Source organism: Canis aureus, chromosome 1 (assembly GCF_053574225.1).
Source record: "Canis aureus isolate CA01 chromosome 1, VMU_Caureus_v.1.0, whole genome shotgun sequence".
NCBI classification, from domain to species: Eukaryota; Metazoa; Chordata; class Mammalia; order Carnivora; family Canidae; genus Canis; species Canis aureus.
Window position 1 is genome coordinate 122,361,676 of NC_135611.1, and position 69,244 is coordinate 122,430,919.

At 57.2% G+C, this 69,244-nt stretch overlaps 1 protein-coding gene and 2 long non-coding RNA genes across 8 annotated transcripts; 2 read left to right on the forward strand and 1 right to left on the reverse strand.

Moving 5' to 3' along the window:
• Positions 1–20,552: 20,552 nt before the first annotated feature.
• LOC144288829 (uncharacterized) lies at positions 20,553–31,352 on the forward strand. The gene is made up of 2 exons (XR_013356832.1): positions 20,553–20,753; positions 29,175–31,352. It is a non-coding gene; the product is annotated as an uncharacterized LOC144288829 (long non-coding RNA).
• Positions 26,878–37,810, reverse strand: CCNE1 (cyclin E1). Of its 2 annotated transcripts, none has more exons than XM_077856728.1 (12): positions 37,744–37,810; positions 36,134–36,189; positions 35,958–36,045; positions 35,675–35,743; positions 31,734–31,879; positions 31,479–31,614; positions 29,313–29,459; positions 28,659–28,754; positions 28,308–28,442; positions 28,085–28,196; positions 27,848–28,005; positions 26,878–27,556 (listed from the first exon to the last, which is right to left on the reverse strand). In XM_077856728.1, exons 2-12 carry the CDS (start codon positions 36,154–36,156, stop codon positions 27,434–27,436), a joined length of 1,233 nt encoding a protein of 410 aa, XP_077712854.1. In that variant the 5' UTR covers positions 36,157–36,189; positions 37,744–37,810; the 3' UTR covers positions 26,878–27,433. The 2 variants fall into 2 exon arrangements, with proteins under 2 accessions (XP_077712854.1, XP_077712842.1); XM_077856716.1 differs by lacking the exon at positions 37,744–37,810 and adding an exon at positions 36,515–36,602.
• A 3,301-nt stretch (positions 37,811–41,111) lies between these two features.
• On the forward strand, positions 41,112–53,388 carry LOC144288935 (uncharacterized). 5 transcript variants are annotated; one of them, XR_013357007.1, is made up of 5 exons: positions 41,112–41,256; positions 41,736–41,847; positions 42,516–42,695; positions 52,637–52,847; positions 52,993–53,388. It is a non-coding gene; the product is annotated as an uncharacterized LOC144288935 (long non-coding RNA). The 5 variants fall into 5 exon arrangements; XR_013357011.1 differs by having other exon boundaries at positions 42,516–42,691; XR_013357000.1 differs by lacking the exons at positions 41,112–41,256; positions 41,736–41,847; positions 42,516–42,695 and adding an exon at positions 47,105–50,385 and having other exon boundaries at positions 50,604–52,847.
• The last annotated feature ends 15,856 nt before the right edge of the window (positions 53,389–69,244 follow it).

The following is a 69,244-nucleotide window of genomic DNA, read 5'->3' on the forward strand; positions in this document are numbered from 1 at the left end:
TGGAGAGGACAGAGGAAGAGCTGCGACGGGCCTCCGGGTGGCGGGGGACGCCCCGTGGGGCACAGCCAGCCCCAGGTCTCATCACGCCAGTGTCCAGCCGGGGTGCCCCGGGGCTCAGAACTGGGGCCCAGACTGCGTTATGTCCCACCGGGCAGGGGGCCCGCAGTCTCGGGGGGCGGCGGGGAGCCCGGACAGGAGGCCGGCTTGCCTTTGAATTATGCAGAGTGGAGTGCCAGGGTGGCTTTGATGGTGTTTAATTAAATATTTGCCACATTTAATTAATTAAATATTTAAATGTTAAATACGAAATCAGAGGTGCCTAAGTGGACACTATATCTCAGTAGCGTTAGTCATCCCACAAACCCCTGAAGGACTCCGGGGGACACTCGGGGAGCGTCATTAATTAATCAGTGGCCGAGGCGCCCTGGGCGCTGCAGCCTCAGAACGTCATGTGGCTCAGGCAGGGGGTCCCCGCGGGGCGCCGGGGAGGTGGGAGCGGCCCAGCCGGCCCTGGGTGCCCAACCTGCCCGCGGCTGCACGCACACCCACACACCTGCCGCCTCCTCCACCTGAACAGCGTCCCGATGCCGCAGTTCCGCCAGGACAGCTGGGCGCCAGGGCCCCAGGCCTGACCCGGCCACTGCCCGCACCCCGGCCTGGGAGCCCTGGGGGCCCTGGGAGCCCTCGGACAGCTTCGGGCCGGAGGAGGCGCTCCTTCCCGGGGCCCAGCCCTCGGCTCCTGGTGGAGCGGCCCCGCCACCATGGCCCGCCCTGGCCCGCTGGCGTGGGAGGCTCCCGGGGCCACTGGCCTGCCTTGGGGTTCCCTGCCTGGGCAGGGGGGCAGCACAGTCAGCGCCCCGGGGGGGGGGGGGGCGGGGAGGGGACGGCTCTAGGGACAGGTGGGGAAGCGCAGCCACAGACAGCTCTCCGAAGGACAAAGCGGACGGTTTGGGTCGCTGGGGGATTTCCCGCTGCTCCCAAGGTCAAGTCCGGACTCTCCCTCCGCCGCCCCCCAGGGTCCAGCATCGCCCTAAGCCTCCAGGCCCCTGGGCTCCAGTCCAGCCCCACCAGCCTGCTATTGGGTTCTGAGGGCATCGGGTCTGTGTTCTCCGGGTCTTGGCATAATCCGTTCTGCCTGCATCCCTGTGCTGTTCTTCGGGGCTCATCTAAGGTGTCAACGCCTCGGGGAGGCCACTTGCCTGAACTGCGGATCCCGATGGGGGAGGTGCGCAGGCGGATCCAGCCAGGGGCTACCGGACAGCCACCGGCCGCCCTATCTGGCTTCGGGCCGTGCCGCATGCAGGGCCGGGCTGCCAGGACCTCCCCCAGGCTGTGAGCTGCCAGCCCAGGGGCACAGAGAAAGGCGCCCAATGGAGGCTCCCAAGTGCCACCTACTGGCCACTGAAGAGGGAAGGCTGGGGTGCTGCCTGGAATGGGGACTTGCAGGCCAGAGCCTCCCTCCCTCGCTTCTGGGGGGGGCGCCCCTGAAAGGTGCAGGGAGGGGAGCCCGGCCCAGTCGGTGGTTGCCGGGACGTTCTTTGAAACAAATGAGAAAGAGAAGCCGCAAAGAAGTTACCAGAGCCCAGGGCCTATTTAAAATGTTTGTGGGCAGCCCGGGTGGCCCAGGGGTTTAGCGCCGCCTTCGGCCTAGGACATGATCCTGGAGACCTGGGATCGAGTCCTGCATCGGGCTCCCCGCATAGAGCCTGCTTCTCCCTCTGCCTGGGTCTCTGCCTCTCTGTCTCTCTGTGTCTCTCATGAATAAAGAAATCAAATCTTAAAAGAAAAGAAAACGTTTGCAACGAGCAACCCAACAATTTTCAACAGCAAGATACACACACTGCAAGCGATTATGCTCTTTGCAAGGTAACGGAAGAACCTACGCAAAAGCCACCTGCTCCGGGACACTACAGGTGTTGAGTGGGTGTCGGCCTCCCGGGCTCCCGCCGTTCTCAGAGGCCTCTTGGGGAGCTGGCGGCCCCGCAACCCTGCGGCCCTGCGGCCTGGGCAGTGGCCCACGGGCGCCCTGCAGGGGTGACGGCCCAGGCCCCATGCAGGGCAGAGGGGAGCCAGCAGGGCAGCCCAGCAAGCCCACTGCCGCCCCCAGCCCGGCAGAGCCCTGCACCCGCTTCCAGGCTGCACCCCCAGGACGCCCCGGCCCCCTGGGACCCCGCACCCTCCGGCCTCTCCCGCCTTATTCCTTGCCCTTTATAAATATGCATCGGGCCGAGAGATGGGGGGCCTCTTTTTGAGGGAAAATTAGCCACAACGACAAGCTTAGTTATTCATGCAAACCATCAGCCCGCTCCCTGATTATGCAGGACGCAAACTGTGAGCCCAGAGTGGCTGCGCCCTCATCAAAGGCGCTGGGGCGCCCGGCCCACCTCGCGGCCCCTCTGTCCCCGCAGCTCCGCCGCCGCCGCGCAGGCCGCCGGGCCGCCTCCCTCTGACAGCAACGCTCCGCCGCCCGGACCCCTCCACGCTGTATTTTAAAGGATTAATTAACCTTGTGAGATCGGCGGGGAAAGCTCCACCTGGCTATCTGCTGCATGAAAGCGTCCGCGCACCAGAGTATTTTAAGCTCACAGTACAGACCATATGGTATTTCAAAGAACAGAAGTTGAAAGTACAGTACATATTTATTCCTTCCACAGAGAGCATTAAAGGGGTTTAAGTATTTTATTAAAGCCTATATGTGCGGGCATGTGTGTGCGCGTGTCTGTGTGTGTGTGTGTGTGTGTGTGAGAGAGAGAGAGAGAGAGAGAGAGAGAGAAGCAAGCGGAAATAGACTTGCAGCACAGAAAAATACATTACACAGATTTATTTTCATCTCTCTGCCAACCCACCCCATAGCAACAGTGAAAGCTTGGTCTATGTAAACTTGAGAAAACAAGAAATATTTTATCAAATCTTCTCAACTCAGGGCTACTGCCAATGTCTCCTCCTGTTTTGAAGCAGGAGCAGCCTCCTGGGCGTCCAGGCTGCAGGCAGAGGGGCAGGTGTCAGGCGGGGGGTCTGAGACGATCCGGGGCCCAGGCCCCCCCGGGGACCCCCAGGCTCTGCCGTCAAAGCCAGGGCCGCCCGCTGGAGGGGAGGGGCCGGGCTCTCTGTACCCCGCAGGCCTTATCTCGGGCCTGGCGTGAGAAGCAAATAGGAAATAGATACACAGGGCAGGCGGCACTGGCGGCCTCCCTCGAGGAGCTCTCAATCTGGAATTTTGAGAAAAACTCATTGTAGACGTCTTTTAACTCTTTCCCACCTAGCATCCCATCTACCTCGGCTTGGGAACAGCCCCCACCCTTGTCCTTGAGGAGGCCCTCTCTCCATGTCTCAGGCCAGGTGTCTCCCCCGTGACTCTAGGGGTGACCAGTGCTCGAGGCTGGGCCTTCTGAGCCCCCACCCCCTGGCTTCAGAGACTGGTTCAGGGAGGCTCTCAGGACCCCACACACGGACGCGGCTCAGCTCTGAGCCATCTGGGGAATCGCTAGGGAAGTGGCTCTCTTTTCCAGACAAGCTTGCCAGGCTGAGAGCTCGGAGCTCACTGTCGACCTGCCCTCTGTCAAAAATTATTGAGAGTCTGAAGCCGACGTGGATGCCGTCCTAAGGACGACTCCTCTGGGAAGAGGCAAAAATTAAAATTCTAAAAATAAACAAAATGTTTAAAGGAAAAAATAAGGTAGAGCGGGCAAGCCGGTCAGTTGGGCTGCCCAGGATGGGACCGCTGTCTCCTGACCCCGCCACAGCTTTGATCCAATCTAGAGAGGAAAGAGCTCTCCAGGATGCCAGGCGGCCCCCCCTTCAAGGCCTCAGGCTCTACTCGTCGTCCCAAATCTCTGCCGACGGGGGCAGCAGTGAGTCAATGGAACTGTCACCTGAGGGAGGTGGGACCTCAAGGGCAGTGAGGAGGGGCTTACAGCTTGGGGCCCTCCACTCCCTGATACAACTTTTTTCACAAGAAAAGACTCTGTCAAGAAAACCGTGGACTCAGAAATTCATCAGAAGCACACTAGGCCTCGCCTCCCTCCCCATCCTACTGATAAAAAATCTGAATACCAGGAAGATGACTCAGCTTCTCCCTCACCCCAAATTGACCATCTTCAAATCTTTCCCGTCAGTCACATCTCTCGGGGGGCATTTTCCAGCTATAAGATGTACATGGGAAATTGCAATTTTCTCTAATATTCTATAACTTAACATCGAACCTCCTTTTTACACGACGGCAGAAAAGTCAGTCTAATCAGCTCCAGGATTTCTCAAACACTTGGAATTCTGTTCAGTCATTTCAGATTTAAACCCAAGCAATTTATGTTTTCCTCTCCATCCTCTTCTTCATCTGAGTCTCAGTGACTAACAGAGTCATGGCATTGGGGACGTTGGCAGGGAAAGAGTTCTTGGTTAGCCGATGTCATTTCTCAGAGGTTCTGCTCTGTCGGGGAAAAAAAAAACCCTATCTGATCAAGCCCTCTGTAGGTGACAAGCACAAATTTTACCAACTGAAGGCACTGGAGAGGGACGAAATGGCAGACACTGAGAGAGAGTCCATACTTAGGGCAGCGAACAGCACTGGACAAGAGTCCCATTATGGGTTTAGTCTGGTGGCAGGTTCCCGTCTGCCCCACACAGGGCGCCTGAAACTTGGATAGAAAACTCTGGATAGAAAAGTACTTCTGGGGGCACCTGGGGGCCTCAGTGGATGAGCATCTGCCTTTCGCTCAGGGCGCGATCCCAGGGTCCTGGGATCGAGTCCCACATCAGGCTCCCTGTGAGGAGCCTGCTCCTCCCTCTGCCTCTGTCTCTGCCTCTCTCTCTGTGTCTCTCATGAATAAATACATAAAATCTAAAATAAAAAAAAAAAGTACTACTGGCTTGAAGAACCAGGAGTTAGGGCAATTCCAACAACCAAAAAGTAACTGGGGAAATACAAACAAAGAGAGAGAACCATAGAAGGGGAGTTCCCATATTTGTGTATAAAATGCCTGAGTCACTGGCCAATGCCAGAGCACGGATGAGCGAGGCAGTCACAAGTAGCCCAGCAAAAGCTGAAAGAACTGACATTCCAGCTTCTATCACCTTCAGGGAAAGAGTTTATAGTTTCTATTCAACAAAGTTAATTCCCTGCTTAAATAAAAATGAACATTCTTCAGAGGACTATAATAAAGCCACAGTATCTATTAACATATCATCACAATGTCCAGGATAAAATCCAAAATTATATGACATACGAAGACACAAGGAAACATGACCCACGTTCTGGAGGAAGGGCCATCAATGGATACGGATCGTAAAGTGACCTTAGATGTTGAAATCAGCAGTCATTTTAAGGCAGTTATTATTATAAGCATGCATATGAACATAAAGGAAAATACGATAATAGTAACTAAAGACAAATAGTCTCAGGAAAGACATAGAAAGTATAAATAACCAAAAAACTGATGTCATCTTCCTATGTGTGGAGGAAAACCTACTGATTATAGTCAAGACGTCTATACTTGCTGGCATCAGCTGAGAAGGCCATTTCTCCATCCGATCCACAGTTATCAGACCGTACTAGCCCCTCTTCTTTCTCCTCTTCTAGAATAAGAGGCCCTATCAAGTCTACCAGTCTTTTTCTCGAGAAACATCTCCCACCTTGTTTCAGCACAGGAACATGAGGCTAAAGCCCACAAAATCTGGGGCCCAAGGACACACATACACACATCAAACCAACATCCCTCATGAAAACAGACACAAAACCCATAACAGAATTTTAGTGGATCAAATCAAGAAATACACAAAAGTGAGCTTTATCTAAGAAATTCTAGATTTGTTTAAAAGTAAAAAATCAATGGATTCTCTATACACTAATAACAAAGCAGCAGAAAGAGTAATTAAGAAAATGATCCCTCTTGTGACTGCACCAAAAACATAGGAATAAACTTAACCAAGGAGGTAAAAGATCTGTACCCTGAAAACAATAAAACACTGATGAAAGAAGAGGACAACGGAAAGAAAAGAAAAGACATTCCATACTCATGGATTAAAAGAAAAATACTGTCAAAATGTCCATACCGCCCAAAACAATCTACAGATTTAATGCAATCCTTATCAAAATACCAATAGCATTTTTCATTGAACTAGAAGAAACAATCCTAAAATATGTATGGAACCACAAAAGATGCTGAATAGGGGCACCTGGGTGGCTCAGCGGTTGAGTGTCTGCCTTCGGCTCAGGTCATGATCCTGGGGTCCTGGGATTGAGTCCTGCATCGGGTTCTCCACAGGGAGCCTGCTTCTCCCTCTGCCTATGTCTCTGCCTCTCTCTGTGTGTCTCATATGAATAAACAAATAAAATCTTTTTTAAAAAAAAATGCCAGATAGCCAACGCAATCTTGAAAAAGAGAAACAACAGGAGGTATCAAAATTCCAGACTTCAAGTTATGTAGATTACTACAAAGCTGCAGTAATCAAAACAGTATGGTACTGCCACAAAATAGACACACAGATGAATGAAACAGAATAGAAAGCCAAGAAATAAACCTATGATCATATGGTCAATTAATCTTTGACAAAGGAGGCAAGACTATGCAATGGGATAAAGACTGTCTTCAACAAATGGTGTTGGGAAACGGGACAGCTACATGCAAAAGAATGAAACTGGACCACTTTCTTACACCACACATTCTTACACCACACACAAAAATAAACTCAAAATGGATTAAAGACCTAAATGTGAGACCTGAAAACATAAAAATCCTAAGAAAGAGCACAGGCAGTAATTTCTCTGACATTAGCTATAGCAACATTTTTCTAGATACTATGTCTCCCCAGGCAAGGGGAACAAAAGCAAAAATAAATTATTAGAACTACATCAAAATAAAAATCTTCTGCACAGCAAAGGAAACAACCAACAAAACTAAGAAGACAACCTATGGAATGGAAGAAGAAGATACTTGCAAATGACATATCCAATAAAAGGTTAGCATCCAAAACACATAAAGAACTTACACAACTCAACATAAAAAAAAAATCCAATTAAAAAATAGGCAGAAGATATGAACAGACATTTCTCCAAAGAAGACATCCAGATGGCCAGCAGACACATGAAAACATGCTCAGCATCACCCATCATCAGGGAAATGAAAATCAAAACTACAATGAGTTATGACCTCATACCTGTCAAAATGGCTACAATAAAAAATCCAAGAAACAACAAGTGTTGGCAAAGAAGTGAAAAAAAAAGGAACCTTTGTGTACTATTGCTGGGAATGCAAACTAGTGCAGCCACTGTGGAAGACAGTATGGAGCCTCCTCAAAAAATTAAAAATAGAACCACCATATGATCCAGTAATCACACTACTGGGAATTTACCCAAAGAATACAAAAACACTAATTTGAAGGGAAATATGCATCCTTATTTATTGCAGCATTATTTACAACAGCCAAGATATGGAGGCAGCCCAAGTGTCCATTGATAGATGATTAGATAATGAAGATGTATATATATGTATGGGAATATTAATAATTCATTAGTAATAATATAATATTAATTAATAACATGGTAAAGTGGTGTACACACACACACACTGGAATATTATTCTGTCATAAGAAGAATGAAATTTTGCCATTTACAACAACATGAATGGATCTAGAGAGTGTAAAACTAAGCAAAATAAGCCAATCAGAGAAAAACAAATACCGTATGATCTCATTCATATGTGGAATTTAAGAAACAAAACACACACGGGGTGTGACAAACCAAAAAGCTGACTCTTAACTATAGAGACTAAACAGATGGTTACCAGAGGACAGGTGGATGAGGGGATGGGTGAAATAGGTGAAGAGGATGAAGAGTACACTTATCTGGATGAGAACTGAGTAAATATGGAATTGTTGAATCACTCCATTATATAGCTGAAACTCATATAGCCCTGTATGTTAACTACACAGGAATTAAAGTTTTAAGGAATTAACGGATTCATCATTAGAACCAAATAAAGAAGAAATACCACATGGTCAGGTCATTTCAATGGATCCAGAAGACATGTTTGCAAAATTCAATACCTATTCACAATTTTAAAAGAAAACAGACCATCTCAGCAAACAAGAAATAGAAGGATAGTTCCTCAATCTGATAAAAGCATCCTTGACAAGATTTTGTCTAACACCCTTAATGGGAAAAGAGTGAATGCTTTCCTCCTAAGGTCAGAAAAAAGGAGAAGTTCCCATATTCATCATTGTACTGGAAGTCCTGGCCAATGATATAAAACAGAGAAAGAAATAAAAGGCACACAAATTTAAGAAAACCTAATTAACTTTATTCATGGCAGACATGATTATCTATGTAAAAAGTCCCTTAAAAATACCAAAAAAACCCTCCAAATTAGATTAGAAACTTGTAATTTTATAATCAATACCACTTAAAATGGCATTTAAAAAGTTAAATATTTAGAGATGAATCTATCAAAATATGCTTAGGGTTTGTATGTGTAAATATTAAAGCCATATTGAAAGAAATTAAAGAAGACCTAAGTAAATTAAGATATATACCATGTTCATGGATTGGAAGAGTCGATCCTGTTAAGATACCAGTTCTTCCCAGATTGATTTAGATTCAGGGCAATCTCAATTTATATCTCAGTAGGCATTTCTGTAGCAAATGAGAGGCTGATTTTATATCTTGAAATGCAAGAGATTTAAAATAGCTAAAACACTTAAAGAAAGATGAGCAACTTTGAAGAAGTTTCACTACCTGATTCCAAGACTTATGAAAAAGATGTATTCTACAGAGGCCAAGACGGTATGGCGTTGGTGTATGGATAAACATATAGAACTAATGGAACAGGATAGAGTCCAGAAATAAACCCACAAATATATGATGAATTGATTTTGATAAACATGCCAAGGTCGTTCAGTGGGGAAAGGACAGTCTCTCCAACAAACGATGTTGGGAACCACAGGAGATCCACGTGGGAAACATTCTGAGCTTTGACTCCTACTTCGTATCATACAAAAACTTAACTCAAAGTAGTTAATGGACTGAAACATAAAAAATAAAACTACAGAACTACCAGAAGACTATGTCGGAGAAAATATCTGTGACTTTGGGGTGGGCAAGGAGTTTTTAAAATAGAATACCAAAAAAAACAAAAAAACAAAAACAAAAACAAAAAAAAAACAAGAACCATTAAAGAAAAAAAAAATGATACGTTGAACTTCATCGTATTTTCATCGTAAAATTTTTAATTTCAAAATTAAAACCTACTTTTCAAAATTTCTTGCTAAGGAAATGACAGGGCCAGCCACTGACTGAGAGAAAATATTGTCAGTGTATATACTTGTTGAAGGACTTTCACCCAAACATGAAAATTGTTTAGGACTCCATACTAAGAAGGACAATCACCCCGTTTAAAACTAGAGAAAGATCTGAATAGCCAGTTGACAAAAGAAGGCATAGAAATGGCCGCAAAGCACTTGGAAGGATGCTCTACTCATCCAGGAAATGCAAATGAAATCCAGAGGGGGTGCTCCTGGGGGCTCACAGGAAGGCTGGGGGGTGGGGGACGACCCATCGCCAGCAGGCCAGAGGCTGAGGAGCATATGGAGGAAGGAGAACGCTCAGGCACAGCTGGCCGGAGTGCAAAGTGCACGCATGCCCTGGTACACAGGTGTCAGCTGGACATAAGGGGAAATAAGATTAAATACCTACTCACCACACAACCCAGCAGTCATATTCTAGAAATTTCTAAGAGAGATGAAGGCACAGGCCAACATAAAGCCTTCCACATCGAGGTACACAGCAGCACTCCTTGCCCTAAACTGGAGACAGCGCCAGTGTCCGCAGCAGGTGACCAGGTTGTAACGCACCCGCGCTATGCGGGACGCAGGCCAGGCCGGCCCATTAGGGCCGCAGCGTGGACGGTCTCACGGGCTTCAGGCTGAGTGACAGAAGCCAGACGCAAGGTGCTGGTTTATATAAAACCGCGAGACAAAGCTCATCTATGGCAAGGGAAAGGAATCAGTGGCTGCCTGGGGCTGATTGTGGGGCACGGGGTGGGGGGTCCTGAGTGTGATGTAGGGGACCAAGGGGTCCTGTACCCTGACTGTGGAACTGGTTACACCGCTGTGAGCCCTTAAAAGACTTACTTGAAATGGGCACGCCTGATCATCAATTCTACCTCGATCTTATTTTTAAATGCACCTGTTACTTTAACTTTTAAAATAAATGGACCTGAAAATCAGAGGGAAAAATTCAACAACACAAGAGCCCGTTATTGGGTAAATTAGATACATTTGTGGCACGTGTACCAGAGGGCTCCAGGCAGCGGTGCTAAAAGCTAATCAAAAGTGCGACTGGCCAGTAAGGGGCGGGGGGAGTCCGTGTACTAAGGGTTCTTGTCTCTGGGTGGCTGCAAGGGGGGCACGGGAGCTTGAGGGCACGTGGGGTTGGCGGCCAAGAGGAGCCCCAGGAACGTTTAAAGGCTTCGAGGCTCAGATACTACTGGGGATTTGAACCCCGTCCCAGGTCGGGAGTGTAACTTACTGGTGTCCCTAAGGCTCTCGGGGGCTGCTGCCGGCCGTCTTCAACCAGCGGCCAAATGCTGGCCACACGGCGCGGCCCCACGCGGCACTAACTGGCTGACTTCCACTCTCCGGGCCTCCGCTCCCGCACTTGTGACGGGAGGGGCCTGGACCCCACGGAGGTCTCTTAGGGCGGTGACACTAACCATTCCACGGGGGTCTGGCCCTTCCCTCGCAGCTCCGGGGCTGTCCTCACTCACACATCGTCACTCCCCAGCTAATGTTCTTTACGGAAAGAGCCCAGGGGTCCATCAACCAATGAATGGATAAAGGGGGTGCCACACACACACACACACACACACACACACACGATGGGCCATTACTCAGCCGTAAAAAAGGAAGAAATCTTGCCATTTGCAATGATGTGAATGGAACTAGAGGGTATAAGGCCAAGTGAAGGAAGTCAAGTCAGAGAAAGACAAATACCAGATGATGTCACTCCTACGTGGAATTGAAGAAACAGAACAAATGACCATGGGGCTGGGCGGCGGGGGGAGCGGGGACAGGAAGGAGAGGGAGACAAACCAAGAAACAAAGAGAAGCAAGTGCTTGCTGGTGGGCAGAGAGGAGGCGGGTGGGGGATGCGTGAAGGAGGTGACGGGGACTCAGGACGCACTTGTGACCGGCACTGGGTGTTGCACGTGCGGGTTGAATCACTAATTTCTACACCCGGAACGAACATCGCACTGTATGCTAAGTAACTGGAGTTCAAATAAAAACTTGGGGGGTGGGGAAGAGGAACATTTTTTTCAACAGCTGAATGAATGAATGAATGAATGAATGAATGAAGCGGGATATAACACTTTCTGCCTTTCGATCACTCAGTGGATTGGCATAGAAAGACGGGGTGAAGGGCTCCGGGCACCACGACCTTGGCTGTGCCCGCAGCCGCCGAAGCTCAGGAAGGAAGGGAAGGGCCGGCGGGAGCCCGAGGGTCTCTCATGACCTTACGGAAGCCCGCCGCCTCCTGGCCTTGGCTTCCCCACCCGGGTTTCTCCCCTGGAGGGGACCACGATGGCGGTCAGCAGCTCCAGCTCCGGTCCCACTGTGCTAACCGTCTCCGCAGAGGGAGAGCCCCTGTCCCGCAAAAGTTCCGAAGGTCATCGGAGGCCTGGGTCAGGCACCCTGACGTAGGCCCGACGCCCTGCTGGCCGCCTCTTGCCATCCTTAGCGATTTTTGCACGAGGGTCCTTGCGCTTCCATTTTGCACAGGGCCCCACAAATTGCATAGCTGGTCCTGGGATCAACCGGTTCAAACCCACAGCCCAAGAGTAGGAACGCAGGTGGCCTGTGGAAACCAAGAGCCCCTTACCAGGTGGAGGGGAAGGCGGGCCGCTAAGGGTGGCGGGGCCAGGGTGCCCTCCACCCCCCCCGGGGCACTGTTACCAACACGGTGAGTAGTTTGCAGTGTGGCTCTGTGTCCCATTCCAATACAAGATAAACCTAAACAAAGCAAATGCAGCTCTCTCTCTGGGAGCCCACGCGAGAGCTGTCAGGACGGTGGCCTGGGGTCAGGGCTTACCATCCCCGTCACCTCCACGACACTCTCCACGGCTTCCAGAGCTGGGCAACGGCCAAGAGCGCTGGTTCGAAGCACGGCCTCAACTCTGAAGCTAGGAGGGGTCCAGCTCTGAGTCACCCGGACCTGATGCACACCTTTGTCCCCAACTCCTGAGGTGCACTTCCTGGTTGGTGGGGGAGGAGGGGGCACGGCTTCGGATGCCCTCCCGCCTTTCACTCCTGATGCCAACTCTCTGAGTCCGGCCTTATTTTTATTTCCATCTCACCGGGAAGCAAACCAGGGTTCACTGCGGCTGGGTTTTCTGCCCAGGTTCCTATCTCTGCAAGGTAGAAGGCAGATTAGAACCTCCGTGTGTAAACTCCGAAGTCCAAGATCTGCCCTCTAGATCCTTTCTGCCTTGACGCCGCACCGAGACCTTGAACCCTCTGATGACTGCTTCCTTATATGAAAGTGAAAATACGCTCAGGGGCACCTGGGGGGCTCAGCGGGGGAGCCTTGGGCTCAGGCCCCAGGATCGAGCCCCGGCCTCGGGATCCCTGCATGGAGCCTGCTTCTCCCTCTGCCTGTGTCTCTGCCTCTCTCTCTGTATCTCTCATGAATAAATAAATAAAAATCTTAAAAAAGAAAAGAAAAGAAAATATGCTCCATCTTTCACGAGGGACGTTAGGGCATCTTCCAACTTCCTCCCCTGCCCAATCCAAGTGCAGTCCTGCTGGGAGGCGCAGGAGGACCCATCCCAGAGGCTCAGACACCAACAAGCCCTCCTAGGCTCGGACGTCACCAGGATGGCAGTCCTGGCCTGCCCACAGCTCTTCACCGGGCTTTGCCCCCTTCCCAGAGGCCCATGCTGGCCAATCCTCGTCGTCCGCCACGAGAGTCCCTGTCACAAGCAGGCCTCTGAGGAAGTCTCCCTCGGCACACACCCGAGTGCCACTGCTGGATCCACAGGTTCGGGGCCAGGACTCAGGGGAGGCAATGCTGCCCAGGGAGCAAACTAAGGCAGCAGCTTCGGGTCATTCGAGTGGAGACTCAGCCCCAAGAGCAACAGCCCCCCTACGGTTTGTGCCCTCAGCCTTCACGTGCTTCACCCCAGCTGGAGCCTTGCAAGGGTACGTACATACTTCATTTCTCTGCGCCCGTCACGTCCTCTGCCATCCACCCAAGCCTGCACTTAACCTCACCTGACCTGCTGGACCGTATGGGTTCGCGGGGTACAGCGGCTCTGTCTCCTTCCTCTGGTCACCAGTGAGGGCGAGCCTTGTTTGCACACCCTTAGCCACACTGATTCTCCCTCTGCCTTTTGATCCTTTGCCTTTATTTTTTTTTTTTCTTATTTAAGTTTCCTTTTCTACTTTGGACTGATTTTCAGAAGTTCCTTGATGATTCCAGTCACAGCCTTTTGTTGGTTTAAGGCACGGAGAATATCTTCTCCTAGCTTATCACCCCCATGTTGATTTTGTTTATAGAAAAGCAACATTTTCGATTTTGCTCCAGTCAAATCCATCATGCTTCTCTTCATGGATTAAGCTTTAGAGGTAATGATAAGTCCTTTCCTATTGCAGAGATATTTCCTATGTGCTAATTTATTACCTTTATATTTTTACCTGTAATTAACTAGATAGTTAATCTATTTGGAGTTTATGCATATGGTATGAGGTAGGAATCCAAATTTTATTTTTTCTCCATTATAGAAAGTCAATATTTCCAGCGCCATTTACAAAATAATCTAGCCCTTCTCTAATAATTCGTGATTTTATCTATCACATGCCAAGTTACCATATTTAAACGAATTTATTCTGGACTCTCCAAACTATTCCACTTATCTATTTGTTTCTGTTCCAATATCACATTACTTCAATTACTATGGTTTTGAAACCTGTTTTAACACCTATAAGAACGAGACCTTCCCCTAGTTTTTCTTTTTCAAAACTGTCTTAGTAGACCATGGATCTTTATTTTTCTGTATAAATTACAGAGTCAGTTTCCCCAGTTTCAACACAATCAGGCTAGAGTTTTTACTGAAATTTCATTGAATAAACAGATCACTTACATTCTTTCAAGGTTAAGGCATCATCCCACTATTTATCTGTGCATTTAGGTCTTTAAAAACCATCCACATAGCTGAATTTTAGATTTAGCTCCTTACATGTCTTGTACATTTTTTTGTTAGGTTCCTAACAAATTTCTAAATACTTCAGTATTGTACAAGGCATCTTATCTTCATTGCATTTTTGAGAAATGTATTATTATTGCAGAGGAACCCACTACTGACTTTATATTCTGATCTTGTGTAAAATACTCTTATGCAATGTTCTTATTAGGTGAATTGATTTGTCTGTTGATTCTCTTGTTTTCTATGTTGATAACCATTTGACCATAAAAACAAGGTTCCATAACATGAGTGGACCTCCAGGGCATTATGCGGAGATAAGTCAGACAGAGAAAGATAAAAACTATTATGATATCCCTTATATGTGGAATCTAAAAAACAAAACAAAACAGAAAGCCTTGGAAAACAGAGTGGAATGGTAGTTACCAAAGGCTGGGGGTGGAGGAATGAAAGAGATGTTGCTTAAGAGTACATACTTGCCACTCGTAGATAAATAAGTCCTGGGGATCTAAAACACACTGCAGGAATTGGGCAACAAAACTGTATTATAAGCACCAAACTTGTTAAAAGATCAAAATAAGAAAGGAGGGGGAGGGGAAGGGGGAGGAGGAGGAGGAGGGGGAGGAGGGGGAGAAGCTGCCTGTTTGCTTCCAGTCCTTTATCTCCCTGTGTTCTGACTTCAGGGCACTGGCCAGGACCACCAGGTACCATGTTGAAGAGTGGCCAGGCCAGAAAAACATCCTTATTTTCTTTCTGACTTGTATTCCCTTATTTATTTATTTTAAGTAATTCCTACCCCCACGCAGGGGCTCGAACTCACGCCCAGGAGATGGAGGCGCGGCTCCATGGACTAAGTCAGCCTGTCCCTCCTCTTTCTGACTTTTAAAAGGCTGGAGAGATGGGGGGGAGGGGGGGGTGCTTAGGCTAGTATTTAAAGCGGGAGAAGGCAGGCATGAGAACCGGCTCCCGCCGCGCAGGAAGGCTGACGGAGGGGCGAGCGGGCGGGGTGGCCCGGCCCCGGCTCCTGCAGAGGCCCGAGAGGCCCGGGACCGCCCGCGCAGGGGCACCGGGCGCCGAGGGCCGCCCCAAGTCCAGGGGAAGAGCACCGAGCAGGGGCGGCCCTGCCGAGACCGCAGAGCGACCGGGGCCGGGGGGACCGCCTGTCTGTCGCCGGCGGGGGCCTGCATCCCCCCGCGCACGCACCTCCGCGCCCCGGGCCCCGGGCTCCAGGCCCCGCCCCCGGCGCTGGCCCCGCCCCCGGCCCGCCTCGCCCCGCCCCCGGCGCTGGCCCCGCCCCCGACCGCGGAGCGCCTGCGCGGACACGGCCCCGCCCCCCGCCGCTCCGGCCCCGCCCCCGGCCCTCCCGCGGCCAGCACCCCGCGGAGCCCCTCGCTTCGCCGGCCCGGCTGGCCCGCCCCGGGAGCGGCCCCTCAGTCCCCGCGGCGGGCGTCGGGGCGGCCCCAGCCCGCGCGCAGGACCCAGCGCCCCCGCCGCCGCCGCCAGGTTCAGCCGCGCTCCCGCGGCCCCGGGGGGGCGGGGCGGGGCGGGGCCGGGGGCGGGGGCGGGCGGCGTCACGTGGGTAAACACGGCGCACGTGGAGCCGGCGCAGCGCGGGGGCGGGGCGGGGCGGGGCGGGCCGGCGCGGAGGGAGGCGGGGCTGGGGCTCGGGATGGGGCTGGGGCTCGGGCGCCCGTCCTGCTGCGGCGGGAGCGGAGGCCCCGAGGTCGGCTCAGCCGCGCCAGGCCCGGCCCGAGGTCGTGGTGAACCTGCGGCAACTGGGCGGCGGGCGCGGGCGCGCTCAGGTGGGGACGCGGGGCGGCGGCGAAGCTCCTCCAAGGCCACGTGGCAGCGAGCGGCGCCGCCCGGTCCTCCGTGCTTGGGCCCGGGCCGTCCTGGCGTCCTGTCCCCACCCTTGGGGCGGGAGCCGGCGGGGACGCGCGGGGGAGGCCCGCCAGCCCGAGGGGGCCAGTGGCTGCGCCGCCCCGCCCCGCCCCGCCTGGGGCCGCCTGTCTGTCCGCCAGCAGCTCGGGCCTTCCCGCCGCCGGCTGCCCTGCCCCCCCTCCCCCTCCTCCCCCCTCCTCCTCCTCTTCCTCCCCTTCCTCCTCCTCCCCTTCCTCCCCTTCCTCCCCTTCCTCCTCCTCCCCTTCCTCTTCCTCCTCCCCCTCCTCCCCCTCCTCCTCTTCATCCTCTTCCTCCTCCTCCCCTCCTCTTCCTCCTCCCCTTCCTTCTCCTCCCCTTTCTTCTCCTCCTCCTCCCCTTACTCGTCCTCCTCCTCCTCTTCCGTCCTCCTCCTCCTCTTCCTCTTCCTCCCCTTCCTTCTCCTCCTCCTCCCCTTCCTTGTCCTCCTCCTCTTCCTCCTCCTCCCTTTCCTCCTCCTCCTCCCCTTCCTCCTTCCCTCCCTCCTCTCGCTTGGTCTCCCGCATCCCCACTGCGCACCCCCGCCCCGAGGCACCACTCGAGCCCTGGGCCGCGGGGGTGGGGAGTGGTGGAGGCCTGCGGGGCAGACCGTGCTCCTGGGGATTCACGGAGGAGCCTGTTGGCCTGAGCAGCCCTGCCCGGCTCCGTGGGCGGTACCCAGCATCGGGAAGGAGCACCTGCAGCTCCGGCTCCCCAGGGCCTGCAGGTCCCGGGGAGGGTGCTTGGGCCCAACCCTGGGTTGGATTTTGGAGTTCATATAAACTAGTTAATGGACTTAAGCAATCCCGGGCATCTCGTGCAGTGTAGACACCTGAAACGGCCGCCTACCGACTTCCATTTGACGCTGGGCAAGAGGCTGAACCATCCCGTCTCAATTTCCTCTTTCCTAAACTGGGCTGGTGGGGGAGTTCGGTGACTAAGTGAAGCCTTGGTAAAGTGCTGTGGGCGCCGTGGGCAAGCACCCACACTCTGGCTGGGAACCGTGTTTTCCCTCTGTTGGAATCCAAGCCCAACCCCTGACGTCAAGGTCTGTTTTATGGAAGGTCCCACGCAGGCACCTTGGAACAGTGACTGGTGCCGATGCGTTCACCGAGACAGGTCAAGACAGCTACAGGCCCGTGGGGTGCCCCAGAAGCTGAACCCTCCTGCTGCCTCCTTCCCGCTCACTTGCCTGCTGGCCAGGGTTGCTGCCACCCCCGAGGCCGGGTGTTGGGGAGGCTGCCTCACAGGGGTGTCCAGAGCCTTCCCTGCGTCCTGGGCCTGGCACGGTGGTCCACGCACCTGCAGCAAGAAGGAGCCTGCTCTTGGAAGCGGGATTTTTGAAGCAGCTTCAGATCTTTGCTGTCAACCTCTGTTTCCTAGGGTTTCTGTTGTTTCTGTATTTGCTGCTTTCTCAGAACAGCGTCCCTTCACTTTTTCAAGTAGTTTAGATGGGGCTCACTCCAACCCTGCCCCAGGGCCTGGCGCCCCGGCTTGGCCACTCAGAGCACTGCATCCCTCTGGCCACAGTGATTAGCGAAGGCGTGGTCATGTGACCCGTGCTGGAGAAAGGAGTGCCATCCTCAGCACTTTGGCTAGAGGTTCCGGGAAGGAGGTGCTTGTTGGTGGGATTATCAGCCCAGAGATGCTGGCAGGTGCCACCTGGGGAAGGACGTGCACACAGAGCAAAGCAGAGCTGAGCAAGGGAGAGAGAGTCCTGAGGATAGCATACAAACGCCCAGATCCAGCCATGCCTGAGCCATGTGTGCCCCCGGGCTGTCCAGACAAAAGGATCCGTGAATTCCTTGTTTCTCCTGCTTGGATTCTGTGTCACTTGCAGCTAAACCTCTTTATGTTGTCTGGCCGGAGACTTGGGGGCTCCGGGCCACAGGACTCCTCGCGGGTGGATCTGACCCGCAGCTCTCTGGAGAGCGTCTCTGGGGGGCCCTGTCAGGGCCCCGTGCTGGCCTTCCTGACCCGCGGCCCCTGGCTGCGTGTTCCCTGGGCCAGTGCTTCCTGGGCCCCGGGGCCAGAGCCCCTCCTGCGGACCCTGGTGGAGAGACTTAAGGAGTCCTCCCAACCGCTGTGCTTAGCCGGGGTGCGGAGGGGTTCGGGGGCTCTGGAGTGTCCTCTCTCCCTCCCCGCCCCGTGCCCCTGGCCCCCACCACAGCCTTGTGGCCCCGCTCTTCCTCCCGAGTTACCTGAGGCCTTGCTCCACGCCCTCGGTTCTTCCGGGCCCGGCTGGCGGGCGCAGCGACCAGTCCCGGGCAGCGGAGTGAGGGGTGGGCTTTCGTGCTGACTTGCTTACTCCGTAGCCCCGTGCGCCACTCCAGAGGCTCAGGCACCCAGAACTGCCTCGGGGAGCACAGCCCGAGGAGCCCCGGGGAGGGCCAGGCCCCGACATGCAGCGGCCCGTCCATCCGAAGAGGGAAGGCCCCGGGATCGCAAGCTTTGCTGGTTCTGCTTTTGGTGTGAGGGGCCATCTGCAGGTGTGAGCTCGTCTGCAGGAGCCGGGGCTCGCGGGGGCAGGGAACGGAGGCCGACTTCGCAGGCTGGCCGCCGAGGCTTCCCGGGCTGGGGCGGCGCCGCTGGAGCTTCCGTAGTCGGCGCGCACCCGGGGCCAGCAGCTGTTCGGGGTGAGCGGGCGCCCCCCCCTCGGGGCATCAGCCCCCGCTCGGTGGTCGGTCTTCTCAGCCCTGGTGCCACCAAGGCTGCCAGGCACCAGCCCCGCAAACCGGCCCCGCTGCCTGCCCAGAGGCCGTCGGGAGGGTAGGAGGCCGGGTGGAGGAGGAGCTCCGCGCCCCTCAGCTGTGGCCTGTTGCTCCCAAACGACCTCCCTGAGCCTGCGCCAGCGCACCCAGCCTCGGTGATGGCCCTGGTCCCCATCGTCGGCCGCAGGACACCGTGATGCCCCCGCAGGGGGTCCTCCAAACCCCATTCTGAAAGCCCTCTCCGGGCGTTCCAGGTGAGATCTCTAGTCCGGGGCTCTCCCTTGACTCCCGGCTGCCCGCAGGCTGTGCCCCAGCCCACGCGTCTCGTGCTTGTGAAGTTAGTCTCCAAACAACAGCAGAAGCGTCGATTTGTCACAGGAAACCTTGTTTTCGGCCTGGATGCCTCCCGTGGGCCTATCCTGGGTCAGGTGTGCGGCAGCCCCTCATGGGGTGGTTCCGGGCAGAGGGGGAGGACACAGGTTCAGCGCACCTCCATTTGGAAACTTCGATGCCATTCCTGACCACTCCCTGTGGGCTCCGGGGCGGGAGGGCGATGACGGACGTGGGCAAATGCTGTGGCTCTTCAGTCATCGCGGTGTTCCAGCACAGGCCCCCTTCCCTAACTTAGGCCAAATCATGAAATCTAATACCGATAGGGGTGGTGGGGAGAGAGCAACCCATAACCTATTCATCTCTCGTGCTTCAAAAAGAACCCTTGGGTGCGGGATGGGATTTGAGGTGCACTAAGAGGGGTCTGCGGCTCTGAGATACTGCTCCACACCCAGTCCCACACGCACCTTCCTGTCGCCCCTCCCGGAGGACTCCATGCCCGGGTCGGAAGGGACCCGTACCGGGATTATGGCACCGCGGGATGGAGGGCCGCAGGGCCTGGGGACACGGCAAAAGGCCACCTCCAGCCAGGACTGCTGTTGGCATTGCCCGGGCACAGAAAGGACGGGGCGGGGGCCCAGAGGACGGCCTCCAGGGCCCTGCGGGGCTCCGGGCTCATTCGGGCTGAGTAGCCGGGGCAGACAGACCTTTTTTTTAAAAAAAAAAAAAAACAACACAGAAACAAAAGGATGAAGTCATTAGCATCAATTGGGCACATTCAGTGTAGATTGCTGACATGCCATTGTTATGAGGATGAAAGAAATATAATTAATAAAACCCGCCCAGCCCGCCTTTTGTGCTCCCGTGAATTCTATATTGGCATCTGCATCTATCTCGGCCACAGATGAGCCCTCTCCTCCCACTCCCTGGACGTCGCTAAAATGAACGGTGCAGAAAAATCACTCCCAGGATCTGGAAACTCATCTTTTTCTGCTGCAATTTGTCTTGTGATGCCTCCGTTCTCTCCCTCCCAGGGCAGAATTAGAGCATTTTCCAGCAGTGACGCAAGAGGTTCCATTCAAGGAAGAACAAAGCCAAGCCGGGCCCAAGGTCCTCCCACCTAGGACCCTGTCGAGGGCCACCCTGCAGGGCCGGTTCCCTTTCAGGCACCAACCTTTGGATCATTGGGGGGTGGGGGGTGAGTGGGGGCGTCTTGTGGACGCAGCCCTGGAATCACACTTGCCCCACCTCTGGCCTTGACATGCCCTAGATGGGCTGAGTGTCAGAGGTCACCCCGAGGTCACCAGGCAGCCTGCAGGACCAGGGGGAGGTGGGCAGCCCTCAGCCCACCTGCGTGCAGGCCTGCTCTCTGCCCTGCGCACTGTCGCCCTGACCCCCCACCCACCCTCCACGTCTAGAGAAACGAAACCTCGTTTGCATGACAGGAAGCAGGCAAGTTCCCTGAAGTGTACTGCAAACCTAAAAACACCCCAGCCCCGCCTTTCATCAGCACCTGGAAGACTAGCGTTTGAAGAGAAACAGAAAGCCACTCTTCCCTCCTGGGGGGCAGGGCTCCCGCTGGGAGAAGGTGCCGCCCACCGGGCAGCCCGCCCGAGGCCTGAGGCAGGTAAGAGAGGAGCTGAAAGCCCCACAGCCCTTGGGGTGAGAGCCGGGGAGGACCCAGACCCAGGAATCTGGACACTCAAATGCCAGTGGAGGCAGGCGGGTGACAAGGACCCAAGATGCTTTGCCCTGACCTTAAACACGCGCAAAAGCTCTGCATGTCCAGGGAGGGATATGCTCTCTCTGCCGCTTAGCTTGCACCCTTCTACTCTCCCCATCTGTGTTTCCTTGCTTTTGATAGAGTTGGGGTACGGGCTATCCGTCTTCTCCAGAAGAGTGGCGGCGTGTAGGTGGTGATGAGGGGCAGGGTGCCCCGGACCAGGGCAGGGGTGCGGGGGGCCCTGGGGCTCAGTGGGCCCTGCAGGCCGGGCCGCCGGGGGCCGGGCCCACCACATGATCTGGGCTCGCCCAAGTTTCACGTGTTGGCTCAAATATTTCAGTACCATCTATGCAGCCCAAACACAGCAGACGCCGGCGGGCAGCAGCCTCTCCTACCCCCAGGGCAGGGGAGGGACAGAGGACCCAGGATTGGGGGGGGTGCCTCAGGCCGCTGCGGCATCTCCCACCATGGAGTGCTCCTTGTCTACAACCAGGTGCAATGACTTGGTTAGGTGCTTAGCAAGAGGGACACGGAGAACTTTCTGGATGACGGGAGGGATGGGCTTGTCCGCCTAGCTCTCTGCCTGATGATGCGCTGGAGTCTGGGCCTTGGTAAGTCAGCCCACTCCCGTGACCCTTCCGGGAATTGGAATTCGATGGCGTGTGGCTCCTTGGCCCGGAGGAAACACTAGGAACGGCAGCAGGGGCCTGCCTCCTCTCCGCGGAGTCCGGCTTTTCCACGTGAATGCTGGGCCTTTGCAAGTGGAAGATGGCGAGTACTCCCCGCGCGTGGGAGCGCAGGAGGTTGAACGAAGGTGACTCCACGGGTAAGAACCCACACATCGCCCTGTTCATTCAGGGAGGGGGAGTCTCCGGCGAGCCCGCAGGTGCCGGGCCCTGAAATCCTGGGCTAAGCCACAGGTCAGTTGCTAAGCAGTCACTGAAAAGGAAAGAGCCCGACGGGCTGGGTTTGTGAGGCCAGGTGCGTTTTAAATGACTTCGGAGGTATGATCGGATGCAATGGTCGTGGACCAAATACTCGGTAAATATTTTGTGCCTTCGTGGGTTAGTGTACGCACAGGAAAGATTCTGGAGCTGTTTCAAAGCCAAAACTGTTAGGAATGGCACCTCCGGGGGTTTTTCACTTTCGACGTTGTACGTGTCGGCGGAAGTCTAATTTATCATATCCAACACGTGCTGCTTCTCCCGTAGTCAGAGAAAACCCAAGAAAGCTCAGTAACAGCAGCGCTCACGGGGTCAAGAGACGGCGCGCGCGGGGGCAGCCGTGGGAAGGCAGGGACTGTGATGCCCGTGGCTGGGAGTGGAAACGGGTGCAATTTGGGGAATTGGCCGACCACGTCCGGTGAAGCCGCAGGAGCACCTGCCCTCTGACACGGCCACTCTGGGCCCGGGGACGTGCCCTGGAGGGGTACACACCCACGGCACGCGTGCGCACAGGGTGCTCGCGGCGGCGGCGGCCGGCTCGTGGGCCAGCCTGGGAGGGAACATGTACACCGCGGGGCATTCACACAAGGGGAAACCTCACCACAGTTAAAAATTTAAGAAAAAAAGGGATCCCTGGGTGGCTCAGCTGTTTAGTGCCGCCTTCGGCCCAGGGCGTGATCCTGGAGACCTGGGATCGAGTCCTGCGTTGGGCTCCCTGCATGGAGCCTGCTTCTCCCTCTGCTGTGTCTCTGCCTCTCTCTGTGTCTCTCATGAATAACAACAACAACAAATCTTTTAAAAAAATAAATAAAAGATTTAAAAATTCCACCCCTGCCCGTGTCCATGTGGGTACGTCCTGAAGATAAGGTTGAAAGAGAACAGGAAGTGGTGTGATGGTCGGTACGGTGTGATTCTACTTGTGTGAGCTTTTAGGACACCCAGAGTAGTGTCCCTGTAAGTCTGTGGCTTATGGAGCCAAATATAAATGACAAAAGTCTAAAAAATACGTGTGGGAACCATGCACACAAGCCTTGGGGTGATTGCTTCCTCTGAGGAGCAAGGAAGGCGGTGGGAGGGGGCGGGGAGGCAGGCGGCCCTTCCGTGGCGTCTTTAACGTCGCGTTGCTTGAAAAGTGACGTGAAGCCGGCGCTGGGTCTTCAGGTGAGTCGTGGTGTTTTCTGCACTTGAACTTTGGCGCCCGCCGGTGCATGTGAACCGACCCCGCTGTGCAGTTCCACGGTCCCCGGTGGCCGGTGAGCCGACTGGGTCCCCGTGTGTGTCGCATGTTGCTGGCCCAGTTCCCTGGGCGTGAACAATGGACGTGGAGTAAGGGATCCCCCCGGGGACGGCCAAGGACGCGGTCCCTGGGGCGCCGGCAGGCGGAGGCCGACCAGCGGGAGCTGCACAGTGGGCAGTGGGCCTGGGAGGCGGCCGGCCCGTGGCGAGCTGGCCTGGACCGTGGGGGCGGCGGGTCAGGCCTGGAAGGGACGAGACTTGGTGACTTGGCGTGTGGCTGGAGGGAGGGGACAGGGCAGGAGTTGCTGAGGGAAGGGGCAGTCAGCCGCGCTGGGTGTGGCCAGGATGCCCCAGGGTTTCCCTCGGGTGGCCTTGGGCAGCCTCAGGTGGCCTCTAGCAGCCTTAGCTGGCTTCAGGTGGCCTCAGGTGGCCTCAGGTGGCCTTAGGCGGCCTCAGGTGGCCTCTAGTGGCCTTAGCTGGCTTCAGCTGGCCTCGGGTGGCCTCAGGCAGGGCGCTGTGCGGCCTGGGGACAGAAGCCCGCGGCGGGAGACAGGAGGACCGGGACAGAGGCGGTCCCTGGTGGCGGTGGCGGTGAGGGCCTCGAGGCTGCGGGCGGGCTACAGGCAGAGGTGCGGGACAGAAGTCTCCGTGGTGGGTGCAGAGGCGGGCCGGGAAGAAGGGCGGCTGCATGTGGCGGGTCCCCGGTGCCCGGAGCCGCGGCCCCCAGCTCCCTGCCGCCAGGGCCGCGGGGTCACCTCCCCGCCTCATCGCCTGCTTCCTCGGCTGACTCAGGGCCGGGGGTGGGGGGGGAAGGGGGAGACACAGCAGGAGCCCGGCCCTGGCCCCCTGACCCCGCGGCTGCACCCCGCAGTCTTTCACCTCCAGAGCTGGGGTGCCCCGCGGTGGGGGGGTGCTCCCAAGGGAGGGCACCCGCTCGCAGCCCGGCCGCCCCCAGCAGCTGAGCCCGCTGCGGCCCGTGCCGCCCCTTCTGGGGACTTGGTGTCGGCCGGGCAGGCGGCAGGGCGGGCCGGGTGCGGAGGGGGCGCGGGCTGGACAGGGGACGGCGCCGCCCTCCCCCGACTCCCGGGGGACGGTCCCTGGGGGCCCGGGCAGCCGAGCGCGGCGCAGGCTCCGGGAGTCACGTTAGGGATCGGGATGAGGTAGGAAAAATCTGTGCTCATTGAATACGAAATGCAATTGTCTGTCAGCGCGGGGACTGAAGTATCCGCGGCAAATTATATTTAAGACTCCATTGTCCCCGGCAGATTAGCTAATGCTTGATTTTAAGTGTAGGCTGCTAATGCTATTACTCCTGGTTAGCTCCGGCTGGCAGGTAACCTTGTGCAACAATGACTGCTTTGCTTGAATAACATATTTGATCAAACAGGACAATTCTTTCAAAAATTGAGTTCTCTGTGGCAATTTGAGACCTGTAATCAGCCAATTAGATGATTACAGCACGGATAAAAATAGTCTCCTAACAATGTCCAAGGTATAAATGTGATTTGAATTTCAAAATGTTGAGCATGTGGTAGGAAAATGCACGGTTGGGTAAATATGACTAGACATTATCAGATTTGATTTCTCTTTGCAACCCTGCTCTGAGCTAGAGCCTCATTTTGCCCGAATAAACTCCAATCTCGTTTGTGTCGGAGAGGCCGGGGGTACATCTTGCTCCAAATCTCAAAGGGCTCAGCAGCTTTACTCCTCTGCTGAACGTCCGCGTGAACCTTGGCACCACGTAGCCACGTGGTGTGAAATCCACGCACCCATGAGCCGTGCAGGTCCCCGGGGAGCATGGCATTGGGAGGCCGTCAACACCACTACCTGAGGACCGGTGTTCTCACTCTCCGGCCAGAGGACAGAGACACGGAGCACCTGTGGGAGGTCTGGCGAGGGACCTGTGGGCCGGGGCGTGACACGAGGATGTGGTTTGCTCGACCGCAATCCAGTCAGCCTTCACCGTCGGTTCAATAACTTGCTCTTTCTCCCCTAACACAAGGAAGTCGCACTCAGGGGCCAAGCCACCCCCTTCTCTGGGGCCTTTCTGCTCACCATCTCTGCTCACCCAGGTTGACCAGAGCTCCCATTTTCACCCTGATGTCGTCGGTTTGGCATCACCTGGCCTCAGCTGGGCTTAGCTGAATTGCAGAACAAAGATAGTGACTTAGCAAATGCATATGCAGAGCCGACCAGCGAGGGACCAACGTTTGTGCTGACGACTAAAGGAAAAAGCACAAGGCAAAAGGAAGAGCTCCTTGAAGCACGGAAACTTGGTGTTCCTTCCTAGTGGCTGTCAGGGTTCCTGGCAGAGCCACAGGACGCATTACTATGAATTCACTCATCCACCCAGGCCGGATCCTGTATTAGCACCGATGATTAAAAGAGCTGCCCGTGGCAACACTGCCATTACTAAAACAAAAACAAAGAGCCCTGATGTCCAGAAATGCAGCACTCTCAGGTTTGCATAATCGTTTCAGCAGGTCCGGCCACGCTCTGCGACACAAGGGCCAAAGCGTGTTTGAAGTGCTACCCCAGACCTGCGTTCAGACCACGTCCCCTCGTGTGTCAAGCCCTGAAACTAATCCAAGGCTTTGGAAACCGAAATGTTCTCAGTGCCATAATTTTGCACACAAAATGCCAAATGTAAATTAACCACTTTTTAGGATCTTTCCAGAAAGTCATTACACACGGTCACCATTAAAAATTCCCTGCTTTTTAAGGTGGGAGCATCTCTGCCTCCAATGAGGAAATAATTAGCTTGGAGTAACATTTGACTAAATACCATTACATGTAGATTTATATTGAATGCATTTATTAGGACACTGTATTAAAACTTGCCAGGGGGATGCCCAGGTGGCTCAGGGGTTGAGCGTCTGCCTTCAGCCCAGGGCGTAATCTTGGGGTCCTGGGATGGAGTCTTGTGTGGGCTCCCCGCAGGGAGCCTGCTTCTCCCTCTGCCTGTGGCTCTGCCTCTCTCTCTCTCTCTCTCTGTGTCTCTCATGAATAAATCTTAAAAAATAAAAATTTAAAAAATAAAAATAAAAAATACATAAAAAAATAAAACTTGCCAAACTGTAACATCACAATGTAAAGGAGTAGGGTCTCTCTCCAACCTCACATAAATGATTTAAAATGGCTGTTTTTCCCCTTTAGAGTTTTGCAAAATGAGATAAAATACCAAGTTGAAAATAAGTGGGATTTATTTGCTCATTCACCCTCCCTTCTTATGAACCCGTACATACACCAAACCATTGCAAGGAAGTGAGACACAAAACCTGACAAGACCGCTGTGCGAATGTTCGACAAAATGCAGTGTGAGCTGAACGGGGACCTCCTCGTTAACAAGGCACTCGGGGACTCCATCAGCGGTCAGGGATCAGACCACACGGCGACGTCTGGCCTTGAGCTGCATAGGATTCTATTTTACATTTTCGTCTTTGGAGTATGAGTTTTAAGCCTCCTACATTGTTAACAAATTCTCCAAACAGAAGTCCTTTAGGTTAAGACATGGGTAAGGACAAAGACAGTACTAACACCAGTTACAGATGCTGTATGACCTTGGGCCTGTTGCAGGGCAGAGATGATACCTAAGAATCCCCTTGGATGCAGACGCCGCTTCTCAAGCCGCCACGGCCCGCCCGCGAACCCCACCTGAGCAGCCTCTGCGCAGGGCAATGCGGAAGAAAGGCCAAATTGGAGGCTGTACCTAAGGCTCACTTCAGAAGTCTTCTTTTAAATAGATTTGCTTGAAAGGTGTGAGCTTTCAGAAGCATGAAATTAAAAAAGAGACTTCGATAGAGCCACACTCGAAGATGACTTCTAACTGAATGATCAGACATAGCTCATAAAACCAGCTGTCTCAAAGACAGTGTTATCTTTATTAAAAAAACGGATAGACATAGCAGCACTTACAAAACAACAGTTCATCAAAGGCATTATACATTGTCAACGGATAGTGTGAAAAGGGCAGGCCCCCAGCACCGCTGGGTGTGGGCTCCACATCACAACGCTCACAACTACCAGCCCCGCTCAACAGCACACAACCCAGCACACACAAGGGGAGACCAAGAGCAACACGGCGCTCTGCAACTTCAAGCCTTTGTTATCTGCGTGAATAGTCAATCAAGTCAAGTATCACCCTCCTTAGCAGCATCTGGAGCACTCACTGGTGTTCTGGAGGTGGCTGGTGTACTCGACCCACTTATTTAAAAAAACCTAAGCATTTAATAAAAAACACTTCTCCCTGTCCAATGCCATCCAAGGAAACACTTCGGTTGCAGAAGAGACGCGCTCTTCCACTTAAATATGTGTAAAAGCTAACGCGCGCCTCGGCCACAGCGCGGCAGAGAACTCGGAGCGGCGCGCCCGCCCAACGGTCTTTGGTGGAGAGTGCTGGTGTGCTCACGCCGTGTCCTGCCCACTACTCTGCTTCTTGCTGCTCTGCGGGGGAGTGAGGACCCCGGTGGGGGGAGGAGAAATCCGATTCTGTTCAGACAATATGGCTTTCTTTGCTTGGGCTTTGTCCTGTTGGGAATAAAAGCGAGAAACGTGAAAATGGAAGACCCGGTCCTTTGGGCTCGGCGTGCTGAGCGTGCCCTCTGTGGCAGCGGGGGAAACAAACGGCCGGGAGCGATGGACAAGGTCTCTGGTCTCCGTGCTATTTAGGCATCGCATCTATTGAGTGCAAGTTTTCTTTTTCAAGGAACTAAAAGAACTGGGGTCTTTCTAGCCTATCTGACGCCTGCCTGCAGAGGCGTGCGGAGGCTGGTTAGGCAGTTTTATGAGTTTATCTGGGAACGAAGGAACACTACTGACCAGCAAATCCAAGCTGTTTATATGGGTCTGGATGTTGTGTGCGTCTTCAGCGGGAACTCCCCTGAAGTGCTTCAGTTTTGAACTTCCCGTCTCCCTAATGACCATGGCAAACGGCACCATCCACTTGACACACTTCTCTATATCACACCACTGATACCCTGCAAAGAAAGTAACTTTTAGGCTCAATCGGTTTGTAAGTTTAATCCACCTTGTGAATGGACCGGAAAGCCAACGTACCTGAAACCTTTTGCATCAATTCAGACGAAGAGAAATGATACAAGGCAGAAGCAGCAAGTACGCCGTAGGGAAATTCTAAGCAGCCAACATCCAGGACACAAAGATCCAAAAGCTGTGGAGCAGAAAAGAGGCTGAAGCACACGGACGGCCACCATCCATCCCTTCTAGGGCTCCTCAGGCTCACAGTGGGGTAGGTAGCCCCCAAGGGAGCGGAGCCGCTTACCTCTGCGATCTGTATGAAGATTTGCTGGGGATACTGTGGCAGGAGCACTTCATATAAGTCATTTAGATATGCAACCTGCATATATACATTCAGCCAGGATACAATGGTCAGGGGGCTTAAGTGCCACTTAAGAGCCTAAGGGAAAACCGAGAGAAAGGAGACCAATGGCTGAGAGAAGAAAAAGACATTTCTGCTCCCCGAAGGCCTCTAAAGGAGTTCAAAACGCAGCCACATTGCATGCCACAATGTGTCCAGCTGGAGACCTCCTCTCAGATGCACTCACACGGAATGTGGAAAAGATATTATGTATGCATTTTAAAAAAAGGACTGAAAAATTAACTTGTAACCTACCTTCATAATGATTAATTCCATGCTAAGAATCTCCTCTCCTGAACATGCCCCATCTGTAACATAAGCAAACTGGTGCAGCTTTGGAGGATAGATTTCCTAAAAGGAAATAAAAGGGAGAAACAATTAGCAAAAATCTCTAATAGTTTTAACTTACAATGTACTTCCAAAGTTACTGTTTTTAGTACACTAGCCTGGAAAGAGACAGGGAACATCCATGGAGTAAATACAGGAGCTCCTCCACTGATCAAAGTGCATTTATTGTGAAAGAAACGAAACACCCACTGTTACCAATAAATAGACATAAATACAGCTTTTACTCGGTGGAGATATTTTTGAAATGGTCACCTTTTAAATACCTTTAGCAACACGTTTGAAAGTTGGGCCCATCCACCCTTCTAATCACACCAAAACTGTAGTCCTCTTGGGTCAAAGTTCAATTTTTGGGCTACCAGGAACTACACTAACCTAAGCGATTCATACACTCACTATTTCTCTCACTTCTTGGTTAATTTCTAGCCCTTTCTGCACGTATCTTTATACTTCAGACGACCTCGAATTAGAAAAACGCAGACAAGCATTTGGCCTCTTCCGGTCACCTCAGGAGATCTCAAGAAACAAAGTGTGCCACGTAACAAATATTTGAAAATGATTTACCTCAAGTTTGGCAGCAATAAATAAAGATGAAATCCCAATAAGCTGTAAAAGTGTTTTTACAATATTTTGTTGCGTTGCCATATACCGATCAAAGAAATCCTGTGCCAAGTAAAATGTCTCTCTGTGAAGTTTATAGACTTCACACACCTGAAAAAATATTTAGTGAGTTTTAGAACAATTACTTGAGGAACAGAGACAAAAACAAACCAACAAACAAAATTTGCAGCGAGTTTTCGTGAAGGACCAGAGAACCCAATCGAGAGAGAGGAACTTTGCTTTTCTGAAAGGACTGTTACCTTGCTTGTCCGCGAGCACAAGCAGGGGCGAAAACCTGGATGGAGCTCAGATAGAAGGATTAAACGTTCTGTGATCGATATGCCAGTAAGAGCACGTGTTCATAGGCTGAAGGAGCATTTCATGGGAAGACTGAACGATGGTCTCAAGCCCTAACTCCAGGACCGTGCCTGCCCGGCCCACCTCACAGGACTGCAGAGATGGGGTGGGGGGTGCACGCGAGGGAGCTGAGGACAAGGAAACACTGGGCCCCAACTCCTCACCACCATCGAACGTCTGACTGCGCTTGGAAAACTGCCACTCCTACAGGCCTTCCCGTGTGCCGCTGCATCTCATGGGGTGAATAGGGAGAAAAGGCCCCAGAGAAACAGCAAACAGAACCTTCACAGAAAATGCCATCAATCACTAAAGAGTATTTCTAAGGTCCAAGCTGAGGCATCTTTGAGGTCGGAAGTGAAGCTGGAGCATCCATCCGCTTAGGGACAAGCTCTCAGACCCCCGTCGCCCGGCTCACGGTCGACACGCCTGCAGCTTCGTCCCACCGAGCACCCGAAGGTTACCCCCTGGCCTATCCTCTCAGTGGTATTACATGACTTTCTTTGGTTGACTTTCTGAGAAAAACCTTCCTTAAAGTATACGGCATCAACTGCGGTATATAAAGTAGAACTTCTCAGTCACAATGTCCAATGAGTTGCCGCCTAGGAGAGTGAAGCATCCTCCATCTAATGTTTCGAGGGATTATAAAACGTCTCGGGGGGCCCAGAAGGGCACGTGTGAGGCCTGGAGTCTCAAGTAGGCAGGCCTGCCAAAGAGCTCAGTACAGAAAATGTTAGCTTTTCAATAACGAAAGACAAGCAAATTAGTAACGGTGAGAAGAGCCATCTTTTCTCGCCAACCACATACGCTGCAGTTCACACATACCACGTCTAGGCCATACAAACTCTGTAAGGAAAATACTGCTAGAAAATATTACAGATGAGAAAACCAAGATTCTAGGTTAAATGACTTGCCTGACAAAGACCCATACCCAGCGAGTTGGCAGCAGGGGATCTGAGCCTACGATGAGCATTAACGGGGGTGCACAGAGCCTGGGAGTAGAGGCTTTCCAAACAGTACCTCACCGTGTTTGTTTTTAGGGAATACTCAGACACTCAACTTCCTTATGTCCTTCCTTTTTCATAAGACGGAGCTGGCTGAGAAGTTCTCTGGTCCTTCAGCATCACAGAAGAAAGCCCACATCCCACCACCCAAGGCTCCCGGTGCCTCCCGGTGCCCCTGCAGGCACTACTGGGTCACACACGCGTCCTCCCAGGAGAGGCACACTGCCCATACAATAGCTTTTGATGTCTAACAATTATCCATCACAATTTGTCATACTTGTCCTTTTGACCAGTTGTTGCAGAGAAATAAAAGATTTGAATACATTATTTTTTTACGATGCTATTCCGTGGCGAAAGACAAATGGACTCCAAGGAGTTAAAAAAGAACAATGTAAGCTTTCTGACTGTTAAAGATAAGCCTGTTCATGTATTTTTAAAACTTATGATAGTGGCTATCAAACAGCTGTTATCTGCATTCCACCGGATAGATTCAAAAGCAATTTAATTAAAGACCAAATATCAATATTTACAGTTCAGTGGAAAAGAGAACTTTTGTAATTATTTGAACTTGGAAGAAAAAAAATTAAATGCCAACCTCAAAATATCTAAGAGGTAAAGAGACTTCAGAAATTCTTCTACGGAAGAACCCAAGCAAAAGAGTGGTACTTTGGAGACACAGAAAAGTGTCAATGGGGTATAAGACACACAAAGAGGTCGTCAAAGGTTCTAGAAGTGGTCAATGCTTCCAGTCGACAGGAAGACTCAAGCTCACCTCCATCAACCAATCCAGAAGAATTGCTCGCATCTTGGGCTGCAGGAGGGGGTGCCGCTGCATAAAGTGCTTATCCCGTAAGTATGTCTTTTCCTTATTTAGCATAATTTTCCAGACCTCGTCTCTATTTGCCCAGCTACAAGAAACAAAACCAAGCGAAAGACAAGAAGTAGGCGTCAGTATGCGTCCACACTGACTTGGTGAGATTGTGCACAAGGAGCAAAAGACCTGGAAGGCACGTGGCAGGCAACTTACTTCAGTAGAGGCAGCGGCGAGGCTCTGGAGGGCATGAAGCTCTGCGGTCCACACACGGAACTTGGGTATGCTGGCTCATCCTCTTCTTTGTCAGGTGTGGGAATCAAGGAGCAGGGGTTTTCACATGCGGGATTATTGTCCCAAGGCTGTAGAAGAAAACACACATTCTTAAATGTTTGATAGGAACCAGCTATGTGTACATTCAGTGATTTGTAGAACAGCCAGTAAAACAGAAAATATCTTCACACTAGAGAGCAATCTCCAGGCCTAAATACCTATTCTGGCCTAAATGAGGATGAAGATGGAACGAGTAAGTAAAAGCCACAGTAAGGACTCCAAGCTTTCGTTTCACTTGCCACTGGCTTAGGAGTCTATGCAGTAAGTATCTAAGACGACTACAAAGTCAGTAGCATTTTATCCTCCACACTGTCGCCGTCAAACCAGTACCTGAGCAGGAAGATGGACCCAGGAGGGATTAAGACAAAATGCAAACAGCTCTTAGGAGTACAAAAACCGACACCACCACCACCTTACAAATCCACCTGCAGCTCGGTAAGAAACTGGGCATAACCTCTGAGGTATGCTGTGGGATTATTTGGTCACAACTCAAAGATTTGTTTTTTTTTAACAGGTACAACTAATCTACCAAAACTTCTTAAAAGTGAAAGAATTCCAATAAAGTATATTTACATGCGCACCGCACATTCACAAGCGTAAAGACCAAAAATGTAAATTACCATCTGTATTTAGTGTCCCCATCTTAAGACGTAAAACCATCAAATGTGACATCTCCTGGTTGCAAGACTACCTAATATATTACATAACGAGGACCTTTTGTTTTCCTTAACTCAAAACAAAACAAAAAGAATATCTGCCTAGTTAAAACCAAATCCAGGAATGGTCACAGGATATACTAAGAAGTCCGTGGAGATAGAAGCCAGATACCCCTGAAGACCTTTGAATCCTGCCCCCAAAGTCTTGCATGGAATGAGGATCCAAGAACTGATAAGGGAATAAACCATCATTAAAAACGCAAACAATATGCTTTCCTTTCAAAGATTCTAGGTACTTAATTTTATTCGATTTTCAGTATTTGGAAAATAAGAAGGTCCTTTTGCCATTTACAAAGTTTTCTTTGTCAAGCTGCTCTGTTTATTGTCCTACTCTGAAAAGAAGCCTACGATGGATTTTTTTTTTTTTTTTTTGAGTCGTAAGAGTGGTTTTGTGGACAGTGCGGCAAGTAACAATCCCGCCAGCACGGAAGTCCTGTGGAAGTCTGAGACTCTTGGCCTTTTGTTTTAAAGCAGACAGTTCATTAAGGCTGACCAGAGAAGAAATGGGACAATTAGAAATGAGCATGGGATGTGGGCTCCAGGTGCTGCCTGGAGGATACGGTAGTGGGGCGCGCACAGCACACCGGCCACTTTCAGAGGCGGCCAGAGCACTTTCAGTGTGCTGAGGAGAGCAAAGCAGGATAAAGCTCTTCTCCACCCAGGGTGCAAAGAATTGGGCATGCAAATTAACCATGACAACTCCTGCCAACAGCTGTTCCAGAAGGGCAACCTCCCCTTCCAGCTCTAGTCTCATGTGCTGGTAGCATTTCCTTGACTCAAAACGAGTCACATTACAACTGCTTCAAGCTGCTCTTCATTCGAGAATGAATTCTAGCTGTGAAGGCAGAAGCTGGGTGCCACCCTCTACAGCCAGATGGCTGAAAGGGCTGAGAGCAGCCTTTGAGGATAAAATGGCAGCAGTTCCTAAACCACAGTGCATAGACAGACTGGATGACCCACAAGCCACAAGTGGTTCGGAAACCTGGACCCTTTAGGATCCAGCACGTGAGGCACAATAATGAAGTCGAAGTCTCGAGTGTACGCTGGGTTTCAAAGAGGCCAGATCCATCCGACTTTAGGAAGGACCGGGATAAGAGCAAGACACCAATTTTGACTATTTCTAAACACCCCCGACCCCTCATGCCACTTTTAACTAAGAACAGAACTACCTATGTAGAATCAGGTGCTGAGAAGTAACTACTACAAAGTCCAGGATTTCACTTCAATTAAAAAGGTGGGTCTCCTGCAAAAAGTTAAACAACAAAACGGATATGCTGAATGGATTTCAGATAAAAGGGTAGTCTTTTGATTAGGAAAGGCCTAAGGTAACACTCAAAGGTTCTCTGTGTCCTGAGGAAGGAGTTATAAGGAGTTTAGCACAATGCGCCACAAGTAGCTCCAGGCCACTGTACTGGGCTGAACTAGAACTCCTGACAAAAATTCCGTGTGATAATTGTGTTACCCCAAACTTCTAGCTTCATGAATCTACACAGGGAAAAACCAGAACGAGTGCTCCATAGATAGATGGGCAATCTTCAAGCTATCTGCTCTACAAAACGTACAGAAACCTGTTGTCCTTAATCTCTGAACAACCAGGAAAATTCCTTCTCGTTAGTGGGAAATGATAGGAGTATTTAAATACCACGGCTATCAATGTGCACACTTTGGGGACAGGCCCACAGCCCGATTTTAGGCACCCTAGCACTGCTCCGGTCCTCCTCGAGAACAAACTACTCCAACAAGTGGATATGGATGCCTTCGCTTCACTCTCAGAAATTTCAATTCCCAAAACAGCTGGGAAAATAAGCAATCCCGAGTTTCACAAAGTGGAGAGCCATTTTACCACGGCTCATAAAAATCAACCTGCTTAAAGTTTGTTTGCTTTTTGTTTTTTCAAGGAGAAGAAAAGAAAAGAAAGGAATGTCTTATTTCCTTCCCTAAAGGAAAGTATTTCTTCATCTAATGAGAAGGAAATCATCAACCCCTTGTTCGATATTAGGTCGATCTCCCCAGAATTGCTAATTTCTAGGGTCTACGTGCAGGGACGACAACTATTCCCGCACACCCACTGCTTCAAAGCCCTTCACTCTGCCAGAACCAGCTGCCACAGCTGTTGCTCAGTGCCCAACACAGCGACGTGCTGCCCACTGCTAACCTAGTTGGGACCAGAGCCCTCTGCTCAGATACTATTCCCACTCAAGCTTTTCTCCGTGATAGGGTCAGAAGGCCTGACCCGCTAGTTTGGAGATAGGCTGCTTCCCCTACTGGAGCCATAACTACAGTCTCCAGCCATTTCTGGAGGTAGGAAGATAACACAAGGTTTTTCTGCTAGGAACTGCTGATATTGTAACGATATCACGAGCACGCAGGAAATTTGGCGGCAACTCCATGACGGAGAGACAAGAGAAATGGACTAGTCAATTTAAAAAATGTGTTGAGACACAGGTATCGTGACAGAGAATGTTCCACTGATACTCTGGCTGAGGCCAGGCAGAGCCCCGGACAGCAGTCCTCATCACCGTAGGTAACTGCAGGACAGGCTGAGGACCTCCAGAAGGGGGGAAGTTACATACCTGCTGCTCACCGTGTGGTGGGGGGAAGGGAGGTCCTTAGCACCAGGACCGAAAGACAGAAGCGGGGACGGGGAGAATCTGGGTCGCTATGGACACACACAAACCCCCGCATCACAGTCGGCGGAGAGCTCTGTGTCAGGAGCCCTCCCCCAGTTCCCCCGCCTGGAGACAGGGCTCCGGGATGGACTCCGCCCTTGGCTTGCACAGGACTCTGGGTCACTTTCTTGCCCTGAGTCTGAGTTTCCTCAAGGGCAAAAGGAGAGGACTGAGTTATTTGATGTCCACTCTGGTTCTTCGGGACATCAGCGCGTTATCTGTAACCTCGGAGGTGCGGGTGAGGAACCCAACGCCTTCCTGGGGTCCCACGGCTGGCCGAGGCCAATGCCACCGACCGGCCAGGCCTCGGCCCATGGATGAGCACCATGGCCCCCGGTAGAGGAACGGCTCCAGCAGGAGGCAGCGGGGACCGAGCGTCCATCTAAAGCACAAGGCGCAGCAGGCCCTCCGCCCAGGCCCGGTGGGCATGTGAACCTACCTGTCCGCCGCACTGGCCTCTCGCAGTCCTGTCAATTTTTGCAACTTCTTCATCTGGATCCTGCAAAAACTAACGGAGGGCGACCCCCAGCCCCCAAGGAAACACACCAGACGGCCCAAAGACAAAAAACACAGACAGAGGAGAGAGAGAAAGGTGGTTAGGCTGCGGGCACCCCAATCAGTACAAGGAGGCAGGGCCCCCCGGGTGGGGGGTGGGGGGGGGAGCCCCGCCAGGTAAGGCCCGGGAGGGGGTCTCCTCCCCCACCTGTCTCCTTTGTACTCACAACGGCCACATTTGCCTTCCTCTTCCTGGAGCGCACGGACACGTCGGTGCCAGCGTCGTCCTTCATGGGGTCCGGGTCCTGCGCATCCCTGCGGGCCGCCGGGTGGCACCGAGGTCAGGGCGGGCGCTGGCAGCCTGGGCTCCCCTCCCCCCGCCGCGCAGCCACGGGGCACTCACCTCTCCCTCCTCTCCCTCGGCATGGCTGGCGCGGCACGCGGGGCCGACCTCGGGCCCTGGGGGCACAAGCCGGGCGGGGGTCAGGGCGCGGGCGCGGGCGCGGGCGCGGGCGGGGGCAGGGCCGGCCGCGCGCCCCGGACACCCCTCCCCCCGCGCGGGCGGCGGCGGCGGCGGCGGGAGGCTCGGGCCGGCCGGGAAAATGGCCGATGGGCCCGGGGGGCCTGTCACCCGCCGCGCCGGGTCCGCCGCGCGCCCGGGGCCCCGCCGCCCCCCGCCCCGCCGCCCCCCGGCCCGGCCCGGAGCCACCCCGCGACCCCGCCGCGCCCTGGCCCGGCTCGCCCCCCCCCCCCCCGGAGCCCCGGAGCCCGGCCCGGCCCTCACCGAGCCCTGTCCGCGGCGGCGGCGGCGGCGGGAGGCGGCGGCGGGAGGCGGGAGGCGGGAGCGGCGGCCCGAGCGCGCGGCGGTGGCGGGATCCGCGCCTGCCCCCTACACCGCGCGGGCGGCCGAGCCGGCTGCTCCTGCGCCCGGCCGAGAGCGGGACATTTAAAAATCCCTGCGCGCGGAACCGGCCCCCGGCCCGCCCTCGCACCCTCCCGCCAGCCTCCGCCCCGCCCCGGCCGGCTCCGAGCCCCTCAGCGGCCGCCCCAGGGCCCGGGCCCGCCCCGCCGCCGCCTGCAGGCCCGCCCCGCCGCCGCGCAGCCGGGCAGAGGCGCTCCGGGCCGGGGGGCGGGGCCTGCGGGGGCGGGGCCTGCGGGGGGCGGGGCCTGCGGGGGCGGGGCCAGCGGACGGGGCCTGCGCGCCGGAGGGCCGGGGCGGGGCCTGCGGGGGCGGGGCCTGCGGGGGCGGGGCCAGCGGACGGGGCCTGCGCGCCGGAGGGCCGGGGCGGGGCCTGCGGGGCGGGGCGGGGCCTGCGGGGCGGGGCGGGGCCAAGCCACGGGGCCTGCGCGGCGCGAGGTGCGGCGCGGCGCGGGACGCGGGAGGCCGGCTGGCGCGCGCGCGGCGGGGGGCGGGGCCGGGGCTCGGGGGCGGCGGGGCGGCGGGAGGCCGCGTGGCCGGCCCGCGGGGATGTAAACACGGCGCGCGGCAGGGTGCGGGCCGGGCCGCGGGCGCTGGCGGGGAGCGGGGAGCGGGGAGCGGGGAGCGGGGGTCCCGCCGGCCGTCGCCCCGCCGCGCGCGCTGCCCCTCCCGGCACGTCCTCCCCGCCCCCGAGACGCAGGGTTCCGGGCCGGGAGCCGGGGCGGGCCTGTGCCCAAGGTCACCGCGCCTGGTCGCGGGCCTACGACCTGGGCCGGCAGCCGCGGGTCCGGGGCGTCCGTGGGGCGCCGGCTGCCCCTGCGCGCGCCCGCCCGCCCTTCCGAGCGCGCATTCGCCCTGCAGCCATTCGTTGAGCTGACCTCCCGGCGCCTCCCCCGTCGGCCCCTCCCGCCACCTCCGCGGCTGGGGCCTCGGGGCCCGGGCCGCCCCTCTGGCTGAAAGCCCTCCCGGTGGCTCCCGTCGGGCTCCCGGGCCGGGCTGCAGGGCTCCCCTGGAGCTCCGTCGCCCGCGGACCCCCGCCCCACCCGGTGCCCTCGCAGCCGCTGCCCCACGTCCTCCCCCACGTCCTCCCTCACCTCGGCGGGAGCTGCCCTGCGCTGCGCGCTCGCCCTCGGGGCTGCTCTTCCCTCCCTAGAACTTCAGGGTCTCCGGTGAACACGGAGTCTGGAGCACCCCGCCCCCCGCACTTCCTCTCCACCTCCTGCCCCGCTGTGTGTCCTTCACCCAACTTGCCGCCAGAAGCCTCGTGCTCCTGGGTTTCCCTGGTCGCTCGCTGTCCCTCTCCCTCCAGGGAGTTCCGGGCTGCAGCCCCCAGCTCTTGGCAGAGTCCCGGGGTGCGGGTGGGGGAGGGAGACACTTGCTCATCTCTGTGGGTGAGTTGTTGAGAAGCATACAGCCGCCAAGTCCTTGTGGACCTTCCAGGGCAACGAGACCATCACCTGAAAGTACCTTGTGAACTAAACTTGGCAGAAGCGGCAGGTCCCCATGTCGCAGAGGGCTCCCAAACACTCCCAAGACCCTTCCTGATGCACTGTTCCGCCCCCCCCCCCCCCCCCAAGCATAAGGATCTTCTTGAAGTGAGAGCCTGGGTCTGATTGAAGAGTGTGCCCTGTGTCATCCCCGGAAGTCCCTGCTAGCAGATGTCGGCCTTCCAGGGGCCTGGAGCTGAAGGCTGCTGAGATGACTCACTCAGGTTATCTCAGGGAGACATGAATGCAGGCTCCTGAGCTCCGGGCCCGGTGTCCTTCAGTAATAACAATAAGAGGTACCACGAACAGCACTTCCAAAACGTCAGCTTTGGACTCAGTCCGTCAGAGTGTTCAACTTCATGATAATCCCATCATGTTGCTGCTACCATACTGCTATTTCAAAGAAGGCAACTATCTACTTCTTAGGGTGATTATGAGGATTGGGGTAACACAGCTTACAGGGCTTGGTGCACACTCAGTGCTTAGTAAATGAGAGATATAGGACAATGATAAATACGACATATGTTAGTATTACAGATATCAATATATATCATTGTTATCGATGATAGACACAGACTTTTCCTTAGTGATGGTAGCAACTTACTGTCCCACCAGCGAGAATGAGAGTTCCAGATGTTCTTTTTCCTAGCTGACGCGCTCATCAACAATATGGTGGACACAGAAATGTGGTATATTCATTCAGTGGAATACTGCACAGCAGTAAAAAGGACAGACCATTGGAGCATTCAGCAACATGAAGAAATCTCACAAAAAAAAAAAAAAAGAAAGAAAGAAATCTCACAGACGTAACCGTGAGCACGAGAAGCCAGACACAGAAAAGTATTACTGTGTGATTCCATTTATTTGAAGTCTCAGAAAAGGCAGAACTATAGCGACAGTGTGAAACCAGCAGTTACTCCTGGGGTGGGATTAATAACCAGGAGGGGACCGAGGGAACCTCCTGGGCACTTCCCATGTGTTCTGCTTTGATCTGAATGCGTGGTTGCGTATGTAAAAATTCATCGAGCTCTACATTTAGGATTTATGTACTTTCCTGAGTGTATGTTCATTTCAAAAATAAAAATAATTGTTTTTCAAAAAAATCATTTAAAACAAAGTAAGACTTTAATGATCCCTGCCCACTTGGGAACATCCAGTCTGGAAGGGAGGCAGCTATGTAGATTGGTAGTTGTAGTGATAAGGGCTGAGTGATAAGGGCTGGGACGGGAAACTTCTAGGAGCCAGCACTCCACATGGAGCCAGCACTCCACATGGAGTGGTGGCAGGAAAGGGCATCCAGCCTACTCGTGGATGCCAAGAAGGCTCCATGGAGGAAGCAACACCTAGGTCAGAAGGACGAATGGGTTTGGCAGAGGCAATAGAAAAGACATCTGTGGAAACAGGCTGCAGCAAGGCTTGGGGTCCCCGGAAGTTACTGCTGGCCACTTGTCTGGGGTAGCTCGCCTTCGGCTGTTTGGTTTCATTTCATTCTATGGCTGCCTGGATCAGGGTCAGAGCATCCAAGCTCTGGATTCAGGCCTTGAGGGAGCCTGGAGATTGAACTAGAAAACCAGCTGCTGGCTAGAGAGGGTATCAGTCCACAATGAGACTTTGGAAAAGCTCCTTAACCTCTTTGGACCTCAATTTCATCTGTAAAATGGGGGGAGATTCTAATCACCTTAACCTCCAGGGATGCTGTGAGGAGTAAGTGGATTAATACCCACAATGCATTTGCAATAGTATCTAGCACATAGTAAGTGTCCTGTATTAACAATCATTATTGCTTATAAAGTATAAAGGGCATCGGAGGAGCTTAATACATGGTAAGAACAGTAGCCAGGTTAGAAGGACTAAGAAGTTAGTCCTTCTGGGAAGTCCTTCCCAGAGAGGACCCCTTAACCTGGGGCCACCAGATGGCCTTCAGTGGCCCAGGAACCCCTGCTGCAGAACGGTCAGCAGTCCCACAGAGGCACGTATGGAAAGTTACAGAGTGCTGGGGGCTGGAGTTGTTGACCCCCGGTTGACCAGGGAAGGTGTGGGCTGTGCTGGAAGCCTGGCTGGCCCGGGCCTTGCTCTCAGGCAGAGCTGGGCACCTAGAGCCGCTTGGCTGAGCCAAGAGGGGCGGTGGCGGCGGGAAGGGGGCATCTTGTGCGCTAAGCACGGGAATCCCAGAAGAAGAGAGGTCAGACTGGCTGCACCGGTGTGAGCAGTGAGGCCGGGGCCAGGCAGGAGGAGCAGGACCCGGTGCCAGGGAACCGGAGGGTGGGAAGGCCCCGGGGGCTTGGCCCCTGTCCTCTCTCAAGCCCGGGCCTGCCAGGTCAGCCCACGTCCGGGCCCCCGTGGCTGCTCCGCAGGTCGGGCTTCCCATCAACGTCACGGGGCTATGGGCTCCGTGGGGGGCACGCTGGCCAGCCGATGGGTGGTCCCGGCGCGGCCTGGCCCTCCCTTCGCGGGGGAGCAAGTGCAGTCCCAGGTCTTCAGGTGGAAGGCTGTGATCAGTTAAAAAATTCCAATGAAAATTCAAATTGCCGTTTACGCTTTATACGCGGCAGCGCAGTGGCGGCGGCTCACACTCCGGACTCCGTGCTGAGCTCAGGGTCCCCGGGGCGCACGGCTGGTGGAAGACGCTGGAAGGACGCGCAGGCAGCGCACCAGCTCCTCCCATCCCGCCCGCCCGCCCTGGGGGGGGGTCCCAAGCGCTCCGTCCCGAGGGTCCCCAGGGTCCCCAGGGTCCCACGCGGCCCTCCCCACCTGCGCGCCTCCCTCGCGGGATGTTTTCCTCCCAGCACCAGGCTTTGTGCTTTGCAGGTGCTGGAGGCTTGGCCAATGGGCATCGCCCATTTCCGACCGTGTGATTGGCTCAGGGGATGGCACGTGACCCCCGCTGGGCCAATAAGAACCTCCCGGGGGGGGGTCACTATGCTGACCGGAAGTGGGTCTGTTACGCGGAGGCCATCTTGCCGCTCGAGGTGCCGAGCCTTAGAGATGCGGGTCCCCGGGGGTCGAGGGGCGCAGAGGCGGAGGAAGGGGAGGCAGCTGTCGGTCACCGAGCTCCTGGGCGCAGCCCAGCCCAAGACCAGGCCCCTAGAACCTTCCAGATGCCGGAGCCGTTGTGCCGGTGTATGTATCAGGCCGCGGAGGCTGGGTCTCCCGCGGCTGGGCTTCGCGCATGCGCGGTCGGGCCATGGCTGCGGCTCCGCAGGTGCGTGCCCACCTGGGAGCCTCTGGGAGCGGGACACGCTCTCGTCTCCATCCCCCGGATCCTGACGCCCCTGGCCGCGCCCTCTGTCACCTGCTTGCATGGCGCAGCCCCTGACCCTGACCCCGACCCGACCCCGCGTCCCCCGCCCTCCGGGAGCTCCCGGGACACCTCCCCCTCGGGGGGCAGGTAGACAGGAAGTGAGCAGGACTCCCTGCCAACAGGGGGCGAATAGAGGTCGCTACCGACGCGGTGGCCCACCGGGTGGGGAGGACAGCCTCGCCCCGTGTCCTCCTTTAGGGGTCAACCTGGCCACTGTGGTTGTCTGACCCTGAGGACCCCCCCCGCCCCCGAATTCGCTGGGGTGTCGGGTGAGGGTGGGTCCCCATTCCCTAAACAGGAAGGAGAGGAGGAGGCAGCAAGGAGTGGGTGGACTGGGAGTAACCCAGGCCCAGAGGCCCGAGCATCCCCGGTGGCTGCACAGCGTCTGGACGGCAAGTTTGGCTGAGCAGGTGGGTGAGCGGATGGGGGCGAAGGTGAGAGGCGCCCAGAGTGCTTCCCGGATGGTGACGGCCGCCCGGCAGGCCGGTGTGCCACGTGGGGCACATCCTTGTGCTGAGGGTGCTGAGGCCCAGGTGCGGCTGGTCTGGAGGTCACGGGGCCTCCGCGCTGCAGGCTGGGGCTTCCCCACCTCCCCACCTCCCGTCCTGGGCCGCTGTCTCAGAGCCTCTCCACCCCCAGCCTCTCCCTGCACGTTGTATTTCCTTAAATCTGTTTGAAAAGAAAGACCTACTTGTCCCCCACGTGTCGTCCCCCGTCCCCCCCCCCCCCCCCCCCCTGCACGACACCACAAAGCAGAGGGAAGCGGTGAGTGTTTATAACTGCAGGCCAGAGGCAGGTCATGGCCTCGAGGCCTGATCTCCTACTTAAATCAAGAAGTGAGGTGGTGATTCCAGGTACAGGAGGTCCTGGGGCCCTCGGATTCTAGAGGCAGGAAGCAGAAGGGTGGTTGCCAGGGCCAGGGAGGGAGAGGGCCACGGGGAGTTTTTAGTGGGTTTCAGTTTGCAAGATGGAAGTTCTGAGGACAGAGCGTAGAGAAGGGCGTGCCACTAGGTGAATGTAGACACGACACTGGTTCAGTTCTTTTTTTTTTTTTTTAATTTTTATTTATTTATGATAGTCACACACACAGAGAGAGAGAGAGAGAGGCAGAGACACAGGCAGAGGGAGAAGCAGGCTCCATGCACCGGGAGCCCGACGTGGGATTCGATCCCGGGTCTCCAGGACCGCGCCCTGGGCCAAAGGCAGGCGCTAAACCGCTGCGCCACCCAGGGATCCCTGGTTCAGCTCTTAAAAGTAGGTAAGATGGTAAATTTGTGTTGTGTGTTTCTCAGCACAGTGTTTTAGAAAAGGAGATGAACGAACGTGAGAGAGGTGACAGCCCCCTCCGCTTCCAGATGAGGCTTTGTCCTTGATGAAGCAGAACACGTGAAAGAGAATTGAAAGGCAATGACTCACTCCCTGTATGATGTGGATGTGCTGTTACTTAAAATTAATGTGTCACACTGTGGTCAGAGGAGGAAAGGGGATGACGAAGGTGCAGAGGTGTAGGCAGGCCGAGGAGGGATCTGGCCCCCGTGCTGCAGGAGGAGGCCGTGGGGCAGTTGTGGCAGGTGCCCCGGCCACACTACAGGAAAGGGAAGTGGGAGCTGCAGATCCCAGCTGCCGGGCTCCATCCGTGTGATCCTGGGGAAGGCACGTCACCGGCCCACAGGGTGATGAAGAGGCTGCGGTGAGGCTGACCTGAGCTTGGCCTGGCAAAGTACGTGGGCGGGCTCAGTGCGCATGGTCTAGGGGTCCTGGGTGGCCGTCTTTTGGGGCCCTGTTCCTGGATCTCCTCAAGAGTCCCCTAGGTTTTCACGGATCTGTGAACTCAGTTCCCGTGGGACATTTGACCAGGTTCCCTGTGTTCACATCCTTCCAGATGCCAGACGAGAGGACGTGGTGGTTGTACCGTGTCACTGGGCTCACGAGGGAACTGCATCCAGTTGACGCTCATTAAGTGTCTGTTAAATGGTTACAGGGATGACTTCTGTCCTGGGAGTATGAAGTGTGAAGCAAGCATCCCATCCTCAAGATGCTCAGATCCAGTGGAAGAGCCGCCCGTGGTCCTCCCCAAACTGCAGGGGTTGGGGAACCTGGCAGTGGAGGCCTCATCCTGCTCGGGGGAGGAGAGGGCTGGGGAGGGGAGAGTCACTGCAGGTCACTGCGGGTGGCTTTGCCAGCTCACCCACACCCTCCACCTCATCGACTCCCAGGTGCATCTCCCAGCCGTGTCGGGGGTATTTGTGAGGACACAGCTGCGCGCTCCTGGTTGCTCTACCTCCCCCCGCCCCCCCCTCGGGACATTGCAGTGAAGGACTGACTCCACATGTCCCCTCCCTGCTTGCTCTTTTCTTTCTGCCTACTTGACATCGTGACATCTCCACTGCCCCTCGGGGTACAACGCCCAGGGTGGACTCTGGGTTCCCCATCCTGCCCTGCCTGCAGCACCACCTGCTGCCACCACTCACTCAAGGCTCAGAACAGCTTTCACTGCAGGCACCGGCAAGCCCCAGTGGCTCCCTGTGCACCCACCCCAAATATTTCCAGTCTGTCTCTTGACCTGTCTCCGTCCCATCCTGGAGGGAGCCACGGTCTGCTCTCTGGGCAGCCGAACCCCGTCCTGAACTTCTTTCCCACTGTGTCGCTGTCTCTTCCCCACGGAAATGCCTTTGTCACCAAACAGCCCAAATCATCTTTTTCCTAAAAAATAACTGACTTCTGTGAATCAGTGAAACTTGCCCCTTCTGCCGCATTTGACAGCCTTGTGCTGATCACAAAATAGTCGATTGCACAAGAGCCAGGCCCCGCCAGGCTCGGCTTCTGCTGCTGCGCTCGGGTCCTGGGGTCCTGGGGTCCTGGGCCTGTACCCGGCCCTCACTGGGCTCCACTTCTGTGGTGCGTGTGCACCTGTTGGCCTGCTGCCTGCTCCCTGCCCACCCCCACCCCCAGGGGCCAGCTCAGGCTCCAGCAGCCCCTCCCGGAGGAGGCCTCGCCAGCCACCTGCCTCCATCAGGTTCTCTCTGTCTCAGGGTGCGCCACTCGCCGCTTTCTCTCAGCATCCTGTTTTGTTTTTTAATTACAAGTATTTCAAACATACAAGTAGAGAAGTGATTGTACACCTTGTATACTTGTCCTGTAGGTTTAATAATTAAGACTTTGTCGTATTTGTTTCATCGACCCTGCGGCTTTTTTTTTTTTTTTCTTTGCTAACATACTTCCAGGCAGGTTCCAAACATTGTCGTTTCACTTGGACGTGCCTGAGTATGCATCTCTAAAGCACGGCCGCTTTCTTCCATAACCACAGTGCCAGTAAGACGCCTACCAAACTGAACGGTTCTTGGTAGCATTTAATACTCCGTCTACAGTCACATTTTCCAGTTGTCTCAAATGTGTCTTTTAACCATCGGTGTGTGTGATCCGCACACCACGTGTGGTTCCCGTGTCCTTTGCTCTCCACTGGGGAGTAGCCTAGTAGCCTCTTGTGTTCCACATTTGCCGTGTAATCCAGGTCAGTCTCCTTCACCTCACTTTCTGCATTTGTCCCTTTTGCTTCTCCATGGAGTCGTTTGATTCGTTCCGCTCTCCCCTGGCTTCCCCGGACACGGACGCCGGCTCTCGTAGCCAATTAAGCTCGTGTCTGCCGGTGATGCTGTGGGAGCTGTGCGTCACCCCTCCAGAGGCCCGTGTGCCTGGCCGTCCACTTTCGTGACGCTGAGATCGATCAGTGGGGTCAGGTGGTGACAGCCTCCTCCAGCCAGCGTACCATCCCCCGTGAGGCCTCACCTAATAGTTTCATCCATTCATAATTGGTTCCTGAATCAGTTATGTGATTAGGGTTTGCAAAATGGTGATTTTCTATTTCCTTCATCACTTTTCGAATTAGAGGCCTACATACCCAGAGGGATGGTACGCGGGAGCACTCCACCCTGATGCCGGCAAGAGCAGGTGCATTACCTGTAAAGAACTTAGAAAGAGGGATCCCTGGGTGGCGCAGCGGTTTGGTGCCTGCCTTTGGCCCAGGGCGCGATCCTGGAGACCCGGGATCGAATCCCACGTCGGGCTCCCGGTGTATGGAGCCTGCTTCTTCCTCTGCCTGTGTCTCTGCCTCTCTCTCTCTCTCTCTCTGTGACTATCACAAATAAATAAAAAAAAAATTAAAAAAAAAAGAACTTAGAACGAGAAAGAAAGGACAAGTCCTCTGCTTGTGTCATTGCCGCAGCCTTGCCATTGTAACCAGTGTCCCTGAAGGAACTGCTGCTCCTCACGGGGCCCAGGGCTCCTGCCTCCTCCCTGCTGCAGTGCACGGCTGTTCAGGTTCTACCCACTGGAGTCTTCTGGAAAGAAATCTTCCATATCAATTGGGGCTACTTGGTTGTCCTGAAATGCAGCTCCTAGGGTGGCATCAATGCTTAATTCTGTCTTTTTAATTAAGCCCCGTATTTTTATTCTTCATCGCACTTGAGACATTTTGTAATTGTGCGTTTGTTTGCTGTCTGGGGCCTGCTTCAGGAGGCAGCTACGCGAGGGCACATGGGAGGCCCTCAGTACTCACGTTTGAGTGGAAGATGCGAGAACGAAGCCGGGAGGGCGAGCGCGTGTCAGAGGTGCAGTGAGCAGAGCAGAGGGCTCAGGGCTAGAGTTCGAGCGGCACGTCCTGGCAGGGCAAGGGCAGGTGTCGGGTGTGTCTGGGCCTGAGCGAGGTGGAGGGGGCCCCGAGGCTCACGGGGCACCCCCGTGCCCTGTCCTGAGGGCCGAGGAGCCAGAAGGTCTCTCTGCCCAGGCCCGTCCCGGACCCGCGGGAGAGCCCACCCTCCTCGGGGACAGAGTGCGGGGCTTGGCCACCGTCTCAGGCGGCACCGCCTCCTCCCTCCTGCTAATTGCTCTGTTTTCCTTCCGCTTCACAAGTGGGTTGGCTGGTAACGCCGCAGTCTGTTTTATGTACATGTAGATAGTTAGCAAACACGAGACGTGTGGTGAGCCCGTTCCATCCTTGTGTGATTAACACACAAAAGCAAGGGAGCTCCAAGTTAGAGCATCTGCAGCTCAGCCCAGTGTGCAGCACGCCATATGGCCAAGGCGTGGGACGGGAGGCAGAAGAATTGCGTCGTCCCTGCCTCCGTCTGAGGAGCTCCTGCGCTCGCCAGGGCCACGGGCTCCTCCCGCCTGCCTGCTCTGGCCCAGGCCGGCGAGCTCCCATCCGTCCATCCCTCCGTCCATTGCATGTTCCTTGAATTCCTGTCCCATGCCAAGAACTGTCCCCTCACCAGGATAGAGGAACCAGGACAGAGAGGTCTGTCTCTGGGTGGGGGAGGGGTCAGGACATGAGTGAGTAAAGCACAGGAGAGGGAGAGGATGCTTGGCGCCCGTAGGTGGAGCAGAGGCCGGTCACTAAGGCTCAGGTGCTTCAGGAGGGCCTTTCTGAACAGGCGGAGGCAGCACAGCTAAGCTCTGAAGCCTGGGGAAATGTGGCAAGAATTGTTGGGAGAAAGTATCCCCGGCGGAGGGAACAGTGGGTGCAAAGGCCCTGAGGTGGGGATGGATTTAATGTTGTTAGTAGCGGAACCGCAGGAAGGCCGGAGAGCAGCGAGCAAGGGAGAGTGGGGCGAGGCGGGTGGGAGAGGGGCAGGGCTTCTGGGGCTCTGGGGCTTGCAGGAGACCTTGGGGAGTCCGTAGTAGGGGAGTCACGGTTACGGTTGCTCGGCTGCTAAGGGCAGCGTGGATGGGAAGAGGGCGTCTCCTGGTGCCGCAGGTGGCGGCCTGGCCAGGGTGGGGGCGGTGGAGGTGGTCACAGGGGTCACACGTGGTTGCCAACAGAGGGAGGGCGGCTGCCCAGGGCCTGCTGAGTGTGCAGAGCTGTAGTTTTGCTCCCGCGTCCCTTCCCCTGCACGGTCCTAAGCACAGCGGCTGTCGTTCTGCAGGTGGGCGTCTGGGGAGAGAAAGGCAGTGCCCAGGACCACACGGACATGGGCAACCCGTGTCCTTGGGCTACCAGAAGCCCGCCCAGGGTCCACCTGACTGTCCCGCGTCCCTGCTGGCAGAGGACCCTGGTGGGTGCCCCATCAAGGATGACGGCCCTTCTCGGTCCCCGCGGCGGGGCTTCCTGCTGTCCTGGGGGCCCATTACCTCCGCGGCAGGGGAGGCAGGGCTGTGTGTGGGGCAGCGGGCGGGCAGGCCTGAGAGGCTGGCACCTGCAGGCGGGCGGGCTGAGCAGAAGCTCGCGTGGGCACAGGCCCTGAGCGTGGAGGCCCGCGGCCCACGGGGCTGCCCCGCTTCGGGTCGGGTTCCGTCTGCCTCCGTCGGGTGCCGTGGGGCCGCATGGGGCCCTGGAGGCCCAAGGCAGAGGCCGTCTGGGGGCACTGGTGGCTGCAGGCCGAGTGCTGGCTCTGCTCCCGGCTGCAGGGGCGAGGCACCTCCTAGCCCGCGACAGTGTGGTACACGAATGCAGATGCTACTGGGTTATAAAGCAGCCGCTGGGGCAGAGCTCAGGCGACACCGTCCTTTTCCTAAAGAGGGAAGAGCCAAAGGTCTAAGTCCCTGAGCAGGCAGGTTGGAGACTCGGGAGGGGCTCTGCTTACAGGCCACCAGCCAAAGGGGACAGCCCGGTGCCCTTGGTCCACAGCCGGCCGGGCCACTGGTGACAGCCCCGTGTTGGTGCCACTTGGTCCGGTGATGTTCTTCACAGGCCCGCACCGCGTGTCCGGTGCTCAGGCTGGACGGGCAGAGAGCCCCAGGCATCCTGCCCTGGTGCAGTCCCCAGGCTCGGGGTCGGAGCATGCTGGTGGGGGCGGGGACCCCCTGAGGACCACGTCGTCAGTACGGGTGACGGCCAACGTGGCCTGTTAATGTGCGTCTCCAGGAGGACGAGGACGAGGCCCGCGCCATCCTCCACCACCTGGTGCTGCTGTTGGCTCCCTTCAGATGGGGACGTGGCCATCGAGGGGGCACGGCAGCCCTTAGGGCCGCCCGTGAGGACACAGTGGAGGCCTGTGTGTGCTCGGAGAGCGGGGACCGGGTGTGGACGGGGCAAGGTGCAGAATGGCTGCCCCGGAGGAGTCGATGCTTGAGCCATGGGCAGGAGATGGGGACTGACGATGGACAGACGAGGCGATGGAGCCGGAGGACGGGCGAGCTGAGCCACGGCTCGAGGGGCTGGGAGGTGGCAGGTGTGGGGTGCACAGGCGGGGGCTCCTGCCTCGTCCCAAGAGCCGCGGGAGGCCAGCGAGGTGCGCCGTGGAGGGACCCGAGTGGCCCCGAGGAGCCCTGTGTGGGGCTGTCGTCGTGGGGGGCGGCCAAGGGCGAGGAGGTGGGGAGCGGCCGTGTCCAGCGCTGTTGGCAGTGAGATCCGCTTGGCTCAAGCGGACTTGCGACGGGGACAAGGGTCGGGGCAGGGGCCAGAGACCCAGAGATCGTGGCCCACAGAGCTGGCCACCAGGGAGACCCTTCGCGCGGTGCAGACACTGGCATGTTCGGGTCCTGGGCAGGGCCACGGAGGCGGAAGTGACCCTCACCAGCTCTCTCGGAGGTCAAACGCCAGAACCTTGAAGGAGTGGATGGTACGACGAGTACCTGCTCACGGCCGTCTTCGTCACGAGTGGTCGGTGCTTTGCCGTATCTGCTTGCCCGTCCTCTCCACTCGCGCACGTTCGCACACGGATGTGCACTCGGACTCACGTGCACACACACATGTCCGCCACGCACGTGTCTGCTGTGCAATTGCAGGCATCACCACACCTCATCCTAAACGTTTGTACCCCTTAAACATGAAGACAGTCTCCCCAGTGAGCAAGGTCGCGTTTTCGCTCCTCAGAACCTCACCGTCCTGGAACAGGCGCGGTTATCCCGTGACACCGTTTGATGAGTGATCCTGGTCAGGCTCCCCCTTGCCCCAGGTTTCTGTGTTCAGTCGAAGTCCTTGCTCTTGGTCGTGGGGTCTGCTCTTTGGTCTCCTTCCACGTAGAGCAGCCCCGTCCCCACCGCAACCCGTTTCTTCCCGTGGCCCGGCTCTTGGGCAGCTTCTCGCAGGACGTCGTGGACTCTGGCTTGTCTGACGGTTGCGGTTCTGCTGCTGCTGCTGCTTCTGCTCTGTTGGGATGTGACGCCCGTAACCTAGCTCGCCCGTGTGAGTGAACAGTTCAGTGGCCTTTAGTCTCTTCCCAGATGCGTGTGGCCATCACCGTAGTTGCTTCTATTACATCGTCATCACCTCGAAAAGAACCCGAGTAGCTGTTTCCCAGCTAAGTCCCTCTCCGCAGCCCGACGCGGCCGCTCATCCACCTTCCGTCTCTGGGTTTTCCCGGTCTGGCTTTTCATAGAAGGGACTCGTGTGCTTTGCTGCCTTTGGTACGTGGCTTCCTTCTCTTAGCGTCACGTTTTCAAAGTTTGTTCACGTGGCCGCGTTTCTTTTCACGACTGAAGGGTACTCCACGGTGTGGACGCGCCACATTTGTTTATCCACTCGTCCACCGGGGGTCATCGGGGCCGTCTCCCCTCTGGTTAGTACGAATGTGCTGCTCTGCACATTTGGGTGCAGGTGCTCGTGGGGACCCGGGTTTTCATCTCTCTTGGGTAGACACCCGGGAGCTGAATTGCTGGGTGACTTTGTTTAATTGTCGGGCTGCCGCTCAGAGCCGCGGAAACATCTTCCAGTCCTGTGGGCAGCACATGAGGCTGAGCTCTCCGCGGCCCGTGCTCGTCGTCATCTGTCCGAGGCCGTTTTCCTCGGTGTCCCGCAGTGGAGGCTTCTCTCTCTGCCCGGCCTCCTGAGTCGCAGCCTCACCCCAGCAGACCTCCCAGACCCAGACGGCGAAGGATGCAAATGGCACATAGGACCAGACCGGACGGCACTGTTTTCTTATTTGGGGGTGCCAGCTCCTGCACTTTCCTACCGGGTTTCCTAGCACCTGAGGATCCCCAGGAAGCAGCCAGGCCAGAGCTGCCTCCAGCAGGTGAAGGTGGCTCCGGGGAGCTGGTGCCAGAGACCAGCCGGGGCTCCCGGGCCTGCCACCGAGTGCACAGGCTGCCGTCCTGCGAGCTGCAGCACGTGGCCCTGGGGAAGGTGGTGGGAAGGGGACTTTCCCCAGAGTGAGTGCCCCATAGGAGTGGCCTCCGCGCTACATGACACCCAGGACTCTCCGCCCTTGGGTGCTTCTGTTCCCTGTCGCAGGAGCTGCTGATGCTGTGGGAAACTGGGCTTCTCTGGAAGTGGCCAGGCCGGGGTGCAGCCCCGCCCCCAGCCTGGAGGCTGGCTGGAGGAGGCCGGCCCAGCGCGGCCCTTGCCCCTTGTGGCCTCGGCCAGCCTGTCTACACTGCGGTCCCTCCTCCGGGACCAGAGCCCCCGTTGGAGCTAGGGGGCCTTCCTGGCTCTGCAGGCTGTGGAGTTGGCTCCGTGTGACCAGGTGAGGCTAGGCAGGCAGCGGTTTACCCCGGGATGGCCTCTCCGCAGCCCAAGTCTCCTGCCCACCCTGCCAGCGCCCGTGCTGCCTGGGAGCCAGATCCCTCTGGGATGCTCCCCTCATCTTCTCCTGTCTTCTCTCCTGCCTTGCACATCTGCCCGTCTTCAGCTGTCAGCCTCAGGTTCAAGGCCTGGCCAAGTGTCGCCGCCTCTCCTTCTCTGCCCTCCTCTGAAGGTGTGGGTCGCGGTGCCTCTGCGCCTCCCTCACGCTGACCTGGCATCCTACCGTGTGTGTGCAGAGTGACCAGGGCAGTGACTTCTGGTCCCAACAGACACAAGGGTTCTCCTCGAGGGCAGGGCCTGAGTCCTGCTCGCCTCTGCCATCTTTATTGATTTGCTCAGAACGATTTTGGTCACCAGCGCCAGAACCTGAGCTCAGACTGGCCTAAGGATCCAGGGTGCATGTTCCTGAAAGCCTAGGGGTGTCAGGTACGGCCAGGTCCAGGTCCCCTGTGTCATGGCTGTGCCCATGTCTTGGTCCTGCTGTCAGCAGCCTCTTGGGTGGTGGCAGGGGCCCCGGGCTGGGGTCCAGGGGGCAGGTTTGGGTCACGTGCTCAGGGAGCAGCTGGCTAGGATTGGTCAGGCCCATGTCGTGGTTTCATTGAGATTGGGGTGTTGTCATGGATGGGGGGCAGGGGTGCTTCCCAAGGGAGATGGGCACTGGGCAGGCCAAACCGCAGGAACCCTGAGATGATTCTCCCCGACTCCTTGCCCGCCCTCAGCGCCCCACTCGGGTCAGTAGCGTGTTTACCTCCCTCCTGGGTGCTTCTCGCACCTGCTCTGTGTTCTAGGCAGGAACTGACCCCTGCTTCTCTCCTTCCCACGGCCAACCGGGGTTCGTTCTGTCTGCCGCAGCCAGGAGGGGTCTCTCCAACACCCAAGCAGATCCCATCCTAATTCAACCCTGGTTGGTGCCCCCTTGCCCCTTGGAGGAAGTCCGTTCTCAGCAGGGTGTGTCCACCCTTGGTGACCTGGCCCTTCAGTCCTGTGGGGACTCTGATGCAGGACTTGATCCAAGGACCCTAGGATCATAACCTGAGCTGAAGGCAGAGGCTCAACCACCGGGTCACTTAGGCATCCCCTACCCATCTGTCTGTTGATGTGTCCACTTTTCTATCCATCCATCCATCCATGCATCTAAATTCTAGGTATCCATTTGTCCATCTGTCCATCCATCTATCCATGCATCCTTCCATTTATCTGTGTGTTCACCCATCTGTCCATCTCTCCATTCACCTGTCCACCTATCTTTTCACTCATCCATCCATCCACCCACCCACCCACCCACTGGGCATGGACTGGCCCTAGATGAATGTGCTGGGTGGTGGGTGGAGGAATAAGACAATGCACCCACAGATGTAATGTTACCTGGGAACTACACGCTCAAGTGTTGGCAGGAGGAAACACCAGGCACGGTGCCCGCAGTGGCGTGGAACCTCTCAACCCACCAGGCTGATACAACAAAATATCCCCTTCTGCCTGCTGATGGCCGCTGGCTGCCAGTCTGTGAATCTGACCTGGAGCTTCCAGCAGGAATCTTAGCTGAGGGGGCTGGGCAGGGCTGCCAAGAAGAGGAGGCGTTCGAAAGCCTGAAGGCTGAGCAGAGTCCGTGAGCCCAGGACTCACGGAAGGCGCTTTGCAAGGAGAGGGAACAGCCTGATGCCATCCCGTGCCAGTGCGTGATTTTCACGTGCTCTCAGCCTAGTGACTGTCCCCTTTCTTCTTCCCCCATCTTTCAACTCAAGGGTGAGGGACGACAACTGCCCCTGCTCCTCTCCCCTCTGCCCAGCTGCCCCGCGGGACTATGGGGCAGACACGTGCACATGGATTGAACTCCCGGGCAGGGACCTTCTCTATTTGTTCTCTGCTGCGGCCCAGAACCTGGAGGAGGTGCTCAGGAATCCTCGTCGGGTGGACAAATGACAGGAGAGTGGGACATACTGAATGGATGAACGAGTGAGTGAGACGGATAAGCAGGGCTTCCGGGTGGTCCAGGTTGGTGGGTCGTCCCGCCTCAGACTCTGATGGGGAAAGTGAGGGCAGGGACCAGCTTATTGTGCATTTCACTCATTTTACAATGATTCCTAACCTTTAATTACAGAAGCATATGCTGAACCCGTCTTGCCGTGGGAGGAACGTGAGCCTGGCAGGCAGGCGAACCTACCCTTTCTCCCCAGCTCCCCCTCGCCCCGCAGGTGGACGTGGTTGATGGTGGGGACGTTCCCTTCCATGGCTTCCTCTGGGCATTTCTCTGTGTGTACGAGCACGTGGGCGCGTGGCTGGGGCTGCACCCAATCACGGTACGTGGCCCAGTCGTCTCACGGGATTGCAAGAAGAGTTGGGGCACCTGAGTGGCTCGACTGGACAAGCATCCGACTCGATTTCAGCTCAGGTGGTGGTGTCCGGGCTGAGAGCTGCAGCCCTCCGGTGGGCTCTTTGGGGAGTCTGCTGCTCTTCCTGTGCCCCTCCCCCGTAAATAAACAGACAAATCTTAAAAGAGGGTCTTAAAAAAGTACAATTACACGGCAAGTATCGCATCTTATTCTATTTTAAACTTACTTACTTATCCTGGAGCTTCCTCTCCACGGAAGCACATCTCCTTCTTTCTCCCTGCTGCTGCTCAGCCGCTCCTTCTTGCTGTCAGTTGAGGTATTCTGAAATGTTCGGCCGCAGAGACCTTCAGTGCGTGTTTCTGGATCCAGCTTCTCAGGTCCCCACGTCGCTGCCCTCGGCGCCTCGAGGAGTGTCCGGCCACCGCACTGCAGGGAGCCGCTTTGCCCATGGTGCAGGGACGGTCCTGCCGTGTGTCCCACCAGGAGCAGTGGCGGCTGGCACGGAGCCCCCCCAGGCCCCGGGAGCTGGGGTTAAGGACCCTGAGTCCAGTGACGCCCAGAGGCCCCCCTCCCACCACGGCACCTCCGCCAGCAGCCTGAGGAGCTTCTGACCCAAACCAGCCACGTCTCCCTCCCTAGAAGCTCCCCGGTTCTCAGGCATTAGCCCGTCCCCGACGCCCGCGCAGCCTCTGCAGCCTCCGGCCTCGCCGGCCTCCTGTCCCCGTGCGCGCCCCCAGCCTGCGCCTGGCTGTGGCTCAGCGCCGTGGGAGGGCCGCTGGCCTCACGTCTGCTCCGCCGCCCGCCAGCTCCCCTGGGGCCTCCCGGGACCCCACCATCACTGGGACTTCCTGCCTTTGCAGCAGTGGTGGCTGCTGGTCTCCCCTGGACCCCAGGATCTTAGCGTCGCCGTGACCTCGGGCCACAGAAGGGGCCCTGCACCTCGGGCACTCCGCGCACCCTTGTTGGCTGAACGACCGACCGACGGACACAGCCTCCAGTGCCGGCTGACAGCCTCTCGGCTCCTGGCCCCGCACGGCACCTTCACCGCGCACGCATGCAGCGCGGCCCACCCTCCGTGCCCCTCCTCCCAGAGCAGGGCTCGCCCATTTCCCCACGAGCCACCCCTCCGGCAGCCCCCCCACCCCGCCCCGACCACCCCAGAGGGCCCCACCCCTGCAGGCTCTGAGGCCACAGCCACTCCCATCCCGGCCTCGCCGAGGGAGGTGCGGCTCCAGCAGGTCCCCTTCCAGAGAGCGGTGGCCCAGGGTAGCGGTGGGGTGCTTTTTTTCCCATATGAGAAAAAATTAGCTTTTCCTTACCAGACAAGAATGACAATTTACAGAAAATTATGCCCTGAATTCATAATCTGGAATGAGCGGAAATGGTATTCTATAGTAATCCATCCCAACTGACTCGCTATTGTATACGCACCTGCTAACATTTTTTAAGCCGGGACTTTATGGAAAGGACATTTTGATCGCTTCTGAAGTTTGCTGAGCAATTCCCCTCGCTCTCAGGCATACGGTCTTTGTGCTGGAAATTTCCCCCGTGGCTTCCCGCAGGCACCAGCAGCCCAGCACGTGGGCCCGCGCCCCGCTCGCACGCACAGCCGCAGCCCCCCTCCCGCTGGCAGGACCGTGCCGGGGGCTCTGCAGGTGCTGAGCTGCGGAAGTGGGCGCCGGGCGAGTGCACTCACAGTTGGCACCTGGGCCGAATTTGCCCGCGGAGGAGCTGCAGGCTGCGGAGCCCTCCGGAATTCGAGATGCTTCCCGCGCCGGATGAGGGGAGGGCCGGGGGGAGCAGGGGCGCGGAGGGCCAGGCAGGGCCGAGGTCCTGAGAGCTGGGCGGCCTCTGCAGGGACGCCGCACGGGAGGGGCCGGGGCATCACCGACGCCACAGGCCCTCGGTCTCTGTGCTCTTGCAGAAGCCACTCATTCCGGGGCCCTGCCGGCAGCCAGCCGCCCTGCCCTGCCGCGGCCTCCAGCGCAGGACCGTCCCCAACGCAGGGTGGACGGGGGCCCATGAGGCAGGGATGGGGCCACCCACTTGCCCGGTGCACCGTGGGGCCGGGGCAGGTGCCTGCAGTCCGAGCTGCGGAGGGGGCCCTTCCCGCTGACACTGCGGGGCTGTGGGCCTCCTGCGTCTCCAGGCCAGAGGGGGACTCCTCTCCATGGGGATCTCCAGGGGCTTGTTTGGGGTGGGCTGTGGTTGTCCAGGTCCATTCAAATGGAGATGACGAAACCTGAGCAGGCAGCAGGCTCCAGAGGGCTGGGGGAGCACAGATCAAGAACTGGGCCCCACTGTCATGGTCTCGGGGCTTCAGGCACAGCTGGATCCAGGGGCTGAGACCGTATCGACGGGGGGCTTTCTTGCTTTGCCTCTGCTTTCCTCTGCGGCAGAAGGGGCCCCAGCGGTGAGACCGGTGCTGTTGACCTCCTGTGGGCTGAGGAAAGGTCTTTGCCCAAACGAGGCTCCTTGTGGGAGGGGGTCCTTCTGCTCTGCGTCCTCTCCCTGGCATGCTGGGCGGGAGCCTCTGACTGGGCCTGGAGGCCACCCCGCGGTCCCTGCCCCCAGCGGCCCCCCGGCGGTGACCCCGGCGGCACCGAGGGCCTGGCGGCGCAGCTCGTGGGCCCTGCACACACACCCTGCCTGGGGAGCTGGCCCTGGGGAGCTGGCCCTGGGACCGCGTCCTGGCCCGGCCGGCATGCTGCCATGGTACAGGACGTTTAGGGCAGGGAGGTCCTTGAGCCGCCGACCCCAGCCCCTGACCCGCTCCGCCCTCAAGATACAAAGAAGCTTCTGTGCCCTCTCGACTCAGACCAGCACGCTCACCGTGCGCTACCTGTGTGACCCTGGATGGCTCCCCTCACCTTTCTGTGCCTTAATCTCCCCCTCAGTGAAGCGGGGATACCCATAGGGCCACTGTGGGGACTAAGGAGCGACTCAGCGGGTATCTGGCTGTGCTGGTCATCGGGTGCGACAGGTCCTGCGTCCCACTGGGCAGAGGTCCTGCGGGAACTGGCTCTGGCCATCTGGAGACACGCGCCCCTCGCTCCTGCGCGGCCAGAGAACCCCTCGGAAGCCAAGTCCTTGGCTCCGGTCGGCGGCAGCCACGTGGGCCCCTCTGCGGAGGAGGCGCCTCCTGGGCTCCTGCTCCCAGGCTGCTGAGGGCGCTCACTCTCGGCAGGTGCGCAGGTGGGGCTGCCCGCCCCGGGGTGCAGGGGCTGTGTCCGTGTTTCCACTTGCACCTTGTCGCCCTAGGAGGCTGGGTCCTGGACACACGCGGGCACACACGGGCACACCTGCACAACACTACTCGGCTCCAGGCCTCAGGTGGGCCAATGAGGCCCCCCCACATAGTCCCGATCTTCTAATCAGGGCTGCTACACATAGTTGTGCACGTTGCACACTGCATGATCCCATGCTGCGCTCCATTTACCATGCTGTGCACCAGCTCAGGACGGCAGCTTTTCCAAAGGGCACCAGGCCAGCCCTCAGAGACGGGGCTCTGTTGTGCGGGGCCCCCCGTACCCCCACCCTGCTGCCGCACCCTCTTCTAGCCCCTGCCCGCACATCTGGGCTGCTTCCTGCTGGTGCTCCCGCCTCCCTGTGCCGGGTGGTGCCCAGCGTCTGAAGCCCCTGCAGAGGGCACCTGCCTCCCTCCCACCTTGCTCCCCACCTGCCTTCTAGAAACACTACGCCCTGCCCCCACCCGCCCCTGCCCGCACACTCGCTCTTTTGGGGACTGACTCCTCCCTCGCTGTAGTCCCGTGGGTCTGGCCACAAGCCCCTTCCCCGCCCCCACCTGCCCCTGCAGCAGTGGACTGGCCCCAGGAGGGCACAGGACCCCACCGCACCCTCCGAGCTGTTCCCCGGGCTGTCCTGAAGCGCAGCCAGAGGAGGGATGGGGTCCTCCGTGGGTGCTGACCATAGAGGGGCCCCCAGGGTCCGTGCTTGCTTCCCTCGTGGGACGGAGGGGTCAGAAATGCCAGGGGGGCAGTGCTGCTCCCTCAGGCTGTGCACCGGCCCGCGCGTGTCTGCTCGGCTGAGGGCCTTCCGTGGGACACGGAGGGGCTGAGACTGCGCTGCCGGGCTCTGGAAGTGATGCTCACGCGAGGACTGTGGGCAGCCCTGGAGCCCGCGGGGGGCGTGCAGGGGTGGGTCGGGGTGGGAAGGGCCCCTCTCCCGCCCCAACAGCCCCGAGTCCCCGCTTCCCCTCTCCCCATCCAGACGGGCTGGGACAAAACCCAACCAAAACCAAACACACCAAAAACATTGAGAGGAGTCCCCGGAATCTTCCTGAGACCTCCCGGGGCTGTGGTCAGCCCTTCTCAGCCCGTGTCCAGGGGCCGGGCTGGGCGGTGCCCCTGTGAGGACTGTCCCCGCCGTGGAGGGTCTGGCCCCAACGCTCCTGACCCTGGGGACCGCTTGGGGTCACTGCGACCTCAGCTGGGACGTTGGCGATGGCCGTGCTGTCGGAGTCCAGGACTGACCCACAGCCTCGGGTGCTGGGGCTCGGGCCCTGGCCGGGCCCAGGGGTGCTGTGCTGCGCGAGCTCGTGCCCATCGCCCGCCTCTCGCTCGTGCCCTGGGCCCTGCGCCTGCGCCCTTGGCCCGCCCAGTGCACCCGGCCTCCGCCGCGACTCGACGCTTCACGCCAGGAAGGTGGCCCCTCCGGGGAGGCCGCCTGGGCACCCGCCCCTGCCCCGGGAGCCGCAGGAGGACAGGACGCCCCCCGCCCGCAGCCCCCGCGACACCCGCCCGCGGGCGGAACTGGATGAGCCCGCGGAAATTACAGGCTGAGCAGCGTGTTGAACAGCGTCCAACTGCGCCGACAATGCAGCAGCTGTCCCCGCGCCGCTGCCCAGGGCCGGGGGCAGGACGCTGCTCTGTGGCCGCGGGAGCCTGTCCCGACCCCTCTGTGGCCGCGGCGCGTCCTGCCCTCCGGCCAGCCCGCGGCAGGTCCTCATGCTCCCCGGCGACACTCCGGCTTGGTCCCGGGAGCTGCCCGGCCCCGCTGCCCCCTGCGCCGCCAGGCTGCGGCCCCTGCAAACTGGCCTTCCGGAACGTGCCGCACCCACGCCACCCCAGGGGGCTGCATCGGGGCCCGCTGGCAGGGGCGCGTGGCCCGGGGGTCGCGTGACCCCTCCCCCCAAGAGCCCCTCCTGATTGAACGTAGCCGCCTGCACCTGTTGGGGCGAGCCCGGCAGCCACCCCGCTTTGTCCTCAGCGCCCCCCGTCCTTTCCGCCTGCTTCCCAGGCTCCGCGTGTGTGGGCCACTGTCCCCGGGCATCCAGGGGCGGCCGGGTGGCAGCAGGGGCGGCTGTGCCCTCAGACCCCAGCTCGGTGGCTGCCCGCTGAGTGGAGGGGACTGAGCCTCGGGCAGGGGCGCGTCTCTGGCACCCTGGGGGGCAGCCGTGTCCTCGGCGGCTCCTTCCTGGTCCACTTGCCCCTGGGAGCCCCTTGGCAGAGCCCCTGGCGTCGCCTCAGCCCTAGCCTGAGCAGTAGCTGGGCCCCCCGCCCCCCACCAGCTGGCCCCGCGCGCCCCTGGTTTCCACCCGACAGAAGACCCGCGGCCCCGCACAGCCTCAGCCCCAGGCAGGCGCCTCAGCCCTCCGACGTGGTGCGCGCCCTGCTCTTCGGGGCACAGAGACACCTCCCCGCTTTCCACCTCGGTGGCCGGAGCAGGGCTTCTCCCCGGGCCTCCTCGGTCCAAGGCGAGCTCGTGGCATAGGCTGCGCCCACCAGACGTTTCCTCTGCCCCCGACAGAAGGTCAGCAGGGGCCTTTACGAGCACCCACCCGACGCCCCCGGGGCGTGGGCTCCACGTCCACCAGCCCTCCTCCCTCAGGCCTGGGGGCCCAGCAGAATCGCGGCTGAGATGTTGCTGTGGGTGCCTGGAGCTTGTCCTAGAATGGGACGGGCTGGGGGGGGGGTGTGTGGGGGGAGTGGGGGAGGGAGAGGGAGGGAGAAGGAGGGAGGGGGAGGGAGGGGAGGGCAGACAGGCCCCACCCGGAGGCCCCCAGCAAGGGGTGAGCCAGGGCCCGGGCCCTCTCTCTGACTCGGGCGCTTCCCACCCCGTGCTGGGGTCCTTGGGCTGAGAACTGCCTCGGCTCCTCTGGCGCAAGGGGCTTTCCCCTGGGGAGGGAGCAGAAGGCCTCCAGCCCGTCCCACACCGGTGGACAGAGTCATGCCACCACTGCCCTTGAACCCCAGGAAGCAGGACCCGCTACACGGGAAACATGCTCCACGTGGGGCAGCCTCCGCCCGTAAGGCCCGCGGAACCTTAGGGGCAGGGGCAGGGAGGAGCAGGCTCTGGGAGCGCGGGGTGCGGGGTGCGGGGTGCAGGCCTAGCCATGTGTGCCCGCGGAAGCAGGCCCGGCCACATGCCCGGGTGCAGCACCGGTGGGCTGGGGGGCGGCAGGGTCCGCAGCCCCCTCTAGCACCCTCGGGCTGCTTTGCCTGCAGAGTGTCTTCATGAGCCACAGGCGACGCCCAGCTCAGGCTGCCCCCTCCTGTATCTCGCGCGTCCCGGGGGCCCAGAAATAGCCCCGAGGGCCAGCTCCCCGCCCCAGGGAGCCCCGGCCCCAGAGGCGCGGTGAGGGCGGCGAGCAGGGCCGGGAGGAGCGCCCAGCCAGCCGCGGGCACGGTCGGGCCCGGGACGTTGGACCCCTGCTTTCCTCACCTGGCCAGGCTCCAGGCCCCGAGCAGGGCCACCTGACAGGCAGGAAGGCCGGGACCTGCAGCTTGGGCGGGAAAGGGGCGCACCCCTCCCGGTTTCTGCCTGGAAACCGCCTTAGAGGCCACACGGCATCCACAGGGAGTGGGACGGCCGGCAGCGCCGGCCCGGCCGGCTCACGGTGACCGCCCTGCGGAGGTGCCAGCCTGATCCCGAAGGGCACGTGGGGACTCTCAGACACGTTCTGGTGACTTTGACGCCTTTCTTCCCAGCTGCAGGGGCAAGATGGTGTGGACGCTCGAACCAAGAATGTGCCCATCCAAGAGTTTCTGCTGCCTGGTCCCATCTGGGTGCAGGGAGCTTGTCCGACACGCCAGGCTTGGGAACGTGCCCCCTCCGGTCCCCGTGCCCGGGGCCAGGGGTGAGCGGGGACGGGTGCAGACCCCAGAGGGCACTGGGCGGACGCCCCTCAACCCTGCCAGGTGTCACGGCGGCCGGCGCGCTTCAGCAGGGCCAGCGCCACCAGGTCTTTATTTTCTCAGAAAAGCAGGGAATCTTTCGTTTTTTAATGTCATTCCTCCCAATTTTTAAACATTGGCAATGATTTCAAAGTCACTTAAAACCCTGTTTCAAAAGCAAAAAAAAAAAAAAAAAAAAGGTGCGCCAAGCAGAGGCAGCCCTGACGGGGTTTGAGCCCCTGGGGGAGGAATTCAAGCCAGGCCTGGGACTCAGGGGGTGCTGGTGGGAGGCCACTCCTGCTTCAGAACGGGTTTCTGGGGAGCACGGGGACTGAGAGCCCGAGACCCCAGCCTCCCCCTCAGGAGCTTCCATCCTGCACCCAGGAGGGATCTGAGGTGGGAGAGGGGGGTGGCTGGCCGGGGGCCACCCTGGGGGCGGGTGACAGCTGGGTCTGACATGTCAGCTGACCCACCCACCAGCCACCCGGTTCGTTAGCAATGGGCGTGCAAAGGGTGAGGATAGGGGTCTGTTTGGGGGAAGGTCTTTGGGGCCCTGATTGCACATGTCCTGTTGCCATTGTTGTGTGTTCAGAGCAACAGCCCAGTGGATAGGACACAGGGCTGGAGGGTGAGGGGTGGGACAGGTCCTGACCTCTCTGGGCCCTGTAGGGCCCCAGGGACAGGGACCCACGATGCTCCCCCATCTGCCGCACCACTTGGGGCTGGGGGTGAAGCGGGATCAGTGGGCCCAGGACTCCGGAGGCTGTGGGAGGGCCCTCGGGGGCAACACCTGGTGTCATCTCCCAGGTTGCTCCAGGTGTGGCTGCTGCTGAGCGCCATGGGCCCTGGACCCACCAGCCCACTGCCCTCCCCATCACGGCTCAGTCACAGAGCTTGCACACCTTTACCAGCCCACACCGAGTGCGTCCCAACCCCAGCCCTTGCACTTGCTGTTCCTCTCCGTGGGACAGCCTTCCTCCAGAGTGTCGCATGACTGGCCCCTCCTCCCCCTGCAGGAGGCATCCCTCCCCAGAACGTGCTTCCCTGAGCTCCCTGCCTTCCCCATCTGTTGTGACACTTACTGTCTCCTCTGCATGGGACCTACTGCTCTTGTATCTTGCTTATTGTGACCTTCCTGTCCTGGGAATATCAGCTTGTTGAACTCAGGGATCATGGACTATTTGTTCACTGCTCTAGCCCCAGTGCCTAGAATAGTGCCTTCTACACGGTAGGTACTCAGTAATTATGTGTTCTGTGAATTACGCTTAGCGGATTGTTGGATAAGGATGGATGGGTGGATGGATGGATCATGGATGATGGCTAGGGATGGTTAGGGATGGATAGATGGGATGGTTGGATCATGGATGGAGGGATGAATGGATGGATGGATGGATGATGGATGGTTGGATCATGGATAGATGGAGGGAGGGAGGGAGGGGCGGATGGATGAATCATAGTTGGAGAATAGGGATGGATGGATAGGGATGGATGGATAGGGATGGATGGATAGGGATGTGTAGATGGATGGATCATGGATGATGGATAGGGATGTTTAGGTATGGATGGATGGATGGATGGATCATGGCTGGAGGGATGAATGGATGGATGGGTCATAGAGAGTTGGATCATGGATGGGGGGAGGGAGGGAGGGATGAATCATGGATGGAGGATAAGGATGGATGGATAGGGATGGATGGATCATGGATGATGGATAGGGATGGTTAGGGATGGATGGATGGATGGATGGATCATAGATGGATGGATAGGGATGGATGAATGGGCTATGGGTGGATAGGTAGATGGATGAGCAGTTAGATGGATAGACAAGTGCATAGATAGGGATGGATGAACAGATGGGAGGAGAGGTAAGAGGGAAGGAGACATGGATGGAGCTGGTCCTGGGCAGTGGAAGGGCCAGCTAGGTTGAGATAGTCACCATGGCAGGCTGGTGCAGGGGTCCCAGGCTTGGGCCTGTGGCTCTGGCTGCCTCCCAGAGCAGAGGAGGTGGCCCAAACTTGGTGCCTGGGGCTGGTCCAGTGCTTCTTCTCCCTCACCAGGCGACTTCAGGAAAGGCTCTGCTCCTCGGGGCTCAGGTTCTTCCTTCATTGTCCATGAGTTGCAGTCCTCAGGCTGCCTTCCTCATGGGGTAGGGGAGGCTCAAAAAACATGGCATTTGTGGCTGCTTTGGGACCTCGAAGCAGAGGCACATGCATCCCAGGAGGCAAGGACAAGTGTGCTTGTGGTGGAATCCTTTATGACAATCCATTAGGAAGACCCTAAATGGTCACCCACTCAAAGTGGAAGCCCCCACTTGTTGTTGGGTACCAGGCAGCCCTCACATGCTGGCCAGCCCGCGACACCTGTGTGGCTCCTGGAAAGGAGCTTCCCCCGAGCAGGTGCATTACAAAGAGGTGCCTCCGCCTCTAGGCCAGAGAGCAAGGCTGAATTCAGCCCCCACTCGCCCTTGGCCTGCCTCAGGACACGTGACTGACAGCACGCCGCGGCCACGGCCACGGGAAGACCTCCAAGGCTCGTGCTGGGGGGAAAAGGCAAGTTGAGGAACAATGTGGTGCCACCGATGAGAGGGAAGCCCCAGGAAAGTTGCTGCAAGTCTATGTGTCTATCGATCTATCTGCCGCCTGTTCCCTCTCTCTCACCTGGATCCACCTGTGTCTGCGGCCCACCCCTCTCTGACTAGGTATCCCTCTGAGCTGACAACCCATCACCTGTATCGACCAAGTACATACACCTATGTGCACACACAGGATAAAAATCCAGCAGTGACCCCCCCACCAGCTGGGTAAGACTGGAGCGGTGTGGGGCGCACGGGGTCAAAGGGACGCTGGCCTTACTGCCGTGCCCCATCAGTCCTGAGAGGAGGCCAGATTCAGGTCTCAAGCAAGTGCTTAAACAGTAATAAAACATCGAGCGCCGTCCCCGGCCCAGGTCTCAGTCCCTGCTGGATCAGAGAGGAAAGCCGCGTCTCTGCCGAGTGTTCAAATGGCCCCACCAATGTCACCCCTTCCCCGCCAGTTGTCAGGGGAATCCCACAGGGGCCCATGAGGATGGCGGCGCTTTGTAGCCGTGAGCTGACGGGAGGTTGGTGTGGAAGCTGTGACAAATTTGCTGGTGACGATGCTTCAGTGAAAGAGGCTGTTTTTAAAAACACGTAGCCAAGTTGCTAAAAGTCACTTTCATTATAAGGACTTGAAACCCTAATATGTTGCTGGCGTGGCCGTCACGGCAGGGGAGGAGGGCCTGGGTGCTTCCAGCTGCCCCGAGCCAAGGCCTCTGGACTGGAGGGTGGGGACACCCCTGTCGTGCCTCTGCTGCCCTGGGTCGTGGAGGGGCAGCCCAGGCCTGGGGCCGCCGTGGTCCCCTCTGACCCTCCCCCCTTCCTTCTGCCCCTGTCCTTCATTTATACGACAGCGTACATATGTATCCTAGGAAATAAAGGGAAGGCGTCACCCACAGGGTTAAAGTTCTTCTTGACTCGCACCCCAACTCCCCAGAGGCTGCTACCTCCGTCACCGGGTTAACTTGTGTGTTTCCAGTTTTATTCCTCCTTTAGAGCAGGGTGGTTCAACCTTGGCACTACTGACTCTTGGGGCTGGATGATTCTGTGTTGTGGGGACCGTCCTGAGCTCTGTGGGACGATGACATGCTGGCTTCCACCTGGGTGCCGGTCACACCCCCTGCCTAGTGGTGACAACCAAAATACCCCCCGACGTTGTTACGTGGCCGGTGGTAGTGGTGGTGGTGGTGGGGGGCAATACCACTCTGCTGTGGACCTAACCGGTTCTGTACCCAATTCCCAATGTCAATGTGTGTGCGTGTGCGTGTGCGTGTTGGGGGGGGGATGTCCCACAGCATCAAGCAACGCTCTGACGCCAGCTGGGTGCCCTCCCGTTCAGCCTCGTTCTGACGCTACCTACTGGGAGCCCAGGGGCAGATCCCACAGAGCCAGCCGTCCCCTTGTACTTAGACATCAGCCCATGTCTGGGTTGTCTCCTGCACTTGTGCCCCAGCGGAGGTCCCTCGGCCTCCTCCTTGGGTTGGATCCGCTTGCTAGAGCGGCTGGCAGAACTCAGAGAAGCATTTTACTCCCTCGATCACGGGTATATTATAAAAGGATAGAACTCAGGAGCAGCCGGATGGAGGAGGTGCTTAGGGAGAGGTACGGGGAAGGGGCTCAGGGCTCCCGTCTTCTCCCAGCCCACCACGGCCCCCAAACCGCCACGTGTCCGCCAGCCTGCAAGCTCTTTGGGTTTTTATGGAGGCTTCAAGGCATAGTTATGATGGATTGAATCACCCGCCACTGGAATTGGCTCAACCTCAGGAGGTCAGGGGGGTGGGGCTGAAAGTCGCAGCCTTGAAATCACAAGGTTGGTTCCCCTTGGCGACCAGCTCCCATCCTTGGGTGACCTGGGGGCCTTCCCCAGGTCACCTCAGGAACATAAAGACACCTTTAAAGCTCTCATCACCTGGGAAATTCCCAGGGTTTAGGCGCTCTCTCTGGGACAGACAGGGACAGAGACCAAATACTTATTTCTCATTATAGATCACAGCATCACAGAGCCACGGCCCAGATGATGGGTAATATTACTTTGTCGGACGATTTTGCCAAAAAAACAAAAATAAGTAAAAATAGGAATAGAGTCTTGTCGTGTGCATGTCATTCTTTATTCTCTAAGATAGTCCAGGGTAGATATGAAGAGTGGAACTGCTGTATCCTAGAGCACGTTTGTTTAAAATGGTTAAATACACTGAAAAGTGCACCAGAAAGTCCCCATTTACACTCCCGTCCTTGGCGTACTTGCCCAGGACCCTCGCCAACACTTGCTATTATCCTACTTTCCCATTTTTGCCAACCTCGTGTGTAAACGCGGCATCCCCTTGTTGCGTTCACCGGTGTCTGCGCGTGAATTTGTGTGTGCACTCGGCTCTGGTTGAGCACCTCTGCTGGGTGCTGGGGCCGTGGGGTCAGGGCAGCAGAGGTCGAGGTCAGACTCCAGGTCGGGGCCGCTGCCCGGAGGAGGTGCGGTGGGGAGGAGAGAGCGTCCAGGCCGAGGCAGCAGAGGGCCCGGCCCGTGGAGCCAGCGCAGGGGTCCCGGGGCCGGCAGGGCAGGCGGGGCTTAGGGACCCTGGCGGCCGGGCCGGGTCCTGAGGACGTGGCCACGGGAGCCCCTAGGAGTCTGAGCCAAGGGGACTTCACGGAACAGCGGGGCCGCGGGCGTCTGAGCTGCCTCCCATGGATGCGCTTTCCGAGGCTGCCCTAACAGAGCACCCTCGGTGAAAACTGGGTGGCTTTTTCTCTTAATTCAATTAATTTATTTATTTGACAGAGAGAGAGAGAGAGAGAGAGAGCGCACAAGCAGGGGGAGCAGCAGAGGGAGAGGGAGAAGCAGGCTCCCCGCCGAGCAGGGGGCCCGCTGGGGGTTTGACCCTGGACCGAAGGCAGACCCTCGGCTGCCCGAGCCGCCCCGGCGCCCCTGGGTGGCTGAACCCACGGAACTGCGTTCTCTGTCTGGGTTCTGGAGGCCGAAGTCCCAGAGCAAGCCTGCGCCCCGTCCCTGCCTTGTCCCGCTGCCAGCGCTCCAGTCTCTGGGCCCGTCTGCGTTCCCGCCTCCTCCTGGTCGCCCGTCCGGTCCCGCGAGTGCACCTGCCACGGCTGCGGGCCCGTCGGGGGGCCCAGGGTGATCTCTGCGGAGCCTTCGGATCCGGCTCTGGGTTCCCAGAGCTTCTGAGTGCGACTACCAAGGCAGGAAACACCCTGGATCTTTAGGTGAACCGTCTCCTGGCCTCAGGACGTTTTGAAGCCCCAAATAACGGGTCGTTGACCCCATCTGTCAGTGGCCGCTTTGCCCTGTGCGCCCTACGCGCTCGCTCGCTGGCTCGGGCGGCTCCCCGCTCTGCAGGCCTCACCCCTGTGGGAAGGGTCTCGCTGTTCTCACCCCAGCCTAGGTGGGGTGCCCTTCCAGGTGAGGTCACCTGCCCAAGGTCAGGTCGGGCGGAGCTGGAGTTTGAGCCCGGGCTGCTCCCCTCCCCCCAGCTGAAGGGCTTCAGAGCAAACACCATAGGCCCCTTGCAACCTGCTGGCTGCCTTACCGCTCCATCCGCCACCCCCCCGGACCCCCCCGGAGGCCTTCGAGCCTCGGCCATCTGTCTGCCGTGCCTGGGCCTCGGTTGGCCCGTCTGCAGTGCGGGGCTGCTGCGCCCCGCCCGGTGGGGCACCCCGAGGCGCCTTGCCAGGAAGGGTCCCGGGGCGGCGCACAGGCCGGGGTGCAGCAGCCCGCGTGCAGGGTGGCACCACTCCCGCCGCTGCGGCTCCGGCTCCCCGGGACCTCCGGGGGGTGCGCTGACGCTTTCTCGCCCGCCTTGGCTAATTTTCTCAAACATCAGGCAGAGGGGGGAAAGCTGCATTTTCAGATGTAAATTTTTCTCCGAACCACAGAAGCTTTAAAACCACCAGATGAAGTATAGAAAGTGCCTGACGATTTCTTTAAGACTCTCTCGCTCTCCGGGTTAGGGTATCGCGTGCGACTATATGTGTGTGTTGTGTGTGTTTTTTTTTTTTAAATCCTGCCATCATGAGCAGCAGGTAGCAAAATGTTGATCTTTAATGTGTTAGTAAAACAGCATACATTTGAATATTGGCTTTTTCTGCCATCTGCACCAGTTGACACTGTTTTTCATACCAGCTTATTACATTTCTTGTACAAACATACTTTTGGGTGTCTCTGTTGATTTATGCTATAGTTGCTCTGGTAGTTGTGCTAAAATAGCATTTTGAAACTTATAAAATATTGCTATTTATTCCCTCCTTGATTCTTTGCCACTTGACAAGCTCTGGAGCAGCGTATGCTTCCCGAGGACCACATCTTCCGCCGTGGTTGTGCCGAGGGGGCCGCAGACGGGGGGCAGCGGCCCACGGGCCTGGGGGTCACGGCCAGCCGGGCGCTCCCACCCTGCTGCGCTCACCGCCGCCCCCGCCGCAGACCTGCAGATTCCCCAACGGTGATTTTTAAGTGCAAAGGAGAAAAATGGAAACAACAGGGGCCGGGAGGGAGGGTCTTCATAAAGCTGGATTTGCTCAGTTTAAAGAACTTTTATTCTTAAATTCTTTTTTTTTTTTTTTTTAATTTTTTTTTATTTATTTATGATAGTCACAGAGAGAGAGAGAGGCAGAGACACAGGCAGAGGGAGAAGCAGGCTCCATGCACCGGGAGCCCGACGTGGGACTCGATCCCGGGTCTCCAGGATCGCGCCCTGGGCCAAAGGCAGGGGCCAAACCGCTGCGCCACCCAGGGATCCCTTATTCTTAAATTCTTAAATCCTCTTTCCCTTCCTCTCGTAGGTGAACTGAAGACGACTTTGGATGATAGCTTTTGGGTTTGTTTTATTTTATTTTTTTCTTTTTCCCCCCCTCTCCAATAGCTTTCCTTGGCAAAGCCGGGAGCCCTGCAGTCGGTTTGGGGGAGAAGCTGTCCCGTGTGCGCTGCGCAGCCCCGGGGGCCCACGGCCGCGAACCTGGGTGGGGCCCGAGCCCCCTGCCAGGCTCGGTGCTGCGCGGAGGCTGCGGGTGGGGCCAGGCGGGCATCTGGGAGAGGGGTCCTCACCTCGGGGGAGGCTCTGCGGCGGTGGAGGGAGCCCGCCGCCGGCTGGCGCGTGGATGAGGCATCCTGCCACTCGGGGGGAAATCTGTGCGAGCGACCACAGATGGGAGGAAGAGCCGGTATTCAAATTGGAGGCTGTTTTGCTAACACGTTAAAGATTAACGTGCTTTTACGGGCTGCCGCAGACTGTAGCAAGACGAGTTTTCTTCTTAAAAAAGGAGAGGAAAAGAAAAGAAGGCAGAGAAGTGGTGCTGGGCGCGGGTGGGGGTGCGGGGCGGCCCCCCGCCTCCTTTGCCCCCTCTGCCCTGGAGAGCCCCGCATTCTGCAGCTTGAGCCCTGGCCCTCTGCTCTGAGATGCTCAGCCCGCCGCGTGCCCGGGTGGAGGCCGCACCCCGCCCCCTGCGGCCAGGTTGCCGAGCCCTTCCACGGAGGCGGAGGCCCGGCCCCAGCGTCACGCTGAGCGCCCAGAGCGCGTCCACGCGGACCTGCAGGCCCAGCACTCGCTCCCGTGACGTCCTGCCGAACTCCCTGACAAGCACTCCTAGCGCCCTCATTCTGTACGAGGGGGAAACTGAGGCACAGCGGTTAGTGACTTGCCCAGGGCCACGCAGCTGAAAACAGGGTTGAGTCCCGGCTGAGGGGATCCAGAGTCAGCCTCTAACTTTTTTTTTTTTTTTTAAGATTTTATTGATTCATGATAGACACAGAGAGAGGCAGAGACCCAGGCAGAGGGAGAAGCAGGCTCCATGCAGGGACCCGACGCGGGACTTGATCCCCGGACCTCAGGGTCACGCCCTGGGCTGAAGGCAGACGCTCAACCACTGAGCCCCCCGGGCTGCCCAGCCTCTACCTTTTGCAGCAAAGCTCTGCTGCTCCCTCCTACTCCCAACCTGGCCCGCAAGACCCTCTCGTCCGTGGGCTTCATGCCCAGCTCATGTTCTTATCCCAGGGGCGGGGGGTGGGGGTCGGGGGGACTCCTGACTTCTCAGAACTCCCCGCAGGGCCCCAGGGGGCAGAGCAGAGGTTCGTGGGTCTTTGTAGCTTGAAACACGGCTCCCCGTGAGGAATTTGCTTTTAATTTTTGCAAAGCAGCACACGAGGTGGGGAGCTGGTCAGGGAGGTAGGACACGTAGCAGGGGCGACGGCGGAAAGCCTGGTCTCAAAGCTCCCATGGGGCCCGTGTGTGTGTGTGTGGACGCTGTCCCCGGCCCTGGGGTCCAGCCGGGCTGCTTTCTTCTGGAAGATGCTTTGGGCCAGCGCTCCAGGAA

Coding starts and splice junctions, on each gene's coding strand:
- CCNE1 (XM_077856728.1), bottom strand. CDS start 36,156: ATGCCGAGGGAGAGGAGGGAGAG. Junction 29,460..31,478: donor TTCTGGATTGGTTGATGGAG/GTGAGCTTGAGT, acceptor ATATTTTTTCAG/GTGTGTGAAGTCTATAAACT. Junction 28,443..28,658: donor TGGAATTAATCATTATGAAG/GTAGGTTACAAG, acceptor GTTTTCCCTTAG/GCTCTTAAGTGGCACTTAAG.